General features: G+C 42.3%; 5 protein-coding genes across 5 annotated transcripts; all 5 read right to left on the reverse strand.

The window, feature by feature from the left end:
* Positions 1–688: 688 nt before the first annotated feature.
* On the reverse strand, positions 689–3,282 carry LOC145863016 (zona pellucida sperm-binding protein 3-like). Its single transcript, XM_082968114.1, has 8 exons — positions 2,663–3,282; positions 2,457–2,575; positions 2,250–2,353; positions 1,808–1,985; positions 1,506–1,623; positions 1,223–1,305; positions 1,070–1,149; positions 689–822 (listed from the first exon to the last, which is right to left on the reverse strand). The coding sequence occupies exons 1-8, from the start codon at positions 3,179–3,181 to the stop codon at positions 758–760; spliced, it is 1,266 nt and encodes a 421-aa protein (XP_082824240.1). The 5' UTR covers positions 3,182–3,282; the 3' UTR covers positions 689–757.
* A 10,209-nt stretch (positions 3,283–13,491) lies between these two features.
* LOC145863017 (zona pellucida sperm-binding protein 3-like) lies at positions 13,492–16,085 on the reverse strand. The gene is made up of 8 exons (XM_082968115.1): positions 15,466–16,085; positions 15,260–15,378; positions 15,053–15,156; positions 14,611–14,788; positions 14,309–14,426; positions 14,026–14,108; positions 13,873–13,952; positions 13,492–13,625 (listed from the first exon to the last, which is right to left on the reverse strand). Exons 1-8 carry the CDS (start codon positions 15,982–15,984, stop codon positions 13,561–13,563), a joined length of 1,266 nt encoding a protein of 421 aa, XP_082824241.1. The 5' UTR covers positions 15,985–16,085; the 3' UTR covers positions 13,492–13,560.
* A 10,324-nt stretch (positions 16,086–26,409) lies between these two features.
* LOC145863013 (zona pellucida sperm-binding protein 3-like) lies at positions 26,410–28,997 on the reverse strand. The gene is made up of 8 exons (XM_082968110.1): positions 28,385–28,997; positions 28,179–28,297; positions 27,972–28,075; positions 27,530–27,707; positions 27,227–27,344; positions 26,944–27,026; positions 26,791–26,870; positions 26,410–26,543 (listed from the first exon to the last, which is right to left on the reverse strand). Exons 1-8 carry the CDS (start codon positions 28,901–28,903, stop codon positions 26,479–26,481), a joined length of 1,266 nt encoding a protein of 421 aa, XP_082824236.1. The 5' UTR covers positions 28,904–28,997; the 3' UTR covers positions 26,410–26,478.
* Positions 28,998–44,689: 15,692 nt separating this feature from the next.
* Positions 44,690–47,283, reverse strand: LOC106584579 (zona pellucida sperm-binding protein 3-like). Its single transcript, XM_045706266.2, has 8 exons — positions 46,664–47,283; positions 46,458–46,576; positions 46,251–46,354; positions 45,809–45,986; positions 45,507–45,624; positions 45,224–45,306; positions 45,071–45,150; positions 44,690–44,823 (listed from the first exon to the last, which is right to left on the reverse strand). The coding sequence occupies exons 1-8, from the start codon at positions 47,180–47,182 to the stop codon at positions 44,759–44,761; spliced, it is 1,266 nt and encodes a 421-aa protein (XP_045562222.1). The 5' UTR covers positions 47,183–47,283; the 3' UTR covers positions 44,690–44,758.
* A 13,669-nt stretch (positions 47,284–60,952) lies between these two features.
* On the reverse strand, positions 60,953–63,539 carry LOC106597372 (zona pellucida sperm-binding protein 3-like). Its single transcript, XM_045706267.2, has 8 exons — positions 62,927–63,539; positions 62,721–62,839; positions 62,514–62,617; positions 62,072–62,249; positions 61,770–61,887; positions 61,487–61,569; positions 61,334–61,413; positions 60,953–61,086 (listed from the first exon to the last, which is right to left on the reverse strand). Exons 1-8 carry the CDS (start codon positions 63,443–63,445, stop codon positions 61,022–61,024), a joined length of 1,266 nt encoding a protein of 421 aa, XP_045562223.1. The 5' UTR covers positions 63,446–63,539; the 3' UTR covers positions 60,953–61,021.
* Between the last annotated feature and the right edge of the window lie 7,432 nt (positions 63,540–70,971).

Consider the following 70,971-nt stretch of genomic DNA (forward strand, 5'->3'; position numbering starts at 1 on the left):
AGCACTGAGAGGGATTGTGCGTTCCTGGTGTAACTCAGGCAGTTGTTGCCATCCTGTACCGGTCCCGCAGGTGTGATTTTCAGATGTACCGATCGTGTGCAGGTGTTGTTACACATGATCTGCCACTGTGAGGACGATCAGCTGGCCGTCCTGTAGCAGGCGTCTCACAGTAAGGACATTGCAATTAATTGCCCTGGCCACATCTGCAGTCTTCACACCTCCTTGCAGGCACATTCACACAGATGAGTAGGGACCCTGGGCATCTTTCTTTTGGTGTTTTTCCAGAGTCAGTAGAAAGGCCTCTTTAGTTATCATAACTGTCACCTTAATTGCCCTTGTCTGTAAGCTGTTACTGTCTTAACCGTTCCACAGGTGCATGTTCATTAATTGTTTAAGCATTTCACTGTAAGGTCTACACCTGTTGTATTCGGCACATGTGACTAATAAAAATTGACAATGAAGATCTGTGAAGTTATTCAGATTTAAGAATCATCTTTGAAAGACAGGGTACTGAAAAAGGGGCGTTTCTTTTTTTGCTGAGTTTTGTACCAAAACATTATGTCAGCAATCAAGTTATATCTTAACTTTCAAGATACAGAATCAGGGAGTTGAGGAACTTCATTTTAGACCTGGGCATTACAAAAGCTCATGCTAGTCAATGAACAAAATACACAAGACAAAAACCTTAATCTAGATATTTTTTTATCATCCAGAATGCATTTGGGCAGGAAAGTCAGTCCAGTTGAGAGTTACACCATCAGTCAAGAAGCTTTTCCTTTATGTTGAGAGGACCAACAGAAATGTCCTGCTCCCACTGGAAACCTAAGAGCAGAAGACCATGTCTATATAGGGAGAACTCAGAATCAAACTTCACAAAAGCATTGTTTCTCAGGCAATTCCTGGGTGACTCAGTGGGTGCACTTTTTTGTTCCAGCCAAGCACTGACCACCAATTTAGCCAAAGGTTTAGGTGAATCAAGTACCTAGGTATTGGAGTAGGACAAAAATGTGCACCCCAGGGAGGCATCCAGGAATGGATTGAGCAACACTGGACTGAAGTGCACATGTACCTGGAGCCGGTTCCCTTCTCATGCCACAGTCTGTGTCACAACAGCCACACACCTGGTCTTTCTTACTGGCCTCGCTCCATCTATTGAAAAGAGAGTGTTGCATATAGTACGTACAAGCAAAGTGCACACCCTGCCATATATACCCAGACTTACCCATTCGAGAAGGAACAAGCCTTGTTCTCATGATCAATTGGGGCTGAAGCTGTTGTGGCTTTCAGGAGGCAGGTAATGTATAGCTGTTGAAGTCGCAGCATTGGTACCACATAAGAATTAGTAGATTTGACACCAATTTAAAGCAACGTCATGTTGGGTCCAACACAAGCCATATTGGGCATACTCTACTTAATTTATGATTGAAGCTCAACAAACCTGCCAATTCTATACATTTGGACATTCCGAAGCTAATTTGCACTAGATCTCAGGATTAACTACTCACTGAGCCAGTGTTCACAACATGAAACCTAAAGGCTTCTATCTGGAACTGGAGCGTGTCATCCATGGTGCGAGGTCTGAACTGGGACCTGGAGCCTGTCAGCTTGGTGTCGACCAGACAACTGAAGGCCACAAACAAAAAAAATTAGGCTACCTACACTGCTGAAACTCTGGAGGGATGCCATTCAAGATGGCTGTTGATCTGAAGTGTGGGCAGGTGGAGGGAATGGGAAATGCTTTCCTTAGCAGATTAAAGCAAACAATTAGTCCTTGATCTAGATCAAGTACCTTACAAAGGATACTCACCCACGGTTCTCGATGAAGGCATATCTTGGGACAGTGTTGGTGTTTGGGATGACTGTGGCTACACAGTTGTCCACAAAGACTCGGAGGGGCACATGGTAGAACTGGACGACAGAAGCTTCAAAGTTAATATTATCTCCAAGGACGTACTCTTTGCTGGCTCTCTCCAACTGCCAGTTGTCTGCGAAGACAAGGGCACAGTCTAATACTCATTCCAAGTCAGATGTACAGACCCTGCTCTAGTTTATCAGCAGTGTGGCTTTATCATGGCAAATATAACTGCCATCCTTTTGTACTCTGGGGTAGCCACCTCATTCCAATAACTCAGTGGCGGTTACATTTGCCAGTTGGCACTACCATAGTTTACAAACAAGTGCAGAGACAGCACTTAAGTCAGTGCCTGTCAAGAGTAATGCCAATATGGCAAGGACAAGCAGTTACTAACCAGTCATTAGCCTCAGGGAGAAGTAGAGGAGCTCCTCTGCAACCTTAGTGGAGGCATAGGGATTCCAGGTGGGCTTCACTGAGTCACTGCTCACATCATGCTTTCTGTAAAGGAGTCTTTAAATGTGAAACCAACTGGCCAAGGAAGTATATCCAAAGTTGATTGAACTGAAGAAAATAAAACACAATGCAGGTGTAGTCAACTCACCTTTGATAGTGGCACTCAACCCAGACCACCACTTCTCTAGTCCGAACAATGGGGCTGCTGCCCAGGGTGGCTGGTGTATAACGGAGTGTGAAGACATAGACAAGTGAATCTTCAGTCATCTGGAATCAGAGCAGCAAATGGCATTGTAAGAAAATCAATGGTAGTCAACCTAGAAAAGTCATAACGATGCTAATGCTCAATGTTACCGTTAGAGTGCTCCCACATCCGTGCAGCTCAGTGACAAAGATCAGAACTTGAGCGGAAGCATCCTCCCCAGTGACAGCACAGCCTCCCAAGGTAAGATCCTCTGGGTGAATGAGTTGGCCGATACCGAGCAGATCTCGCTTGACTTCCACACGAGCAGCAGTCTCCCCACATTGAACTGCAACGCTACTGGCAGGCACAGGCAGTGGTCTCTGCTCATCAATAGCCAACTGCACCTCTTTGACTGGATCTTCAGGAAATCTCCAGGTCAAAGGCTCATTGAAGGTCTGCTTTGACTGGAGGAAAGGGTTTTGAACTTGCGTCGGTGTCTGGACCCTGGAGGGCCATTGCACAGGCCTTGGTTGAAATCTGGCTGGTTCTTGAGCAGGCCTATACTGTGGAACAAATCTCCCAGGGGCATGTGCCACTTGGCTCTGAGATCTCGCTTCCCGATAAAGCTGCTGAACTGTAGCTGAACAGCCAAAGGTAAGAAGTAGGAGGAATGTAATACAGAATGCCATTATTCTCTAGTTTCTAGTGTCAATTGTACATATTTCTTTGACATTTGCAATAACTACAGTGTCTCTGAACAGCCATTTTGTATCCCTTTGTCTTAGTTTGACTCCACCCCTTGTTTGATTTACCTAATGATGTTCCAGACATGTTACAGAGCTGCAAATATACTACAATCTGAACTGGATGTATCTCAATACTGTCAAGTATCTTCATTTATAATAGGGATGGTCAACTCCAGTCCTCGGGGGCCTGATTGGTGTCACACTTTTGCACCAGCCCCAGCTAACACACCTGACTCCAATAATCAACTAATCATAATATTTAGTTTAAAATACAATTAGTTTAATCAGCTGTGTTATCTAGGGATGGGGAAGAAGTGTGACATCACTCTGGCCACTGAGGACTGAAGTGGCCCATTCTTGATTTTTTAATGTCCTTGGAACGGTTTCCTGATAGCAATGGCATTTAGCCTTATGAGTTTTTTAATGATGCATCTTCCCCACAACGGCCGAAGATGTAACACATGTTTCCCAAAACAACACGCCGAGAGAATAGTCACTAAGTGCATTGTTGAAGTATGTGTCAATACTGATGGGATCGAAAGAAAGTGAAAACTTTCTCCATTCAAAATTTGTCTTAACATTTGAATTGACGGATCAATTCCTAGAGAGATTATACCACCTTATGGCTGCAAATATTGAGGCAGGTTATTCTAATGCTTACCAAATAAAAATGCATTAAACCACTAATTTGCCCCATTGCGCCCGTTCGGCTACACATCATGAAATATATTGAGGCAAATTACAGGCAGTCTACAATTAGCAAAATAGAATATGAAATGTATTTCAATATGATTGAAATAGGCCCACTCTTTATTTTAATGGTTGCTGTTTTCATTTGAAAAATATTTTTATGTCATGTTTGTATCAATTGCAAAGACACAGGCAACTTTATTTTGTAGTCAACTTTGTTCTGAAGTTATCTGCAGTCATAGAGATAAGATAAACCATGTGATTCTATGTTTAGCGGAGATCTTCTGTGTAGAAAGTGACACGGGAGGGCAAAAAAGAATGTAAGGATGCACTTAGCTGTTCTGAGGCAAGCATTCGTTTACGAGTGTTATCAAGTGCACCTTAATTAATAATGATTGTTTTGGGAAACAGCTCATAGATTTAACTATGCTCCTACAAAGGTTCTAACAACGCACTTTGCCTTAAGATGCTTTTGGGAAACTAGGCACAGGGATCTCCAACCCTGTTCTTGGAGCGCTACCCTACCCTCCTGTTGGTTTTCAATCCAACCCCAGTTGTAACTAACTTGAATAAATGTACCAACCAGCTAATTATTAGAATCAATTGTGCTACATTAGGGCTGGAGCCACAACCTACAGGACGGTCGCACTCCAGGAACAGAGTTGGAGACATTGGCGGATTGGCCTTCTGGAAATTCTGGCATATGCCAGAAGGGCCGGATCACCTTTTATTGGGGTGGATCGGTAAAAAAATTAAAATAATAATATATGCACACGACATGACCAAAAGTGTGTGGACACCTACTTGTTAAACATCTCATTCCAAAATCATGGGCATTAATATGGAGTTGGTCCCCCTTTGCTTCTACTCTTCTGGGAAGGCTTTCAAATCGATGTTGGAACACTGCTGGAGACTTGCTTCCATTCAGCCACAAGAGCATTAGTGAGGTCGGCACTGATGTTGGCCAATTAGGCCTGGCTCGTAGTTGGCGTTCCAATTCATCGTAAAGGTGTTCGATGGATTTGAGGTCAGGGCTCTGTGCAGGCCAGTCAAGTTCTTCCACACTGATCTCAACAAACCATTTTTGTACAGACCTTGCTTTGTGCATGGGGGCATTGTCATGCTAAAACAGGAAAAGTCCTTGCCCAAACTGTTGCCACAAAGTTGAAAGCACAGAATCGTCTAGAATGTCATCGTATGCTGTAGCGTTAAGATTTCCCTTCACTGGAAGTAAGGGGCCTAGCCTGAACCATGAAAAACAGCCCCAGAACATTATTCCTCCCCCACCAAACTTTACAATTGGCACTATGCACTAGGCAGGTAGCATTGTCCTGGCATCCGCCAAACCCAGATCAGTCCGTCAGACTGCTAGATGGTGAAGCTTGATTCATCACGCCATAGAACGCATTTCCACTGCTCAAGAGTCCAATGGCGGCAAGCTTTACACCACTCCAGCCGACGCTTGGATTTGCGCAGGGTGATCTTAGGCTTGTCTGCGGCTGCTCGGCCATGGAAACCCATTTCATGAAGCTCCCGCCGAATAGTTGTTGTGCTGAAGTTGCTTCCAGAGGCAGTTTGGAACTTGGTAGTGAGTGTTGCAGCCGAGGACAGACAATTTTTACGCGCTTCAGCACTCAGTGGTCCCGTTCTGTGAGCTTGTGTGGCCTACCACTTCACGGCTGAGCCGTTGTTACTCCTTGACGTTTCCACTTCACAATAACAGCACTTACAGTTGACCGGGGAAGCTCTAGATTTGCAGAAATTTAACGAACTGACTTGTTGGAAAGGTGGCATCCTATGACGGTGCCACGTTAAGTCACTGAGCTATTCAGTAAGGTCATTCTACTGCCAATGTTTGTCTATGGAGATTGCATGGCTGTGTGCTCGATTTTATACACCTGTCGTGGCTGAAATAGCCGAATCCATTCATTTGAAGGGGCATCCACATACTTTTGTATATACAGTTGAAGTCGGAACTTTACATACACCTTAGCCAAATACATTTAATCTCAGTTTTTCACAATTCCTGGCATTTAAATCCTAGTAAAAAAATTCCCTGTCTTAGGTCAGTTAGGATCACCACTCTATTATAAGAATGTGAAATGTCAGAACAAAAGTAGAGAGAATGATTTATTTCAGCTTTTATTTCTTTCATCACATTCCCAGTGGGTCAGAAGCTTACATACGCTCAATTAGTATTTGGTAGCATTTCCTTTCAATTGTTTAACGTGGGTCAAACGTTCCGGGTAGCCTTCCACAAGCTTCCCACAATAAGTTGGGTGAATTTTGGCCCATTCCTCCTGACAGAGCTGGTGTAACTGAGTCAGGTTCTTAGGCCTCCTTGCTCGCAAGCGATTTTTCAGTTCTGCCCACAAATTCTCTATAGGATTGAGGTCAGGGTTTTGTGATGGCCACTCCAATACATTGACTTTGTTGTCCTTAAGCCATTTTGCCACAACTTTGGAAGTATGCTTGGGGTGATTGTACATTTGGAAGACCCATTTGTGACCAAGCTTTAACTTCCTGACTGATGTCTTGAGACGTTGCTTCACTATATCCACATCCTTTTCCTTCCTCGTGATGCCATCTATTTTGTGAAGTGCACCAGTTCCTCTTGCAGCAAAGCACCTCCACAACATGATGCTGCCACCCCCGTGCTTCACGATTGGGATGGTGTTCTTCTGCCTGCATGCCTCCCCTTTTTTCCTCCAAACATAACAATGGTCATTATGGCCAAACACTTCTATTTTTATTTAGTCAGACCAGAGGACAATTCTCCAAAAAGCTCGATCTTTGTCCCCATGTGCAGTTGCAAACTGTAATGTAGCGTTTTTATTGGGTTTTTGGAGCGGTGGCTTCTTCCTTGCTGAGCGGCCTTTTTGCACAAAAGTACATTCATCTCTAGGAGACAGAACGCGTCTCCTTCCTGAGAAGTATGACGGCTGTGTGGTCCCGAGGTTTTTGTACTTGCGTACTATTTTTTGTACAGTTGAACATGGTACCTTCAGGCTTTTGGAAATTGCTCCCAAGGATGAACCAGACTTGCGGAGGTCTACAATTGTTTTTCTGAGGTCTTCGCTGATTTCATTTCATTTTCCCATGATGTCTAGCAAAGAGGCGCCGAGTTTGAAGGTAGGCCTTGAAATACATTCACATATACACCTCCAATTAACGCAAATGATGTCAATTAGCCTATCAGAAGCTTCTAAAGCCATGACATCATTATCTGGAATTTTCCAAGCTGTTTAAAGGCACAGTCAACTTAGTGTATGTAAACTTCTGACCCACTGGAATTTTCCAACCAACCACATGCATCACAAATAACCACAAAACAGCTAAACGCAGCACTAACCTTTGACAATCTTCATCAGATGACACACCTAGGACATCATGTTACACAAAACATGCATTATTTTGTTCGATAAAGTTCATATTTATATATAAAAACAGCATTTTACATCGGCGCGTAACGTTGACTAACTATTTTCCCTCAAATGCATCCGGTGAAACAGCGCTACAATTTACTAAATTACTATTCGAAAACATTTTTAAAATGTAATATTGTCATTCTAAGATTTATAGATGAATATCTCTTGAAAGCACCTGTAATGCCAGATTTAAAAATAACTTTACTGGGTAATCACACTTTGAGATAAAAGGGGATGCGATACTCAGAACAATAGGCTAGCAATACAGGTCAGCGCCATCTTGGAACAATCGCATATCAAATCTAGTCTTGTATACTATTGTCAATAATCCCTTACCTTTGATTATCTTCATCCTTAGGCACTTCCAGGATTCCCAGGTCCACAACAAATGTATTTTCGTTAAAAAAAGTTCATCCTTTATGTTCCAATAGCTTGTTCTTGTTAGCGCGTTCTGAAGGCTGCACCAAAAGTTCCGACGTGCGCAGGGTTACTCTTTCAACAAAATGCATTTTTTTCTTATTTAGGTTCGTTCAAACATGTCAAACGTTGTATAACATAAATCTTTAGGGCCTTTTTCAACCAGAGCTCCAATAAGATTCAAGGGGGACGATTGCATGGTCTTTATAAACGTTTCGAAAGGGGAGGGTAGCCAGGGGCGCCGGCATCATAATGGTGATGGCCCTCCTCATGTGACCACGTTCCACAGCGTGTCATTCAGTCAGTTTTCACAGTAGGAGACTCAAATCACTTTGTAAAGACTGGGGACATCTAGTGGAAGTCAATGAACCATTGCTCACGGTGTGATTTATAGGCAACGAGATGAAGTTGAGTCCGCAATTCAAAATTCCACTTCCTGTTTTGATCTGTCTCGGGGTTTTGACTGCCATATGAGTTCAGTTATACTCACAGACACCATTCAAACAGTTTTAGAAACTTCAGGGTGTTTTCTATCCACAAGTATTAATTACATGCATATCCTAGCTTCTGAGTTTGAGTAGTAGGCCGTTTAAAATGGGCACGATTTTTTTTCAAAAAGCGCTGTAGCGCATCTTAGGCGACCGTCAAGAGGTTAATGACTCCAACCTAAGTGTATGTAAACTTCTGACTTCAACTGTATAGTGCATGTGTTCATCTTATCATATTTCTTCAATGCGAAATCAGTGTCTTGTTTTCAACGAAACTGTCCCTGTTTGCAAATAATTAAATGTGAGACATCATTTGGAACCAAAAGTTGCACTATACTTGCCCTATAGCTTAAGAAGTCATTAGATTGGCTTTTATGACACATAGGTAAGGCAATAGCCATCTACTAGACATTTATACAGTTCTTTTAATTAAACACAAGTCATCATGTAGGCCTACTAAAAGAAAACATTGACTGCATCAATGCTAAATAATCCAAATGAATCTGTTAAAGGGGAAGTTGGGGGCTGTTTGTGTATTTTAATTGTTTTATCAATGTTTAGGCTATTTGCTTCACTTAAAAAAAATAAAAATGTAAATCTCATTGTTTCTTCAGCCAGTGAGGCTACTAGGGTTTCTGAACTGTAGCAAAGAGGAAGAGCCACGTATCTGCCCTCTCATGGGCTTGTGGTCGCATCTGATCTCACCTCCTGCCTGCCGTCCATATTTGAGGAGTTGCATTTCCATTGTTAGAACAGTCATTTGACTTGTCAATATATAAAATCATATTTGACTGAATTAACTAGGGATTCTTGTGTAGGTTTACATGACATATCCACCACCATTGGAGGCTGGAAAGTCCTACCGAAATTGTAATTCACTTATCAGAGGGCCTGTCAAATGAACCACAATGCTGGAAATCTGTCTGCATCCACAGAAACTAATCCCATCGCTCTATGACAAACACAGATGGTGTTATATCAAATTCAATAGAAGAAAAAAGAGAGAGAGGAAGAGAGACTGACACAGATGTACTGCCATTCCTTAATGTTTTGGCTGTATATGTAGCCTAATATTAAACACAGATATGTGGGCAAGGGGAAACACATGCACTATAATGTATTGTATAACATAATGTCCTAGGGTTGTCATCTGATGAAGATCATCAAAGGTTAGTGCTGCATTATGCTAGCTTGAAAAATGGGTGTCTGATTATTTCTGGCCGGGTACTCTGCTGACATAATCTAATGTTTTGCTTTCGCTGTAAAGCCTTTTTGAAATAGGACAGTGTGGTTAGATAAAGGAGAGTCTTGTCTTTAAAATGCTGTAAAATAGTCATATGTTTGAAAAATTGAAGTTTTTGTATTTTTGAGGAATTTGTAATTCGCGCCACGCCTATCATTGGATATTGGAGCAGGTGTTCCGCTAGCGGAACGTCTAGATGTAAGAGGTTAATAAACAGATCACTGATCATTTCAAATCCCACCGTACCTTCTCCGCTGTGCAATCCGGTTTCCGAGCTGGTCATGGGTGCACCTCAGCCACGCTCAAGGTACTAAACGATATCATAACCGCCATCGATAAAAGACAGTACTGTGCAGCCGTCTTCATCGACCTGGCCAAGGCTTTCGACTCTGTCAATCACCACATTCTTATCGGCAGACTCAATAGCCTTGGTTTCTCAAATGACTGCCTCGCCTGGTTCACCAACTACTTCGCAGACAGAGTTCAGTGTGTCAAATGAGAGGGCCTGTTGTCCGGACCTCTAGCAGTCTCTATGGGGGTACCACAGGGTTCAATTCTCGGGCCGACTATTTTCTCTGTATATATATATATCAACGATTTCGCTCTTGCTGCGGGTGATTCCCTGATCCACTTCTACGCAGACGACACCATTCTGTATACATCTGGCCCTTCTTTGGACACTGTGTTAACCTGTTGGGGATAGGGGGCAGTATTTGCACGGCTGGATAAAAAACGTACCCGATTTAATCTGGTTACTACACCTGCCCAGTAACTAGAATATGCATATAATTATTGGCTTTGGATAGAAAACACCCTAAAGTTTCTAAAACTGTTTGAATGGTGTCTGTGAGTATAACAGAACTCCTATGGCAGACCAAAACCTGAGAAGATTTAAAGCAGGAAGTGGCCTGTCTGAGAAGTAGTGTTTCATCTTGGCCCTTTTTATTGAAGACTCAGGATCTGTGCAATAACGTGACACTTCCTACGTCTTCCATAGGGTCTCAGAGCCCGGGAAAACGTTGAACGATATCGAGGCAGGCTCTGGCTGAAACACTTTATCGCTTTTGGCAAGTGGCCACTCAGAGTACTATGGGCTTAGGCGCGTGCCCGCTTCGACCGAATGGTTTCTTTTCCTTTGTCTGTTTATCTAAACGCAGATTCCCGGTCGGAATATTATCGCTTTTTTATGAGAAAAATGGTATAAAAATTGATTTTAAACAGCGGTTGACATGCTTCGAAGTACGGTAATGGAATATTTAGAATTCTTTTGTCACGAATTGCGCCATGCTCATCACCCTTATTTAGCCTTTAGGATAGTGTCTAGAACGCACAAACAAAACGCCGCTGTTTGGATATAATGATGGATTATTTTGGACCAAACCAACATTTGTTATTGAAGTAGAAGTCCTGGGAGTGCATTCTGACGAAGACAACAAAGGTAAGAACATTTTTCTTATAGTAAATCTGACTTTGATGAGTGCTAAACCTGCTGGGTGTCTAAATAGCTAGCCCTGTGATGCCGGGCTATCTACTGAGAATATTGCAAAATGTGCTTTCACCGAAAAGCTATTTTAAAATCGGACATATCGAGTGCATAGAGGAGTTCTGTATCTATAATTCTTAAAATAATTGTTATGCTTTTTGTGAACGTTTATCGTGAGTAATTTAGTAAATTCACAGGCAGTGTTCGGTGGGAATGCTAGTCACATGCTAATGTAAAAAGCTGTTTTTTGATATAAATATGAACTTGATTGAAGAAAACATGCATGTATTGTATAACATAATGTCCTAGGGTTGTCATCTGATGAAGATCATCAAAGGTTAGTGCTACATTTAGCTGTGGTTTGGGTTTATGTGACATTATATGCTAGCTTGAAAAATGGGTGTCTGATTATTTCTGGCTGGGTAGTCTGCTGACAATCTAATGTTTTGCTTTCGTTTTAAAGCCTTTTTGAAATCGGACAGTGTGGTTAGATTAACGAGAGTCTTATCTTTAAAATGGTGTAAAATAGTCATATTTTTGAAAAATTGAAGTAATAGCATATCTAAGGATTTGAATAACGCGCCATAGGATTCAACTGGCTGTTGAGTAGGTGGGCGTCCCACCTAGCCCATAGAGGTTAAATCTAACACACAGTTCCTGAACTAAAAGTGTTGACTACTTTTCCATTAGTCAGGAATACACCCTGCAACTAAACAAGACTAATGAAATGGTTTGGTAGAGACTAGTCATTTTATTACTATTGGTTGTGACAACCTAAAATATCATTTTGAAGTCCATTGATTCACATTTTAATGGGCTGGATATAGTACATTGGAATAGACCACTTCCCCCCCAGGAAGTTCATGGGAAATTATATATCAGATGGTTCCTATGAGTGGTAGCCCCACCAGCACTGTATTTTAATTGTTTTATCAATATTTAAGTCATGAGACAGGGCAATTTCAAACCCTGAAATGTGTACCTTTGCCTCACTGCTGAAGTTGACTGGTTAATAGGAACACTCCACCCAAAACTTCAGGTATTCAATTCATCAGTCCATTGTTGATATAAACTCAGCAAATAAAGAAACGTCCTCTCACCGTCAACTGCGTTTATTTTCTGCAAACTTAACGTGTAAATATTTGTTTGAACATAAGATTCAACAACTGAGGCAAAGGGAACAAGTTCCACAGACATGTGACTAACAGAAATGGAATAATGTGTCCCAGAACAAAGGGGGGGGGGGGTCAAAATCAAAAGTAACAGTCAGTATCTGGTGTGGCCACCAGCTACAATATACTGCAACCCACCAGCTACATTAAGTACTGCAGTGCATCTCCTCATGGAGTGCACCAGATTTGCCAGTTGTTGCTGTGAGATGTTAGTCCACTCTTCCACTAGGGCACGTGCAAGTTCCCGGACTTTTCTGGGGGGGGGGGGGGTGGAAATGGCTCTAGCCCTCATCCGATTCAACAGGTCATGTCAGGATGAGCACAACAGGAGGATGTCTGCCCTGTAACGCACAAGCTCAGTCCGATGATGTTGTGACACCGCCCCAGACCATGACGGACCCTCCACCTCAATTCCGTCCCAGAGTACAGGACCCGGTGTAATGCTCATGCCTTCGACGATAAACGAGAAGCCGACCATCCCCCCGGTGAGACAAAACCGCGACTCCTCCGTGAAGAGCACTTTTTGCCAGTCCTGTCTGGTCCAGCGACCGTGGGTTTGTGCCCATAGGCAATGTTGTTGCCGGTGATGACCTGCCTTACAACAGGCCTACAAGCCCTCAGTCCAGCCTATTGCTGACAGTCTGAGCACTGAGAGGGATTGTGCGTTCCTGGTGTAACTCAGGCAGTTGTTGCCATCCTGTACCGGTCCCGCAGGTGTGATTTTCAGATGTACCGATCGTGTGCAGGTGTTGTTACACATGATCTGCCACTGTGAGGACGATCAGCTGGCCGTCCTGTAGCAGGCGTCTCACAGTAAGGACATTGCAATTAATTGCCCTGGCCACATCTGCAGTCTTCACACCTCCTTGCAGGCACATTCACACAGATGAGTAGGGACCCTGGGCATCTTTCTTTTGGTGTTTTTCCAGAGTCAGTAGAAAGGCCTCTTTAGTTATCATAACTGTCACCTTAATTGCCCTTGTCTGTAAGCTGTTACTGTCTTAACCGTTCCACAGGTGCATGTTCATTAATTGTTTAAGCATTTCACTGTAAGGTCTACACCTGTTGTATTCGGCACATGTGACTAATAAAATTTGACAATGAAGATCTGTGAAGTTATTCAGATTTAAGAATCATCTTTGAAAGACAGGGTACTGAAAAAGGGGCGTTTCTTTTTTTGCTGAGTTTTGTACCAAAACATTATGTCAGCAATCAAGTTATATCTTAACTTTCAAGATACAGAATCAGGGAGTTGAGGAACTTCATTTTAGACCTGGGCATTACAAAAGCTCATGCTAGTCAATGAACAAAATACACAAGACAAAAACCTTAATCTAGATATTTTTTTATCATCCAGAATGCATTTGGGCAGGAAAGTCAGTCCAGTTGAGAGTTACACCATCAGTCAAGAAGCTTTTCCTTTATGTTGAGAGGACCAACAGAAATGTCCTGCTCCCACTGGAAACCTAAGAGCAGAAGACCATGTCTATATAGGGAGAACTCAGAATCAAACTTCACAAAAGCATTGTTTCTCAGGCAATTCCTGGGTGACTCAGTGGGTGCACTTTTTTGTTCCAGCCAAGCACTGACCACCAATTTAGCCAAAGGTTTAGGTGAATCAAGTACCTAGCTATTGGAGTAGGACAAAAATGTGCACCCCAGGGAGGCATCCAGGAATGGATTGAGCAACACTGGACTGAAGTGCACATGTACCTGGAGCCGGTTCCCTTCTCATGCCACAGTCTGTGTCACAACAGCCACACACCTGGTCTTTCTTACTGGCCTCGCTCCATCTATTGAAAAGAGAGTGTTGCATATAGTACGTACAAGCAAAGTGCACACTCTGCCATATATACCCAGACTTACCCATTCGAGAAGGAACAAGCCTTGTTCTCATGATCAATTGGGGCTGAAGCTGTTGTGGCTTTCAGGAGGCAGGTAATGTATAGCTGTTGAAGTCGCAGCATTGGTACCACATAAGAATTAGTAGATTTGACACCAATTTAAAGCAACGTCATGTTGGGTCCAACACAAGCCATATTGGGCATACTCTACTTAATTTATGATTGAAGCTCAACAAACCTGCCAATTCTATACATTTGGACATTCCGAAGCTAATTTGCACTAGATCTCAGGATTAACTACTCACTGAGCCAGTGTTCACAACATGAAACCTAAAGGCTTCTATCTGGAACTGGAGCGTGTCATCCATGGTGCGAGGTCTGAACTGGGACCTGGAGCCTGTCAGCTTGGTGTCGACCAGACAACTGAAGGCCACAAACAAAAAAAATTAGGCTACCTACACTGCTGAAACTCTGGAGGGATGCCATTCAAGATGGCTGTTGATCTGAAGTGTGGGCAGGTGGAGGGAATGGGAAATGCTTTCCTTAGCAGATTAAAGCAAACAATTAGTCCTTGATCTAGATCAAGTACCTTACAAAGGATACTCACCCACGGTTCTCGATGAAGGCATATCTTGGGACAGTGTTGGTGTTTGGGATGACTGTGGCTACACAGTTGTCCACAAAGACTCGGAGGGGCACATGGTAGAACTGGACGACAGAAGCTTCAAAGTTAATATTATCTCCAAGGACGTACTCTTTGCTGGCTCTCTCCAACTGCCAGTTGTCTGCGAAGACAAGGGCACAGTCTAATACTCATTCCAAGTCAGATGTACAGACCCTGCTCTAGTTTATCAGCAGTGTGGCTTTATCATGGCAAATATAACTGCCATCCTTTTGTACTCTGGGGTAGCCACCTCATTCCAATAACTCAGTGGCGGTTACATTTGCCAGTTGGCACTACCATAGTTTACAAACAAGTGCAGAGACAGCACTTAAGTCAGTGCCTGTCAAGAGTAATGCCAATATGGCAAGGACAAGCAGTTACTAACCAGTCATTAGCCTCAGGGAGAAGTAGAGGAGCTCCTCTGCAACCTTAGTGGAGGCATAGGGATTCCAGGTGGGCTTCACTGAGTCACTGCTCACATCATGCTTTCTGTAAAGGAGTCTTTAAATGTGAAACCAACTGGCCAAGGAAGTATATCCAAAGTTGATTGAACTGAAGAAAATAAAACACAATGCAGGTGTAGTCAACTCACCTTTGATAGTGGCACTCAACCCAGACCACCACTTCTCTAGTCCGAACAATGGGGCTGCTGCCCAGGGTGGCTGGTGTATAACGGAGTGTGAAGACATAGACAAGTGAATCTTCAGTCATCTGGAATCAGAGCAGCAAATGGCATTGTAAGAAAATCAATGGTAGTCAACCTAGAAAAGTCATAACGATGCTAATGCTCAATGTTACCGTTAGAGTGCTCCCACATCCGTGCAGCTCAGTGACAAAGATCAGAACTTGAGCGGAAGCATCCTCCCCAGTGACAGCACAGCCTCCCAAGGTAAGATCCTCTGGGTGAATGAGTTGGCCGATACCGAGCAGATCTCGCTTGACTTCCACACGAGCAGCAGTCTCCCCACATTGAACTGCAACGCTACTGGCAGGCACAGGCAGTGGTCTCTGCTCATCAATAGCCAACTGCACCTCTTTGACTGGATCTTCAGGAAATCTCCAGGTCAAAGGCTCATTGAAGGTCTGCTTTGACTGGAGGAAAGGGTTTTGAACTTGCGTCGGTGTCTGGACCCTGGAGGGCCATTGCACAGGCCTTGGTTGAAATCTGGCTGGTTCTTGAGCAGGCCTATACTGTGGAACAAATCTCCCAGGGGCATGTGCCACTTGGCTCTGAGATCTCGCTTCCCGATAAAGCTGCTGAACTGTAGCTGAACAGCCAAAGGTAAGAAGTAGGAGGAATGTAATACAGAATGCCATTATTCTCTAGTTTCTAGTGTCAATTGTACATATTTCTTTGACATTTGCAATAACTACAGTGTCTCTGAACAGCCATTTTGTATCCCTTTGTCTTAGTTTGACTCCACCCCTTGTTTGATTTACCTAATGATGTTCCAGACATGTTACAGAGCTGCAAATATACTACAATCTGAACTGGATGTATCTCAATACTGTCAAGTATCTTCATTTATAATAGGGATGGTCAACTCCAGTCCTCGGGGGCCTGATTGGTGTCACACTTTTGCACCAGCCCCAGCTAACACACCTGACTCCAATAATCAACTAATCATAATATTTAGTTTAAAATACAATTAGTTTAATCAGCTGTGTTATCTAGGGATGGGGAAGAAGTGTGACATCACTCTGGCCACTGAGGACTGAAGTGGCCCATTCTTGATTTTTTAATGTCCTTGGAACGGTTTCCTGATAGCAATGGCATTTAGCCTTATGAGTTTTTTAATGATGCATCTTCCCCACAACGGCCGAAGATGTAACACATGTTTCCCAAAACAACACGCCGAGAGAATAGTCACTAAGTGCATTGTTGAAGTATGTGTCAATACTGATGGGATCGAAAGAAAGTGAAAACTTTCTCCATTCAAAATTTGTCTTAACATTTGAATTGACGGATCAATTCCTAGAGAGATTATACCACCTTATGGCTGCAAATATTGAGGCAGGTTATTCTAATGCTTACCAAATAAAAATGCATTAAACCACTAATTTGCCCCATTGCGCCCGTTCGGCTACACATCATGAAATATATTGAGGCAAATTACAGGCAGTCTACAATTAGCAAAATAGAATATGAAATGTATTTCAATATGATTGAAATAGGCCCACTCTTTATTTTAATGGTTGCTGTTTTCATTTGAAAAATATTTTTATGTCATGTTTGTATCAATTGCAAAGACACAGGCAACTTTATTTTGTAGTCAACTTTGTTCTGAAGTTATCTGCAGTCATAGAGATAAGATAAACCATGTGATTCTATGTTTAGCGGAGATCTTCTGTGTAGAAAGTGACACGGGAGGGCAAAAAAGAATGTAAGGATGCACTTAGCTGTTCTGAGGCAAGCATTCGTTTACGAGTGTTATCAAGTGCACCTTAATTAATAATGATTGTTTTGGGAAACAGCTCATAGATTTAACTATGCTCCTACAAAGGTTCTAACAACGCACTTTGCCTTAAGATGCTTTTGGGAAACTAGGCACAGGGATCTCCAACCCTGTTCTTGGAGCGCTACCCTACCCTCCTGTTGGTTTTCAATCCAACCCCAGTTGTAACTAACTTGAATAAATGTACCAACCAGCTAATTATTAGAATCAATTGTGCTACATTAGGGCTGGAGCCACAACCTACAGGACGGTCGCACTCCAGGAACAGAGTTGGAGACATTGGCGGATTGGCCTTCTGGAAATTCTGGCATATGCCAGAAGGGCCGGATCACCTTTTATTGGGGTGGATCGGTAAAAAAATAAAAATAATAATATATGCACACGACATGACCAAAAGTGTGTGGACACCTACTTGTTAAACATCTCATTCCAAAATCATGGGCATTAATATGGAGTTGGTCCCCCTTTGCTTCTACTCTTCTGGGAAGGCTTTCAAATCGATGTTGGAACACTGCTGGAGACTTGCTTCCATTCAGCCACAAGAGCATTAGTGAGGTCGGCACTGATGTTGGCCAATTAGGCCTGGCTCGTAGTTGGCGTTCCAATTCATCGTAAAGGTGTTCGATGGATTTGAGGTCAGGGCTCTGTGCAGGCCAGTCAAGTTCTTCCACACTGATCTCAACAAACCATTTTTGTACAGACCTTGCTTTGTGCATGGGGGCATTGTCATGCTAAAACAGGAAAAGTCCTTGCCCAAACTGTTGCCACAAAGTTGAAAGCACAGAATCGTCTAGAATGTCATCGTATGCTGTAGCGTTAAGATTTCCCTTCACTGGAAGTAAGGGGCCTAGCCTGAACCATGAAAAACAGCCCCAGAACATTATTCCTCCCCCACCAAACTTTACAATTGGCACTATGCACTAGGCAGGTAGCATTGTCCTGGCATCCGCCAAACCCAGATCAGTCCGTCAGACTGCTAGATGGTGAAGCTTGATTCATCACGCCATAGAACGCATTTCCACTGCTCAAGAGTCCAATGGCGGCAAGCTTTACACCACTCCAGCCGACGCTTGGATTTGCGCAGGGTGATCTTAGGCTTGTCTGCGGCTGCTCGGCCATGGAAACCCATTTCATGAAGCTCCCGCCGAATAGTTGTTGTGCTGAAGTTGCTTCCAGAGGCAGTTTGGAACTTGGTAGTGAGTGTTGCAGCCGAGGACAGACAATTTTTACGCGCTTCAGCACTCAGTGGTCCCGTTCTGTGAGCTTGTGTGGCCTACCACTTCACGGCTGAGCCGTTGTTACTCCTTGACGTTTCCACTTCACAATAACAGCACTTACAGTTGACCGGGGAAGCTCTAGATTTGCAGAAATTTAACGAACTGACTTGTTGGAAAGGTGGCATCCTATGACGGTGCCACGTTAAGTCACTGAGCTATTCAGTAAGGTCATTCTACTGCCAATGTTTGTCTATGGAGATTGCATGGCTGTGTGCTCGATTTTATACACCTGTCGTGGCTGAAATAGCCGAATCCATTCATTTGAAGGGGCATCCACATACTTTTGTATATACAGTTGAAGTCGGAACTTTACATACACCTTAGCCAAATACATTTAATCTCAGTTTTTCACAATTCCTGGCATTTAAATCCTAGTAAAAAAATTCCCTGTCTTAGGTCAGTTAGGATCACCACTCTATTATAAGAATGTGAAATGTCAGAACAAAAGTAGAGAGAATGATTTATTTCAGCTTTTATTTCTTTCATCACATTCCCAGTGGGTCAGAAGCTTACATACGCTCAATTAGTATTTGGTAGCATTTCCTTTCAATTGTTTAACGTGGGTCAAACGTTCCGGGTAGCCTTCCACAAGCTTCCCACAATAAGTTGGGTGAATTTTGGCCCATTCCTCCTGACAGAGCTGGTGTAACTGAGTCAGGTTCTTAGGCCTCCTTGCTCGCAAGCGATTTTTCAGTTCTGCCCACAAATTCTCTATAGGATTGAGGTCAGGGTTTTGTGATGGCCACTCCAATACATTGACTTTGTTGTCCTTAAGCCATTTTGCCACAACTTTGGAAGTATGCTTGGGGTGATTGTACATTTGGAAGACCCATTTGTGACCAAGCTTTAACTTCCTGACTGATGTCTTGAGACGTTGCTTCACTATATCCACATCCTTTTCCTTCCTCGTGATGCCATCTATTTTGTGAAGTGCACCAGTTCCTCTTGCAGCAAAGCACCTCCACAACATGATGCTGCCACCCCCGTGCTTCACGATTGGGATGGTGTTCTTCTGCCTGCATGCCTCCCCTTTTTTCCTCCAAACATAACAATGGTCATTATGGCCAAACACTTCTATTTTTATTTAGTCAGACCAGAGGACAATTCTCCAAAAAGCTCGATCTTTGTCCCCATGTGCAGTTGCAAACTGTAATGTAGCGTTTTTATGGGGTTTTTGGAGCGGTGGCTTCTTCCTTGCTGAGCGGCCTTTTTGCACAAAAGTACATTCATCTCTAGGAGACAGAACGCGTCTCCTTCCTGAGAAGTATGACGGCTGTGTGGTCCCGAGGTTTTTGTACTTGCGTACTATTTTTTGTACAGTTGAACATGGTACCTTCAGGCTTTTGGAAATTGCTCCCAAGGATGAACCAGACTTGCGGAGGTCTACAATTGTTTTTCTGAGGTCTTCGCTGATTTCATTTCATTTTCCCATGATGTCTAGCAAAGAGGCGCCGAGTTTGAAGGTAGGCCTTGAAATACATTCACATATACACCTCCAATTAACGCAAATGATGTCAATTAGCCTATCAGAAGCTTCTAAAGCCATGACATCATTATCTGGAATTTTCCAAGCTGTTTAAAGGCACAGTCAACTTAGTGTATGTAAACTTCTGACCCACTGGAATTTTCCAACCAACCACATGCATCACAAATAACCACAAAACAGCTAAACGCAGCACTAACCTTTGACAATCTTCATCAGATGACACACCTAGGACATCATGTTACACAAAACATGCATTATTTTGTTCGATAAAGTTCATATTTATATATAAAAACAGCATTTTACATCGGCGCGTAACGTTGACTAACTATTTTCCCTCAAATGCATCCGGTGAAACAGCGCTACAATTTACTAAATTACTATTCGAAAACATTTTTAAAATGTAATATTGTCATTCTAAGATTTATAGATGAATATCTCTTGAAAGCACCTGTAATGCCAGATTTAAAAATAACTTTACTGGGTAATCACACTTTGAGATAAAAGGGGATGCGATACTCAGAACAATAGGCTAGCAATACAGGTCAGCGCCATCTTGGAACAATCGCATATCAAATCTAGTCTTGTATACTATTGTCAATAATCCCTTACCTTTGATTATCTTCATCCTTAGGCACTTCCAGGATTCCCAGGTCCACAACAAATGTATTTTCGTTAAAAAAAGTTCATCCTTTATGTTCCAATAGCTTGTTCTTGTTAGCGCGTTCTGAAGGCTGCACCAAAAGTTCCGACGTGCGCAGGGTTACTCTTTCAACAAAATGCATTTTTTTCTTATTTAGGTTCGTTCAAACATGTCAAACGTTGTATAACATAAATCTTTAGGGCCTTTTTCAACCAGAGCTCCAATAAGATTCAAGGGGGACGATTGCATGGTCTTTATAAACGTTTCGAAAGGGGAGGGTAGCCAGGGGCGCCGGCATCATAATGGTGATGGCCCTCCTCATGTGACCACGTTCCACAGCGTGTCATTCAGTCAGTTTTCACAGTAGGAGACTCAAATCACTTTGTAAAGACTGGGGACATCTAGTGGAAGTCAATGAACCATTGCTCACGGTGTGATTTATAGGCAACGAGATGAAGTTGAGTCCGCAATTCAAAATTCCACTTCCTGTTTTGATCTGTCTCGGGGTTTTGACTGCCATATGAGTTCAGTTATACTCACAGACACCATTCAAACAGTTTTAGAAACTTCAGGGTGTTTTCTATCCACAAGTATTAATTACATGCATATCCTAGCTTCTGAGTTTGAGTAGTAGGCCGTTTAAAATGGGCACGATTTTTTTTCAAAAAGCGCTGTAGCGCCCCCTATCTTAGGCGACCGTCAAGAGGTTAATGACTCCAACCTAAGTGTATGTAAACTTCTGACTTCAACTGTATAGTGCATGTGTTCATCTTATCATATTTCTTCAATGCGAAATCAGTGTCTTGTTTTCAACGAAACTGTCCCTGTTTGCAAATAATTAAATGTGAGACATCATTTGGAACCAAAAGTTGCACTATACTTGCCCTATAGCTTAAGAAGTCATTAGATTGGCTTTTATGACACATAGGTAAGGCAATAGCCATCTACTAGACATTTATACAGTTCTTTTAATTAAACACAAGTCATCATGTAGGCCTACTAAAAGAAAACATTGACTGCATCAATGCTAAATAATCCAAATGAATCTGTTAAAGGGGAAGTTGGGGGCTGTTTGTGTATTTTAATTGTTTTATCAATGTTTAGGCTATTTGCTTCACTTAAAAAAAATAAAAATGTAAATCTCATTGTTTCTTCAGCCAGTGAGGCTACTAGGGTTTCTGAACTGTAGCAAAGAGGAAGAGCCACGTATCTGCCCTCTCATGGGCTTGTGGTCGCATCTGATCTCACCTCCTGCCTGCCGTCCATATTTGAGGAGTTGCATTTCCATTGTTAGAACAGTCATTTGACTTGTCAATATATAAAATCATATTTGACTGAATTAACTAGGGATTCTTGTGTAGGTTTACATGACATATCCACCACCATTGGAGGCTGGAAAGTCCTACCGAAATTGTAATTCACTTATCAGAGGGCCTGTCAAATGAACCACAATGCTGGAAATCTGTCTGCATCCACAGAAACTAATCCCATCGCTCTATGACAAACACAGATGGTGTTATATCAAATTCAATAGAAGAAAAAAGAGAGAGAGGAAGAGAGACTGACACAGATGTACTGCCATTCCTTAATGTTTTGGCTGTATATGTAGCCTAATATTAAACACAGATATGTGGGCAAGGGGAAACACATGCACTATAATGTATTGTATAACATAATGTCCTAGGGTTGTCATCTGATGAAGATCATCAAAGGTTAGTGCTGCATTATGCTAGCTTGAAAAATGGGTGTCTGATTATTTCTGGCCGGGTACTCTGCTGACATAATCTAATGTTTTGCTTTCGCTGTAAAGCCTTTTTGAAATAGGACAGTGTGGTTAGATAAAGGAGAGTCTTGTCTTTAAAATGCTGTAAAATAGTCATATGTTTGAAAAATTGAAGTTTTTGTATTTTTGAGGAATTTGTAATTCGCGCCACGCCTATCATTGGATATTGGAGCAGGTGTTCCGCTAGCGGAACGTCTAGATGTAAGAGGTTAATAAACAGATCACTGATCATTTCAAATCCCACCGTACCTTCTCCGCTGTGCAATCCGGTTTCCGAGCTGGTCATGGGTGCACCTCAGCCACGCTCAAGGTACTAAACGATATCATAACCGCCATCGATAAAAGACAGTACTGTGCAGCCGTCTTCATCGACCTGGCCAAGGCTTTCGACTCTGTCAATCACCACATTCTTATCGGCAGACTCAATAGCCTTGGTTTCTCAAATGACTGCCTCGCCTGGTTCACCAACTACTTCGCAGACAGAGTTCAGTGTGTCAAATGAGAGGGCCTGTTGTCCGGACCTCTAGCAGTCTCTATGGGGGTACCACAGGGTTCAATTCTCGGGCCGACTATTTTCTCTGTATATATATATATCAACGATTTCGCTCTTGCTGCGGGTGATTCCCTGATCCACTTCTACGCAGACGACACCATTCTGTATACATCTGGCCCTTCTTTGGACACTGTGTTAACCTGTTGGGGATAGGGGGCAGTATTTGCACGGCTGGATAAAAAACGTACCCGATTTAATCTGGTTACTACACCTGCCCAGTAACTAGAATATGCATATAATTATTGGCTTTGGATAGAAAACACCCTAAAGTTTCTAAAACTGTTTGAATGGTGTCTGTGAGTATAACAGAACTCCTATGGCAGACCAAAACCTGAGAAGATTTAAAGCAGGAAGTGGCCTGTCTGAGAAGTAGTGTTTCATCTTGGCCCTTTTTATTGAAGACTCAGGATCTGTGCAATAACGTGACACTTCCTACGTCTTCCATAGGGTCTCAGAGCCCGGGAAAACGTTGAACGATATCGAGGCAGGCTCTGGCTGAAACACTTTATCGCTTTTGGCAAGTGGCCACTCAGAGTACTATGGGCTTAGGCGCGTGCCCGCTTCGACCGAATGGTTTCTTTTCCTTTGTCTGTTTATCTAAACGCAGATTCCCGGTCGGAATATTATCGCTTTTTTATGAGAAAAATGGTATAAAAATTGATTTTAAACAGCGGTTGACATGCTTCGAAGTACGGTAATGGAATATTTAGAATTCTTTTGTCACGAATTGCGCCATGCTCATCACCCTTATTTAGCCTTTAGGATAGTGTCTAGAACGCACAAACAAAACGCCGCTGTTTGGATATAATGATGGATTATTTTGGACCAAACCAACATTTGTTATTGAAGTAGAAGTCCTGGGAGTGCATTCTGACGAAGACAACAAAGGTAAGAACATTTTTCTTATAGTAAATCTGACTTTGATGAGTGCTAAACCTGCTGGGTGTCTAAATAGCTAGCCCTGTGATGCCGGGCTATCTACTGAGAATATTGCAAAATGTGCTTTCACCGAAAAGCTATTTTAAAATCGGACATATCGAGTGCATAGAGGAGTTCTGTATCTATAATTCTTAAAATAATTGTTATGCTTTTTGTGAACGTTTATCGTGAGTAATTTAGTAAATTCACAGGCAGTGTTCGGTGGGAATGCTAGTCACATGCTAATGTAAAAAGCTGTTTTTTGATATAAATATGAACTTGATTGAAGAAAACATGCATGTATTGTATAACATGTCCTAGGGTTGTCATCTGATGAAGATCATCAAAGGTTAGTGCTACATTTAGCTGTGGTTTGGGTTTATGTGACATTATATGCTAGCTTGAAAAATGGGTGTCTGATTATTTCTGGCTGGGTAGTCTGCTGACAATCTAATGTTTTGCTTTCGTTTTAAAGCCTTTTTGAAATCGGACAGTGTGGTTAGATTAACGAGAGTCTTATCTTTAAAATGGTGTAAAATAGTCATATTTTTGAAAAATTGAAGTAATAGCATATCTAAGGATTTGAATAACGCGCCATAGGATTCAACTGGCTGTTGAGTAGGTGGGCGTCCCACCTAGCCCATAGAGGTTAAATCTAACACACAGTTCCTGAACTAAAAGTGTTGACTACTTTTCCATTAGTCAGGAATACACCCTGCAACTAAACAAGACTAATGAAATGGTTTGGTAGAGACTAGTCATTTTATTACTATTGGTTGTGACAACCTAAAATATCATTTTGAAGTCCATTGATTCACATTTTAATGGGCTGGATATAGTACATTGGAATAGACCACTTCCCCCCCAGGAAGTTCATGGGAAATTATATATCAGATGGTTCCTATGAGTGGTAGCCCCACCAGCACTGTATTTTAATTGTTTTATCAATATTTAAGTCATGAGACAGGGCAATTTCAAACCCTGAAATGTGTACCTTTGCCTCACTGCTGAAGTTGACTGGTTAAAAGGAACACTCCACCCAAAACTTCAGGTATTCAATTCATCAGTCCATTGTTGATATAAACTCAGCAAATAAAGAAACGTCCTCTCACCGTCAACTGCGTTTATTTTCTGCAAACTTAACGTGTAAATATTTGTTTGAACATAAGATTCAACAACTGAGGCAAAGGGAACAAGTTCCACAGACATGTGACTAACAGAAATGGAATAATGTGTCCCAGAACAAAGGGGGGGGGGGGTCAAAATCAAAAGTAACAGTCAGTATCTGGTGTGGCCACCAGCTACAATATACTGCAACAAACCAGCTACATTAAGTACTGCAGTGCATCTCCTCATGGAGTGCACCAGATTTGCCAGTTCTTGCTGTGAGATGTTACTCCACTCTTCCACCAAGGCACGTGCAAGTTCCCGGACTTTTCTGGGGGGGTGGAAATGGCCCTAGCCCTCATCCACCGATTCAACAGGTCCCAGATGTGCTGAGCTTGAGATCCAGGCTCTACGCTGGCCATGGCAGAACACTGGCATTCCTGTCTTGCAGGAACTCATGCACAGTATGGCTGGTGGCATTGTCATGCTGCAAGGTCATGTCAGGATGAGCACAACAGGAGGATGTCTGCCCTGTAACGCACAAGCTCAGTCCGATGATGTTGTGACACCGCCCCAGACCATGACGGACCCTCCACCTCAATTCCGTCCCAGAGTACAGGACCCGGTGTAATGCTCATGCCTTCGACGATAAACGAGAAGCCGACCATCCCCCCGGTGAGACAAAACCGCGACTCCTCCGTGAAGAGCACTTTTTGCCAGTCCTGTCTGGTCCAGCGACCGTGGGTTTGTGCCCATAGGCAATGTTGTTGCCGGTGATGACCTGCCTTACAACAGGCCTACAAGCCCTCAGTCCAGCCTATTGCTGACAGTCTGAGCACTGAGAGGGATTGTGCGTTCCTGGTGTAACTCAGGCAGTTGTTGCCATCCTGTACCGGTCCCGCAGGTGTGATTTTCAGATGTACCGATCGTGTGCAGGTGTTGTTACACATGATCTGCCACTGTGAGGACGATCAGCTGGCCGTCCTGTAGCAGGCGTCTCACGGTAAGGACATTGCAATTAATTGCCCTGGCCACATCTGCAGTCTTCACACCTCCTTGCAGGCACATTCACACAGATGAGTAGGGACCCTGGGCATCTTTCTTTTGGCGTTTTTCCAGAGTCAGTAGAAAGGCCTCTTTAGTTATCATAACTGTCACCTTAATTGCCCTTGTCTGTAAGCTGTTACTGTCTTAACCGTTCCACAGGTGCATGTTCATTAATTGTTTAAGCATTTCACTGTAAGGTCTACACCTGTTGTATTCGGCACATGTGACTAATAAAATTTGACAATGAAGATCTGTGAAGTTATTCAGATTTAAGAATCATCTTTGAAAGACAGGGTACTGAAAAAGGGGCGTTTCTTTTTTTGCTGAGTTTTGTACCAAAACATTATGTCAGCAATCAAGTTATATCTTAACTTTCAAGATACAGAATCAGGGAGTTGAGGAACTTCATTTTAGACCTGGGCATTACAAAAGCTCATGCTAGTCAATGAACAAAATACACAAGACAAAAACCTTAATCTAGATATTTTTTTATCATCCAGAATGCATTTGGGCAGGAAAGTCAGTCCAGTTGAGAGTTACACCATCAGTCAAGAAGCTTTTCCTTTATGTTGAGAGGACCAACAGAAATGTCCTGCTCCCACTGGAAACCTAAGAGCAGAAGACCATGTCTATATAAGGAGAACTCAGAATCAAACTTCACAAAAGCATTGTTTCTCAGGCAATTCCTGGGTGACTCAGTGGGTGCACTTTTTTGTTCCAGCCAAGCACTGACCACCAATTTAGCCAAAGGTTTAGGTGAATCAAGTACCTAGCTATTGGAGTAGGACAAAAATGTGCACCCCAGGGAGGCATCCAGGAATGGATTGAGCAACACTGGACTGAAGTGCACATGTACCTGGAGCCGGTTCCCTTCTCATGCCACAGTCTGTGTCACAACAGCCACACACCTGGTCTTTCTTACTGGCCTCGCTCCATCTATTGAAAAGAGAGTGTTGCATATAGTACGTACAAGCAAAGTGCACACCCTGCCATATATACCCAGACTTACCCATTCGAGAAGGAACAAGCCTTGTTCTCATGATCAATTGGGGCTGAAGCTGTTGTGGCTTTCAGGAGGCAGGTAATGTATAGCTGTTGAAGTCGCAGCATTGGTACCACATAAGAATTAGTAGATTTGACACCAATTTAAAGCAACGTCATGTTGGGTCCAACACAAGCCATATTGGGCATACTCTACTTAATTTATGATTGAAGCTCAACAAACCTGCCAATTCTATACATTTGGACATTCCGAAGCTAATTTGCACTAGATCTCAGGATTAACTACTCACTGAGCCAGTGTTCACAACATGAAACCTAAAGGCTTCTATCTGGAACTGGAGCGTGTCATCCATGGTGCGAGGTCTGAACTGGGACCTGGAGCCTGTCAGCTTGGTGTCGACCAGACAACTGAAGGCCACAAACAAAAAAAAATTAGGCTACCTACACTGCTGAAACTCTGGAGGGATGCCATTCAAGATGGCTGTTGATCTGAAGTGTGGGCAGGTGGAGGGAATGGGAAATGCTTTCCTTAGCAGATTAAAGCAAACAATTAGTCCTTGATCTAGATCAAGTACCTTACAAAGGATACTCACCCACGGTTCTCGATGAAGGCATATCTTGGGACAGTGTTGGTGTTTGGGATGACTGTGGCTACACAGTTGTCCACAAAGACTCGGAGGGGCACATGGTAGAACTGGACGACAGAAGCTTCAAAGTTAATATTATCTCCAAGGACGTACTCTTTGCTGGGTCTCTCCAACTGCCAGTTGTCTGCGAAGACAAGGGCACAGTCTAATACTCATTCCAAGTCAGATGTACAGACCCTGCTCTAGTTTATCAGCAGTGTGGCTTTATCATGGCAAATATAACTGCCATCCTTTTGTACTCTGGGGTAGCCACCTCATTCCAATAACTCAGTGGCGGTTACATTTGCCAGTTGGCACTACCATAGTTTACAAACAAGTGCAGAGACAGCACTTAAGTCAGTGCCTGTCAAGAGCAATGCCAATATGGCAAGGACAAGCAGTTACTAACCAGTCATTAGCCTCAGGGAGAAGTAGAGGAGCTCCTCTGCAACCTTAGTGGAGGCATAGGGATTCCAGGTGGGCTTCACTGAGTCACTGCTCACATCATGCTTTCTGTAAAGGAGTCTTTAAATGTGAAACCAACTGGCCAAGGAAGTATATCCAAAGTTGATTGAACTGAAGAAAATAAAACACAATGCAGGTGTAGTCAACTCACCTTTGATAGTGGCACTCAACCCAGACCACCACTTCTCTAGTCCGAACAATGGGGCTGCTGCCCAGGGTGGCTGGTGTATAACGGAGTGTGAAGACATAGACAAGTGAATCTTCAGTCATCTGGAATCAGAGCAGCAAATGGCATTGTAAGAAAATCAATGGTAGTCAACCTAGAAAAGTCATAACGATGCTAATGCTCAATGTTACCGTTAGAGTGCTCCCACATCCGTGCAGCTCAGTGACAAAGATCAGAACTTGAGCGGAAGCATCCTCCCCAGTGACAGCACAGCCTCCCAAGGTAAGATCCTCTGGGTGAATGAGTTGGCCGATACCGAGCAGATCTCGCTTGACTTCCACACGAGCAGCAGTCTCCCCACATTGAACTGCAACGCTACTGGCAGGCACAGGCAGTGGTCTCTGCTCATCAATAGCCAACTGCACCTCTTTGACTGGATCTTCAGGAAATCTCCAGGTCAAAGGCTCATTGAAGGTCTGCTTTGACTGGAGGAAAGGGTTTTGAACTTGCGTCGGTGTCTGGACCCTGGAGGGCCATTGCACAGGCCTTGGTTGAAATCTGGCTGGTTCTTGAGCAGGCCTATACTGTGGAACAAATCTCCCAGGGGCATGTGCCACTTGGCTCTGAGATCTCGCTTCCCGATAAAGCTGCTGAACTGTAGCTGAACAGCCAAAGGTAAGAAGTAGGAGGAATGTAATACAGAATGCCATTATTCTCTAGTTTCTAGTGTCAATTGTACATATTTCTTTGACATTTGCAATAACTACAGTGTCTCTGAACAGCCATTTTGTATCCCTTTGTCTTAGTTTGACTCCACCCCTTGTTTGATTTACCTAATGATGTTCCAGACATGTTACAGAGCTGCAAATATACTACAATCTGAACTGGATGTATCTCAATACTGTCAAGTATCTTCATTTATAATAGGGATGGTCAACTCCAGTCCTCGGGGGCCTGATTGGTGTCACACTTTTGCACCAGCCCCAGCTAACACACCTGACTCCAATAATCAACTAATCATAATATTTAGTTTAAAATACAATTAGTTTAATCAGCTGTGTTATCTAGGGATGGGGAAGAAGTGTGACATCACTCTGGCCACTGAGGACTGAAGTGGCCCATTCTTGATTTATAATGTCCTTGGAACGGTTTCCTGATAGCAATGGCATTTAGCCTTATCAAATTTATTTTTTCAAATCAATCAATCAATCAATCAATCAATCAAATTTATTTTTATATAGCCCTTCGTACATCAGCTGATATCTCAAAGTGCTGTACAGAAACCCAGCCTAAAACCCCAAACAGCAAGCAAAGCATGTGAAAGAAGCACGGTGGCTAGGAAAAACTCCCTAGGAAAAACTCCCTAGAGAGGAACCAGGCTATGAGGGGTGGCCAGTCCTCTTCTGGCTGTGCAGGGTGGATATTATAACAGAACATGGTCAAGATATTAAAATGTTAAAATGTTCGTAAATGACCAGCATGGTCAAATAATAATAATCATAGTAGTTGTCGAGGGTGCAACAAGCACGTCCGGTGTACAGGTCAGGGTTCCATAGCCGCAGGCAAAACAGTTGAAACTGGAGCAGCAGCACGGCCAGGTGGACTGGGGACAGCAAGGAGTCATCATACCAGGTAGTCCTGAGGCAGAAAGAGAGAAAGAGAGAATTAGAGAGAGCATATTTAAATTCACACAGGACACCGGATAAGACAAGAGAAATACTCCAGATGTAACAGACTGACCATAGCCCCCCGACACATAAACTACTGCAGCATAAATACTGGAGGCTGAGACAGGAGGGATCAGAAGACACTGTGGCCCCATCCGATGATACCCCCGGACAGGGCCAAACAGGCAGGATATAACCCCACCCACTTTGCCAAAGCACAACCCCACACCACTAGAAGGATGTCTCCAACCACCAACTTACCGTCCTAAGACAAGGCCGAGTATAGCCCACAACGATCTCCGCCATGGCACAACCCAAGGGGGGGGGCGCCAACCCAGACAGGAAGACCACGTCAGTGACTCAACCCACTCAAGTGACGCACCCCTCCCATGGACGGCATGGAAGAACACCAGTAAGCCAGTGACTCAGCCCCTGTAAAAGGGTTAGTGGCAGAGAATCCCAGTGGAAAGAGGGGAACCGGCAAGGCAGAGACAGCAAGGGCGGTTCGTTGCTCCAGCCTTTCCGTTCACCTTCACACTCCTGGGCCAGACTATACTTAATCATAGGACCTACTGAAGAGATAAGTCTTCAGTAAAGACTTAAAGGTTGAGACTGAGTCTGCGTCTCTCACATTGGTAGGCAGACCATTCCATAAAAATGGAGCTCTATAGGAGAAAGCCCTACCTCCAGCCGTTTGCTTAGAAATTCTAGGGACAATTAGGAGGCCTGCGTCTTGTGACCGTAGCGTACGTGTAGGTATGTACGGCAGGACCAAATCGGAAAGATAGGTAGGAGCAAGCCCATGTAATGCTTTGTAGGTTAGCAGTAAAACCTTGAAATCAGCCCTTGCCTTAACAGGAAGCCAGTGTACGGAGGCTAGCACTGGAGTAATTTGATCAAATTTTTTGGTTCTAGTCAGGATTCTAGCAGCCGTATTTAGCACTAACTGAAGTTTATTTAGTGCTTTATCCGGGTAACCGGAAAGTAGAGCATTGCAGTAGTCCAGCCTAGAAGTAACAAAAGCATGGATTAATTTTTCTGCGTCATTTTTGGACAGAAAATTTCTGATTTTTGCAATGTTACGTAGATGGAAAAAAGCTGTCCTTGAAACAGTCTTGATATGTTCTTCAAAATAGAGATCAGGGTCCAGAGTAACGCCGAGGTCTTTCACAGTTTTATTTGAGACGACTGTACAACCATCCAGATTAATTGTCAAATTAAACAGAAGATCTCTTTGTTTCTTGGGACCTAGAACAAGCATCTCTGTTTTGTCCGAGTTTAAAAGTAGAAAGTTTGCAGCCATCCACTTCTTTATGTCTGAAACACAAGCTTCTAGCGAGGGCAATTTTGGGGCTTCACCATGTTTCATTGAAATCTACAGCTGTGTGTCGTCCACATAGCAGTGAAATTTAACATTATGTTTTCGAATGACATCCCCAAGAGGTAAAATATATAGTGAAAACAATAGTGGTCCTAAAACGGAACCTTGAGGAGTTTATGAGTTTTTTAATGATGCATCTTCCCCACAACGGCCGAAGATGTAACACATGTTTCCCAAAACAACACGCCGAGAGAATAGTCACTAAGTGCATTGTTGAAGTATGTGTCAATACTGATGGGATCGAAAGAAAGTGAAAACTTTCTCCATTCAAAATTTGTCTTAACATTTGAATTGACGGATCAATTCCTAGAGAGATTATACCACCTTATGGCTGCAAATATTGAGGCAGGTTATTCTAATGCTTACCAAATAAAAATGCATTAAACCACTAATTTGCCCCATTGCGCCCGTTCGGCTACACATCATGAAATATATTGAGGCAAATTACAGGCAGTCTACAATTAGCAAAATAGAATATGAAATGTATTTCAATATGATTGAAATAGGCCCACTCTTTATTTTAATGGTTGCTGTTTTCATTTGAAAAATATTTTTATGTCATGTTTGTATCAATTGCAAAGACACAGGCAACTTTATTTTGTAGTCAACTTTGTTCTGAAGTTATCTGCAGTCATAGAGATAAGATAAACCATGTGATTCTATGTTTAGCGGAGATCTTCTGTGTAGAAAGTGACACGGGAGGGCAAAAAAGAATGTAAGGATGCACTTAGCTGTTCTGAGGCAAGCATTCGTTTACGAGTGTTATCAAGTGCACCTTAATTAATAATGATGGTTTTGGGAAACAGCTCATAGATTTAACTATGCTCCCACAAAGGTTCTAACAACGCACTTTGCCTTAAGATGCTTTTGGGAAACTAGGCACAGGGATCTCCAACCCTGTTCTTGGAGCGCTACCCTACCCTCCTGTTGGTTTTCAATCCAACCCCAGTTGTAACTAACTTGAATAAATGTACCAACCAGCTAATTATTAGAATCAATTGTGCTACATTAGGGCTGGAGCCACAACCTACAGGACGGTCGCACTCCAGGAACAGAGTTGGAGACATTGGCGGATTGGCATTCTGGCAATTCTGGCATATGCCAGAAGGGCCGGATCACCTTTTATTGGGGAGGATTGGTAAATATATATATATATATATATATATGCACACAACATGACCAAAAGTATGTGGACACCTACTTGTTAAATATCTCATTCCAAAATCATGGCCATTAATATGGAGTTGGTCAACCTTTGCTTCTACTCTTCTGGGAAGGCTTTCAAATCGATGTTGGAACACTGCTGGAGACTTGCTTCCATTCAGCCACAAGAGCATTAGTGAGGTCGGCACTGATGTTGGCCGATTAGGCCTGGCTCGCAGTTGGCGTTCCAATTCATCGTAAAGGTGTCCGATGGATTTGAGGTCAGGGCTCTGTGCAGGCCAGTCAAGTTCTTCCACACTGATCTCAACAAACCATTTTTGTACAGACCTTGCTTTGTGCATGGGGGCATTGTCATGCTAAAACAGGAAAAGGCCTTGCCCAAACTGTTGCCACAAAGTTGAAAGCACAGAATCGTCTAGAATGTCATCGTATGCTGTAGCGTTAAGATTTCACTTCACTGGAAGTAAGGGGCCTAGCCTGAACCATGAAAAACAGCCCCAGAACATTATTCCTCCCCCACAAAACTTTACAATTGGCACTATGCACTAGGCAGGTAGCATTGTCCTGGCATCCGCCAAACCCAGATCAGTCCGTCAGACTGCTAGATGGTGAAGCGTGATTCATCACTCCATAGAACGCATTTCCACTGCTCAAGAGTCCAATGGCGGCAAGCTTTACACCACTCCAGCCGACGCTTGGATTTGCGCAGGGTGATCTTAGGCTTGTCTGCGGCTGCTCGGCCATGGAAACCCATTTCATGAAGCTCCCGCCGAATAGTTGTTGTGCTGAAGTTACTTCCAGAGGCAGTTTGGAACTTGGTAGTGAGTGTTGCAGCCGAGGACAGACAATTTTTACGCACTTCAGCACTCAGTGGTCCCGTTCTGTGAGCTTGTGTGGCCTACCACTTCACGGCTGAGCCGTTGTTACTCCTAGACGTTTCCACTTCACAATAACAGCACTTACAGTTGACCGGGGAAGCTCTAGATTTGCAGAAATTTAACGAACTGACTTGTTGGAAAGGTGGCATCCTATGACGGTGTCACGTTAAGTCACTGAGCTATTCAGTAAGGTCATTCTACTGCCAATGTTTGTCTATGGAGATTGCATGGCTGTGTGCTCGATTTTATACACCTGTCACGGCTGAAATAGCCGAATCCATTCATTTGAAGGGGCATCCACATACTTTTGTATATACAGTTGAAGTCGGAACTTTACATACACCTTAGCCAAATACATTTAATCTCAGTTTTTCACAATTCCTGACATTTAAATCCTAGTAAAAAAATTCCCTGTCTTAGGTCAGTTAGGATCACCACTCTATTTTAAGAATGTGAAATGTCAGAATAAAAGTAGAGAGAATGATTTATTTCAGCTTTTATTTCTTTCATCACATTCCCAGTGGGTCAGAAGCTTACATACGCTCAATTAGTATTTGGTAGCATTTCCTTTCAATTGTTTAACTTGGGTCAAACGTTCCGGGTAGCCTTCCACAAGCTTCCCACAATAAGTTGGGTGAATTTTGGCCCATTCCTCCTGACAGAGCTGGTGTAACTGAGTCAGGTTCTTAGGCCTCCTTGCTCGCAAGCGATTTTTCAGTTCTGCCCACAAATTCTCTATAGGATTGAGGTCAGGGTTTTGTGATGGCCACTCCAATACATTGACTTTGTTGTCCTTAACCTGTTAGGGCTAGGGGGCAGTATTGACACGGCTGGATAAAAAAACGTACCCGATTTAATCTGGTTACTACTCCTGCCCAGTAACAAGAATATGCATATAATTATTGGCTTTGGATAGAAAACACCCTAAAGTTTCTAAAACTGTTTGAATGGTGTCTGTGAGTATAACAGAACTCCTATGGCAGGCCAAAACCTGAGAAGATTTCAAGCAGGAAGTGGCCTGTCTGAGATTTAGTAAATTCACCGGCAGTATTCGGTGGGAATGCTAGTCACATGCTAGTCACATGCTAATGTAAAAAGCTGGTTTTTGATATAAATATGAACTTGATTGAACAAAACATGCATGTATTGTATAACATAATGTCCTAGGGTTGTCATCTGATGAAGATCATCAAAGGTTAGTGCTACATTTAGCTGTGGTTTGGGTTTATGTGACATTATATGCTAGCTTGAAAAATGGGTGTCTGATTATTTCTGGCTCGGTACTCTGCTGACATAATCTAATGTTTTGCTTTCGTTGTAAAGCCTTTTTGAAATCGGACAGTGTGGTTAGATTAACGAGAGTCTTATCTTTAAAATGGTGTAAAATAGTCATATTTTTGAAAAATTGAAGTAATAGCATATCTAAGGATTTGAATAACGCGCCACAGGATTCAACTGGCTGTTGAGTAGGTGGGACGCAAGCGTCCCACCTAGCCCATAGAGGTTAAGCCATTTTGCCACAACTTTGGAAGTATGCTTGGGGTGATTGTACATTTGGAAGACCCATTTGTGACCAAGCTTTAACTTCCTGACTGATGTCTTGAGACATTGCTTCAATATATCCACATCCTTTTCCTACCTCGTGATGCCATCTATTTTGTGAAGTGCACCAGTTCCTCTTGCAGCAAAGCACCTCCACAACATGATGCTGCCACCCCCGTGCTTCACGATTGGGATGGTGTTCTTCTGCTTGCATGCCTCCCCATTTTTCCTCCAAACATAACAATGGTCATTATGGCCAAACACTTCTATTTTTATTTAGTCAGACCAGAGGACAATTCTCCAAAAAGCTCGATCTTTGTCCCCATGTGCAGTTGCAAACTGTAATGTAGCGTTTTTATGGGGGTTTTGGAGTGGTGGCTTCTTCCATGCTGAGCGGCCTTTTTGCACAAAAGTACATTCATCTCTAGGAGACAGAACGCGTCTCCTTCCTGAGAAGTATGACGGCTGCGTGGTCCCAAGGTTTTTGTACTTGCGTACTATTTTTTGTACAGTTGAACATGGTACCTTCAGGCTTTTGGAAATTGCTCCCAAGGATGAACCAGACTTGCGGAGGTCTACAATTGTTTTTCTGAGGTCTTCGCTGATTTCATTTCATTTTCCCATGATGTCTAGCAAAGAGGCGCCGAGTTTGAAGGTAGGCCTTGAAATACATTCACATATACACCTCCAATTAACGCAAATGATGTCAATTAGCCTATCAGAAGCTTCTAAAGCCATGACATCATTTTCTGGAATTTTCCAAGCTGTTTAAAGGCACAGTCAACTTAGTGTATGTAAACTTCTGACCCACTGGAATTGTGATACAGTGAATTATAAGTGAAATAATCTGTCTGTAAACAATTGTTGGAAAAATTACTTGTGTCACGCACAAAGTAGATGTCGTAACCGACTTGCTAAAACTATAGTTTGTTAACAAGACATTTGTGTAGTGGTTGAAAAACGAGTTTTAACCACTGGTCGGGCTCCGTCCCGTATGCAGGACGGACATCCAGCGAAAAATGCTATCGCCATTAGCATAACCAAATGTAATATTTATTTTTTTCAATTTTTTTTTCAAATTAAATCGTTTTATAGATACACCTCACCTGAATCGAACCACGTTGTCCGATTTCAAAAAGGCTTTACAGCAAAAGCAAAACATTAGATTATGTTAGAGGAGTATATCGTAAAAGTAGCCACATAGCCATTTTCCGACCAACCACATGCATCACAAATAACCAAAAAACAGCTAAACGCAGCACTAACCTTTGACAATCTTCATCAGATGACACACCTAGGACATCATGTTACACAATACATGCATTATTTTGTTCGATAAAGTTGATATTTATATATAAAAACAGCATTTTACATCGGCGCGTAACGTTGACTAACTATTTTCCCTCAAATGCATCCGGTGAAACAGCGCTACAATTTACTAAATTACTATTCGAAAACATTTTTAAAATGTAATATTGTCATTCCAAGATTTATAGATGAATATCTCTTGAAAGCACCTGTAATGCCAGATTTAAAAATAACTTTACTGGGTAATCACACTTTGCGATAAAAGGGGATGCGATACTCAGAACAATAGGCTAGCAATACAGGTCAGCGCCATCTTGGAACAATCGCATATCAAATCTAGTCTTGTATACCATTGTCAATAATCCCTTACCTTTGATTATCTTCATCCTTAGGCACTTCCAGGAATCCCAGGTCCACAACAAATGTATTTTCGTTAAAAAAAGTTCATCCTTTATGTTCCAATAGCTTGTTCTTGTTAGCGCGTTCTGAAGGCTGCACCAAAAGTTCCGACGTGCGCGGGGCTACTCTTTCAACAAAATGCATTTTTTTCTTATTTGGGTTCGTTCAAACATGTCAAATGTTGTATAACATAAATCTTTAGGGCCTTTTTCAACCAGAGCTCCAATAAGATTCAAGGGGGACGATTGCATTGTCTTTATAAACGTTTCGAAAGGGGAGGGTAGCCAGGGGCGCCGGCATCATAATGGTGATGGCCCTCCTCATGTGACCACGTTCCACAGCGTGTCGTTCAGTCAGTTTTCACAGTAGGAGACTCAAATCACTTTGTAAAGACTGGGGACATCTAGTGGAAGCAATAGGAAGTGCTCAATGAACCATTGCTCACGGTGTGATTTATAGGCAACGAGATGAAGTTGAGTCCGCAATTCAGAATTCCACTTCCTGTTTTGATCTGTCTCGGAGTTTTGACTGCCATATGAGTTCTGTTATACTCACATACACCATTCAAACAGTTTTAGAAACTTTAGGGTGTTTTCTATCCACAAGTATTAATTATATGCATATCCTAGCTTCTGAGTTTGAGTAGTAGGCCGTTTAAAATGGGCATGATTTTTTTTGAAAAAGCGCTGTAGCGCCCCCTATCCTAGGCGACCATCAAGAGGTTAATGACTCCAACCTAAGTGTATGTAAACTTCCGACTTCAACTGTATAGTGCATGTGTTCATCTTATCATATTTCTTCAATGCGAAATCAGTGTCTTGTTTTCAACGAAACTGTCCCTGTTTGCAAATATTTAAATGTGAGACATCATTTGGAACCAAAAGTTGCACTATACTTGCACTATAGCTTAAGAAGTCATTAGATTGGCTTTTATGACACATAGGTAAGGCAATAGCCATCTACTAGACATTTATACAGTTCTTTTAATTAAACACAAGTCATCATGTAGGCCAACTAAAAGAATACATTGACTGCATCAATGCTAAATAATCCAAATGAATCTGTTAAAGGGGAAGTTGGGGGCTGTTTGTGTATTTTAATTGTTTTATCAATGTTTAGGCTATTTGCTTCACTTCTAAAAAAAAAATGTAAAAAAAATGTGAATCTCATTGTTTCTTCAGCCAGTGAGGCTACTAGGGTTTCTGAACTGTAGCAAAGAGGAAGAGCCACGTATCTGCCCTCTCATGGGCTAGTGGTCGCATCTGATCTCACCTACCGAAATTGTAATTCACTTATCAGAGGGCCTGTCAAATGAACCACAATGCTGGAAATCTGTCTGCATCCACAGAAACTAATCCCATCGCTCTATGACAAACACAGATGGTGTTATATCAAATTCAATAGAAGAAAAAAGAGAGATAGGAAGAGAGACTGACACAGATGTACTGCCATTCCTTAATGTTTTGGCTGTATATGTAGCCTAATATTAAACACAGATATGTGGGCAAGGGGAAACACATGCACTATAATTAAGAAGGCATTATAAGCCAGTGGTCATCTATAAGAAAAAGAGGATAGGATTGAAAGGCAGCGCTGCTCTAGGGTAAGCTTTCACCGTTCAAATGTTTCCTTAACATTAGAATTATTTCACAGAGAGCGAGAGTATTATTCAGAGAGCGATAAACACAATGACAGATGCAACACCCCGGAGGTGCAAATTAGAGCCATCAAAAAGTTTTTCAAAAAATTGCTCAAAAGCATAAAAGAACTTTGTTGTCGTACACTTAACATTGTCAGGTTCTTGGTTTACCTCAAATGTTCTATTGAATAATTTTGATAAAGCTTCTGTTGTAATAGCACTGCAAAAGGCAAAGCCATAAGGGTTAATTAATGTAATAATGGGTTTAGTGTTGCCTAGAGATTGGTGAGTTTAACTTGCTACACCCAGTGCTCTGTTATGAAAGGTTAAACAAATCTCATTTGAAAGCTTTTGCATTGAAATAAACATACCGAATAAAAGCTGGATATAATTATTTTGTAACCTAAGTCGTTCACTGTATTTACTGAAAATCAAAAGTATTGCATCTTCATTTTTTCCAAAATTTCACCATGTCTTGCAGTTGAACATTTGCATAATTTAACTTGTTTGTTTCTGTTTTTTTACAGCTGGAGAACTCCAGAAGAATGGAAGTCTGCAAATCCGTTGGACCCTTTCCACTTCTATTATGGTGGATAAATATGGATTTTTATGAATGTGTGGAGGAATAAGAGGTGTTTCATGGAGTTGTGTGAAATGCATCAAACACGATTTGAAACGGAATTGGCATATCTGGACCCTCTCTTTCTAAAATTATCCGCCGCCATTGTTGCAACCCCTATTACTAGTCTGTTGAACCGCTCTTTCGTATCGTCCGAGATCCCTAAAGATTGGAAAGCTGCCGCGGTCATCCCCCTCTTCAAAGGGGGTGACACTCTAGACCCAAACTGTTATAGACCTATATCCATCCTGCCCTGCCTTTCTAAAGTCTTTGAAAGCCAAGTTAATAAACAGATCACTGATCATTTCAAATCCCACCGTACCTTCTCCGCTGTGCAATCCGGTTTCCGAGCTGGTCATGGGTGCACCTCAGCCACGCTCAAGGTACTAAACGATATCATATAACCGCCATCGATAAAAGACAGTACTGTGCAGCCGTCTTCATCGACCTGGCCAAGGCTTTCGACTCTGTCAATCACCACATTCTTATCGGCAGACTCAATAGCCTTGGTTTCTCAAATGACTGCCTCGCCTGGTTCACCAACTACTTCGCAGACAGAGTTCAGTGTGTCAAATGAGAGGGCCTGTTGTCCGGACCTCTGGCAGTCTCTATGGGGGTACCACAGGGTTCAATTCTCGGGCCGACTCTTTTCTCTGTATATATATCAACGATTTCGCTCTTGCTGCGGGTGATTCCCTGATCCACTTCTACGCAGACGACACCATTCTGTATACATCTGGCCCTTCTTTGGACACTGTGTTAACCTGTTGGGTCTAGGGGGCAGCATTTGCACGTCTGGATAAAAAAAATGTACCCGATTTAATCTGGTTACTAATCCTACCCAGTAACTAGAATATGCATATACTTATTATATATGGATAGAAAACACTCTAAAGTTTCCAAAACTGTTTGAATGGTGTCTGTGAGTATAAGAGAACTCATTTGGCAGGCAAAACCCTGAGACATTTTCTGACAGGAAGTGGATACCTGATGTGTTGTATTGACTTTAAACCTATCCCATTGAAAAACACAGGGGTTTAGGAATATTTTGGCACTTCCTATTGCTTCCACTAGATGTCACCAGCCTTTACAAAGTGTTTTGAGTCTTCTGGAGGGAGATCTGACCGAACAAGAGCCATGGAACGATGATGGCCCATTAGACACCTTGCGCGCGAGTTCATGTTGGGTACCCTCGTTCCAATACGTTATAAAAGAGTATGCATTCGTCCACCTTGAATATTATTCATGTTCTGGTTAAAAAAGGCCCTAATGATTTATGCTATACAACGTTTGACATGTTTGAACGAACGGAAATATATTTTTTCCCCTCGTTCATGACGAGAAGTCCGGCTGGCTTACATCATGTGCTAACAAGACGGAGATTTTTGGACATAAATGATGAGCTTTTTTGAACAAAACTACATTCGTTATGGACCTGTGATACCTGGAAGTGACATCTGATGAAGAGAATCAAAGGTAATGGATTATTTACATAGTATTTTCGATTTTAGATCTCCCCAACATGACGTCTAGTCTGTATCGCAACGCGTATTTTTCTGGGCGCAGTGCTCAGATTATTGCAAAGTGTGATTTCCCAGTAAGGTTATTTTTAAATCTGGCAAGTTGATTGCGTTCAAGAGATGTAAATCTATAATTCTTTAAATGACAATATAATATTTTACCAATGTTTTCTAATTTTAATTATTTAATTTGTTACGCTGACTTGACTGCCGGTTATTGGAGGGAAACGATTTCCTCAACATCAATGCCATAGTAAAACGCTGTTTTTGGATATAAATATGAACTTGATAGAACTAAAAATGCATGCATTGTCTAACATAATGTCCTAGGAGTGTCATCTGATGGAGATTGTAAAAGGTTAGTGCATCATTTTAGCTGGTTTTATGGTTTTGGTGACCCTGTCTTTGACTTGACAAAACATTACACACAACTCTTGTAAATGTACTGTCCTAACATACTCTAAATTTATGCTTTCGCCGTAAAACCTTTTTGAAATCGTAAAACGTGGTTAGATTAAGGAGATGTTTATCTTTCAAATGGTGTAAAATAGTTGTATTTTTGAAAAATTTGAATTTTGACATTTATTTGGATTCAAATTTGCCGCTCTTGAAATGCACCTGCTGTTGATGGAGTGCACCACGGGTGGCACGCTAGCGTCCCACCTAGCCCCAAGAGGTTAACTAACCTCCAAACGAGCTTCAATGCCATACAAAACTCCTTCTGTGGCCTCCAACTGCTCTTAAACGCTAGTAAAACCAAATGCATGCTTTTCAACTGTTCGCTGCCCGCACCCGCCCGCCCGACTAGCATCACTACTCTGGACGGTTCTGACCTAGAATACGTGGACAACTACAAATATTTAGGTGTCTGGCTAGACTGTAAACTCTCCTTCCAGACTCATATTAAACACCTCCAATCCAAAATCAAATCTAGAATCGGCTTTCTATTTTGCAACAAAGGCTCCTTCACTCACGCCGCCAAACATACCCTCGTAAAACTGACCATCCTACCAATCCTCGAGAAATAAAATAGCCTCCAACACTCTACTCAACAAATTGGATGCAGTCTATCACAGTGCCATCCGTTTTGTCACCAAAGCCCCATATACTACCCACCACTGCCACCTGTACGCTCTCGTTGGCTGGCCCTCGCTTCATACTCGTCGCCAAACCCACTGGCTCCAGGTCATCTACAAGTCTCTGCTAGGTAAAGCCCCGCCTTATCTCAGCTCACTGGTCACCATAGCAGCACCCACTCATAGCACGCGCTCCAGTAGGTATATCTCACTGGTCACCCCCAAAGCCAATTCCTCCTTTGGCCGCCTTTCCTTCCAGTTCTCTGCTGCCAATGACTGGAACGAACTACAAAAATCACTGAAGCTGGAGACTCATTTCTCCCTCACTAGCTTTAAGCACCAGCTGTCAGAGCAGCTCACAGATCACTGCACATAGCCCATCTGTAAACAGCCCATCCAACTACCTCATCCCCATACTGTATTTATTTATCTTGCTCCTTTGCACCCCAGTATCACTACTTGCACGTTAATCTTCTGCATATCTACCATTCCAGTGTTTAATTGCTATTTTGTAATTACTTCGCCACCATTGCCTATTTATTGCCTTAACTCCCTTATCTTACCTCATTTTTACTCACTGTATATAGACTTTTTTTCATCTGTATTATTGACTATGTTTTGTTTATTCCATGTGTAACTGTGTTGTTGTATGTGTCGAACTGCTATGCTTTATCTTGGCCAGGTCGCAGTTGCAAATGAGAACTTGTTCTCAACTAGCCTACCTGGTTAAATAAAGGTTCAATCATTTTTTATAAAACAAAAAAACATTTCAAACACTTTCTAAAAATACCAGCAATTGAGCTTGTAACACAATGCATTCACTGCTACGAAGCCTGCAAAGACCCCATTTCAGGGTTTCGTAAATCATTACATGTAATCGAGACAGCTTTTACGGCATAGCTACTCTAATCAACATCGAAGGGTCATGTATTTTCTATTTGTCCCCGCCCACTAAAAAGTATTAAGTCCTTTTTAAATCTAACCCACAGTTCCTGAACTAAAAGTGTTGACTACTTTTCCATTAGTCAGGAATACACCCTGCAACTAAACAAGACTAATGTAATGGTTTGGTAGAGACTAGTCATTTTATTACTATTGGTTGTGACAACCTAAAATATAATTTGCATTGTTGCAGTCCATTGATTCACATTTTAATGGGCTGGATATAGTACATTGGAATAGACCACTTCCCCCCCAGGAAGTTTATGGGAAATTGTATATCAGATGGTTCCTATGAGTGGTAGTGTCACGGTTTTCGTCGGTAATGGAGGACCAAAACGCAGCAGGTATGTGTAAGCTCATCTTGACGTTTATTAACTTCCCAAAATGAACACCAAAATAACAAAACAAGTGAACGAACGATATACAGACAGTCTGGCAAGGCACAAGGCTAAACACAGAACAATCTCCAACAAACACACAGACAAACACACCCAACTAATATAGGACTTCCAATCAAAGGCAACACCACACAGCTGCCTGCAATTGGAAGTCCACCCCAATTAACTCTACATAGAAACACACTTACTAGACTACACCTAGAAATACATAAACATAGACCAAAAACCCGAAAATACTAAATCAAACACCCTTTTACCAAAACACCACCCCGGACCACATAAAACAAATACCCTCTGCCACATCCTGACCAAACTACAATAACAATTAACCCTTATACTGGCCAGGACGTGACAGGTAGCCCCACCAGGACTGTATTTTAATTGTTTTATCAATATTTAAGTCATGAGACAGGGCAATTTCAAACCCTGAAATGTGTACCTTTGCCTCACTGCTGAAGTTGACTGGTTAAAAGGAACACTCCACCCAAAACTTCAGGTATTCAATTCATCAGTCCATTGTTGATATAAACTCAGCAAATAAAGAAACGTCCTCTCACCGTCAACTGCGTTTATTTTCTGCAAACTTAACGTGTAAATATTTGTTTGAACATAAGATTCAACAACTGAGGCAAAGGGAACAAGTTCCACAGACATGTGACTAACAGAAATGGAATAATGTGTCCCAGAACAAGGGGGGGGGGGGGGGTCAAAATCAAAAGTAACAGTCAGTATCTGGTGTGGCCACCAGCTACAATATACTGCAACCCACCAGCTACATTAAGTACTGCAGTGCATCTCCTCATGGAGTGCACCAGATTTGCCAGTTCTTGCTGTGAGATGATAGTCCACTCTTCCACCAAGGCACGTGCAAGTTCCCGGACTTTTCTGGGGGGGGGGGGGGTGGAAATGGCTCTAGCCCTCATCCGATTCAACAGGTCATGTCAGGATGAGCACAACAGGAGGATGTCTGCCCTGTAACGCACAAGCTCAGTCCGATGATGTTGTGACACCGCCCCAGACCATGACGGACCCTCCACCTCAATTCCGTCCCAGAGTACAGGACCCGGTGTAATGCTCATGCCTTCGACGATAAACGAGAAGCCGACCATCCCCCCGGTGAGACAAAACCGCGACTCCTCCGTGAAGAGCACTTTTTGCCAGTCCTGTCTGGTCCAGCGACCGTGGGTTTGTGCCCATAGGCAATGTTGTTGCCGGTGATGACCTGCCTTACAACAGGCCTACAAGCCCTCAGTCCAGCCTATTGCTGACAGTCTGAGCACTGAGAGGGATTGTGCGTTCCTGGTGTAACTCAGGCAGTTGTTGCCATCCTGTACCGGTCCCGCAGGTGTGATTTTCAGATGTACCGATCGTGTGCAGGTGTTGTTACACATGATCTGCCACTGTGAGGACGATCAGCTGGCCGTCCTGTAGCAGGCGTCTCACAGTAAGGACATTGCAATTAATTGCCCTGGCCACATCTGCAGTCTTCACACCTCCTTGCAGGCACATTCACACAGATGAGTAGGGACCCTGGGCATCTTTCTTTTGGTGTTTTTCCAGAGTCAGTAGAAAGGCCTCTTTAGTTATCATAACTGTCACCTTAATTGCCCTTGTCTGTAAGCTGTTACTGTCTTAACCGTTCCACAGGTGCATGTTCATTAATTGTTTAAGCATTTCACTGTAAGGTCTACACCTGTTGTATTCGGCACATGTGACTAATAAAATTTGACAATGAAGATCTGTGAAGTTATTCAGATTTAAGAATCATCTTTGAAAGACAGGGTACTGAAAAAGGGGCGTTTCTTTTTTTGCTGAGTTTTGTACCAAAACATTATGTCAGCAATCAAGTTATATCTTAACTTTCAAGATACAGAATCAGGGAGTTGAGGAACTTCATTTTAGACCTGGGCATTACAAAAGCTCATGCTAGTCAATGAACAAAATACACAAGACAAAAACCTTAATCTAGATATTTTTTTATCATCCAGAATGCATTTGGGCAGGAAAGTCAGTCCAGTTGAGAGTTACACCATCAGTCAAGAAGCTTTTCCTTTATGTTGAGAGGACCAACAGAAATGTCCTGCTCCCACTGGAAACCTAAGAGCAGAAGACCATGTCTATATAGGGAGAACTCAGAATCAAACTTCACAAAAGCATTGTTTCTCAGGCAATTCCTGGGTGACTCAGTGGGTGCACTTTTTTGTTCCAGCCAAGCACTGACCACCAATTTAGCCAAAGGTTTAGGTGAATCAAGTACCTAGCTATTGGAGTAGGACAAAAATGTGCACCCCAGGGAGGCATCCAGGAATGGATTGAGCAACACTGGACTGAAGTGCACATGTACCTGGAGCCGGTTCCCTTCTCATGCCACAGTCTGTGTCACAACAGCCACACACCTGGTCTTTCTTACTGGCCTCGCTCCATCTATTGAAAAGAGAGTGTTGCATATAGTACGTACAAGCAAAGTGCACACCCTGCCATATATACCCAGACTTACCCATTCGAGAAGGAACAAGCCTTGTTCTCATGATCAATTGGGGCTGAAGCTGTTGTGGCTTTCAGGAGGCAGGTAATGTATAGCTGTTGAAGTCGCAGCATTGGTACCACATAAGAATTAGTAGATTTGACACCAATTTAAAGCAACGTCATGTTGGGTCCAACACAAGCCATATTGGGCATACTCTACTTAATTTATGATTGAAGCTCAACAAACCTGCCAATTCTATACATTTGGACATTCCGAAGCTAATTTGCACTAGATCTCAGGATTAACTACTCACTGAGCCAGTGTTCACAACATGAAACCTAAAGGCTTCTATCTGGAACTGGAGCGTGTCATCCATGGTGCGAGGTCTGAACTGGGACCTGGAGCCTGTCAGCTTGGTGTCGACCAGACAACTGAAGGCCACAAACAAAAAAAATTAGGCTACCTACACTGCTGAAACTCTGGAGGGATGCCATTCAAGATGGCTGTTGATCTGAAGTGTGGGCAGGTGGAGGGAATGGGAAATGCTTTCCTTAGCAGATTAAAGCAAACAATTAGTCCTTGATCTAGATCAAGTACCTTACAAAGGATACTCACCCACGGTTCTCGATGAAGGCATATCTTGGGACAGTGTTGGTGTTTGGGATGACTGTGGCTACACAGTTGTCCACAAAGACTCGGAGGGGCACATGGTAGAACTGGACGACAGAAGCTTCAAAGTTAATATTATCTCCAAGGACGTACTCTTTGCTGGGTCTCTCCAACTGCCAGTTGTCTGCGAAGACAAGGGCACAGTCTAATACTCATTCCAAGTCAGATGTACAGACCCTGCTCTAGTTTATCAGCAGTGTGGCTTTATCATGGCAAATATAACTGCCATCCTTTTGTACTCTGGGGTAGCCACCTCATTCCAATAACTCAGTGGCGGTTACATTTGCCAGTTGGCACTACCATAGTTTACAAACAAGTGCAGAGACAGCACTTAAGTCAGTGCCTGTCAAGAGCAATGCCAATATGGCAAGGACAAGCAGTTACTAACCAGTCATTAGCCTCAGGGAGAAGTAGAGGAGCTCCTCTGCAACCTTAGTGGAGGCATAGGGATTCCAGGTGGGCTTCACTGAGTCACTGCTCACATCATGCTTTCTGTAAAGGAGTCTTTAAATGTGAAACCAACTGGCCAAGGAAGTATATCCAAAGTTGATTGAACTGAAGAAAATAAAACACAATGCAGGTGTAGTCAACTCACCTTTGATAGTGGCACTCAACCCAGACCACCACTTCTCTAGTCCGAACAATGGGGCTGCTGCCCAGGGTGGCTGGTGTATAACGGAGTGTGAAGACATAGACAAGTGAATCTTCAGTCATCTGGAATCAGAGCAGCAAATGGCATTGTAAGAAAATCAATGGTAGTCAACCTAGAAAAGTCATAACGATGCTAATGCTCAATGTTACCGTTAGAGTGCTCCCACATCCGTGCAGCTCAGTGACAAAGATCAGAACTTGAGCGGAAGCATCCTCCCCAGTGACAGCACAGCCTCCCAAGGTAAGATCCTCTGGGTGAATGAGTTGGCCGATACCGAGCAGATCTCGCTTGACTTCCACACGAGCAGCAGTCTCCCCACATTGAACTGCAACGCTACTGGCAGGCACAGGCAGTGGTCTCTGCTCATCAATAGCCAACTGCACCTCTTTGACTGGATCTTCAGGAAATCTCCAGGTCAAAGGCTCATTGAAGGTCTGCTTTGACTGGAGGAAAGGGTTTTGAACTTGCGTCGGTGTCTGGACCCTGGAGGGCCATTGCACAGGCCTTGGGTGAAATCTGGCTGGTTCTTGAGCAGGCCTATACTGTGGAACAAATCTCCCAGGGGCATGTGCCACTTGGCTCTGAGATCTCGCTTCCCGATAAAGCTGCTGAACTGTAGCTGAACAGCCAAAGGTAAGAAGTAGGAGGAATGTAATACAGAATGCCATTATTCTCTAGTTTCTAGTGTCAATTGTACATATTTCTTTGACATTTGCAATAACTACAGTGTCTCTGAACAGCCATTTTGTATCCCTTTGTCTTAGTTTGACTCCACCCCTTGTTTGATTTACCTAATGATGTTCCAGACATGTTACAGAGCTGCAAATATACTACAATCTGAACTGGATGTATCTCAATACTGTCAAGTATCTTCATTTATAATAGGGATGGTCAACTCCAGTCCTTGGGGGCCTGATTGGTGTCACACTTTTGCACCAGCCCCAGCTAACACACCTGACTCCAATAATCAACTAATCATAATATTTAGTTTAAAATACAATTAGTTTAATCAGCTGTGTTATCTAGGGATGGGGAAGAAGTGTGACATCACTCTGGCCACTGAGGACTGAAGTGGCCCATTCTTGATTTATAATGTCCTTGGAACGGTTTCCTGATAGCAATGGCATTTAGCCTTATGAGTTTTTTAATGATGCATCTTCCCCACAACGGCCGAAGATGTAACACATGTTTCCCAAAACAACACGCCGAGAGAATAGTCACTAAGTGCATTGTTGAAGTATGTGTCAATACTGATGGGATCGAAAGAAAGTGAAAACTTTCTCCATTCAAAATTTGTCTTAACATTTGAATTGACGGATCAATTCCTAGAGAGATTATACCACCTTATGGCTGCAAATATTGAGGCAGGTTATTCTAATGCTTACCAAATAAAAATGCATTAAACCACTAATTTGCCCCATTGCGCCCGTTCGGCTACACATCATGAAATATATTGAGGCAAATTACAGGCAGTCTACAATTAGCAAAATAGAATATGAAATGTATTTCAATATGATTGAAATAGGCCCACTCTTTATTTTAATGGTTGCTGTTTTCATTTGAAGAATATTTTTATGTCATGTTTGTATCAATTGCAAAGACACAGGCAACTTTATTTTGTAGTCAACTTTGTTCTGAAGTTATCTGCAGTCATAGAGATAAGATAAACCATGTGATTCTATGTTTAGCGGAGATCTTCTGTGTAGAAAGTGACACGGGAGGGCAAAAAAGAATGTAAGGATGCACTTAGCTGTTCTGAGGCAAGCATTCGTTTACGAGTGTTATCAAGTGCACCTTAATTAATAATGATGGTTTTGGGAAACAGCTCATAGATTTAACTATGCTCCTACAAAGGTTCTAACAACGCACTTTGCCTTAAGATGCTTTTGGGAAACTAGGCACAGAGATCTCCAACCCTGTTCTTGGAGCGCTACCCTACCCTCCTGTTGGTTTTCAATCCAACCCCAGTTGTAACTAACTTGAATAAATGTACCAACCAGCTAATTATTAGAATCAATTGTGCTACATTAGGGCTGGAGCCACAACCTACAGGACGGTCGCACTCCAGGAACAGAGTTGGAGACATTGGCGGATTGGCATTCTGGCAATTCTGGCATATGCCAGAAGGGCCGGATCACCTTTTATTGGGGAGGATTGGTAAAAAAAAAAATATATATATATATATATATATGCACACAACATGACCAAAAGTATGTGGACACCTACTTGTTAAATATCTCATTCCAAAATCATGGGCATTAATATGGAGTTGGTCACCCTTTGCTTCTACTCTTCTGGGAAGGCTTTCAAATCGATGTTGGAACACTGCTGGAGACTTGCTTCCATTCAGCCACAAGAGCATTAGTGAGGTCGGCACTGATGTTGGCCGATTAGGCCTGGCTCGCAGTTGGCGTTCCAATTCATCGTAAAGGTGTCCGATGGATTTGAGGTCAGGGCTCTGTGCAGGCCAGTCAAGTTCTTCCACACTGATCTCAACAAACCATTTTTGTACAGACCTTGCTTTGTGCATGGGGGCATTGTCATGCTAAAACAGGAAAAGGCCTTGCCCAAACTGTTGCCACAAAGTTGAAAGCACAGAATCGTCTAGAATGTCATCGTATGCTGTAGCGTTAAGATTTCACTTCACTGGAAGTAAGGGGCCTAGCCTGAACCATGAAAAACAGCCCCAGAACATTATTCCTCCCCCACAAAACTTTACAATTGGCACTATGCACTAGGCAGGTAGCATTGTCCTGGCATCCGCCAAACCCAGATCAGTCCGTCAGACTGCTAGATGGTGAAGCGTGATTCATCACTCCATAGAACGCATTTCCACTGCTCAAGAGTCCAATGGCGGCAAGCTTTACACCACTCCAGCCGACGCTTGGATTTGCGCAGGGTGATCTTAGGCTTGTCTGCGGCTGCTCGGCCATGGAAACCCATTTCATGAAGCTCCCGCCGAATAGTTGTTGTGCTGAAGTTACTTCCAGAGGCAGTTTGGAACTTGGTAGTGAGTGTTGCAGCCGAGGACAGACAATTTTTACGCACTTCAGCACTCAGTGGTCCCGTTCTGTGAGCTTGTGTGGCCTACCACTTCACGGCTGAGCCGTTGTTACTCCTAGACGTTTCCACTTCACAATAACAGCACTTACAGTTGACCGGGGAAGCTCTAGATTTGCAGAAATTTAACGAACTGACTTGTTGGAAAGGTGGCATCCTATGACGGTGTCACGTTAAGTCACTGAGCTATTCAGTAAGGTCATTCTACTGCCAATGTTTGTCTATGGAGATTGCATGGCTGTGTGCTCGATTTTATACACCTGTCACGGCTGAAATAGCCGAATCCATTCATTTGAAGGGGCATCCACATACTTTTGTATATACAGTTGAAGTCGGAACTTTACATACACCTTAGCCAAATACATTTAATCTCAGTTTTTCACAATTCCTGACATTTAAATCCTAGTAAAAAAATTCCCTGTCTTAGGTCAGTTAGGATCACCACTCTATTTTAAGAATGTGAAATGTCAGAATAAAAGTAGAGAGAATGATTTATTTCAGCTTTTATTTCTTTCATCACATTCCCAGTGGGTCAGAAGCTTACATACGCTCAATTAGTATTTGGTAGCATTTCCTTTCAATTGTTTAACTTGGGTCAAACGTTCCGGGTAGCCTTCCACAAGCTTCCCACAATAAGTTGGGTGAATTTTGGCCCATTCCTCCTGACAGAGCTGGTGTAACTGAGTCAGGTTCTTAGGCCTCCTTGCTCGCAAGCGATTTTTCAGTTCTGCCCACAAATTCTCTATAGGATTGAGGTCAGGGTTTTGTGATGGCCACTCCAATACATTGACTTTGTTGTCCTTAAGCCATTTTGCCACAACTTTGGAAGTATGCTTGGGGTGATTGTACATTTGGAAGACCCATTTGTGACCAAGCTTTAACTTCCTGACTGATGTCTTGAGACATTGCTTCAATATATCCACATCCTTTTCCTACCTCGTGATGCCATCTATTTTGTGAAGTGCACCAGTTCCTCTTGCAGCAAAGCACCTCCACAACATGATGCTGCCACCCCCGTGCTTCACGATTGAGATGGTGTTCTTCTGCTTGCATGCCTCCCCATTTTTCCTCCAAACATAACAATGGTCATTATGGCCAAACACTTCTATTTTTATTTAGTCAGACCAGAGGACAATTCTCCAAAAAGCTCGATCTTTGTCCCCATGTGCAGTTGCAAACTGTAATGTAGCGTTTTTATGGGGGTTTTGGAGCGGTGGCTTCTTCCTTGCTGAGCGGCCTTTTTGCACAAAAGTACATTCATCTCTAGGAGACAGAACGCGTCTCCTTCCTGAGAAGTATGACGGCTGCGTGGTCCCAAGGTTTTTGTACTTGCGTACTATTTTTTGTACAGTTGAACATGGTACCTTCAGGCTTTTGGAAATTGCTCCCAAGGATGAACCAGACTTGCGGAGGTCTACAATTGTTTTTCTGAGGTCTTCGCTGATTTCATTTCATTTTCCCATGATGTCTAGCAAAGAGGCGCCGAGTTTGAAGGTAGGCCTTGAAATACATTCACATGTACACCTCCAATTAACGCAAATGATGTCAATTAGCCTATCAGAAGCTTCTAAAGCCATGACATCATTTTCTGGAATTTTCCAAGCTGTTTAAAGGCACAGTCAACTTAGTGTATGTAAACTTCTGACCCACTGGAATTGTGATACAGTGAATTATAAGTGAAATAATCTGTCTGTAAACAATTGTTGGAAAAATTACTTGTGTCACGCACAAAGTAGATGTCGTAACCGACTTGCTAAAACTATAGTTTGTTAACAAGACATTTGTGTAGTGGTTGAAAAACGAGTTTTAACCCCTGGTCGGGCTCCGTCCCGTATGCAGGACGGACATCCAGCGAAAAATCCTATCGCCATTAGCATAACCAAATATAATATTTATTTTTTTCAATTTTTTTTTCAAATTAAATCGTTTTATAGATACACCTCACCTGAATCGAACCACGTTGTCCGATTTCAAAAAGGCTTTACAGCAAAAGCAAAACATTAGATTATGTTAGAGGAGTATATCGTAAAAGTAGCCACATAGCCATTTTCCGACCAACCACATGCATCACAAATAACCTAAAAACAGCTAAACGCAGCACTAACCTTTGACAATCTTCATCAGATGACACACCTAGGACATCATGTTACACAATACATGTATTCTTTTGTTCGATAAAGTTCATATTTATATATAAAAACAGCATTTTACATCGGAGCGTAACGTTGACTAACTATTTTCCCTCAAATGCATCCGGTGAAACAGCGCTACAATATTGTCATTCTAAGATTTATAGATGAATATCTCTTGAAAGCACCTGTAATGCCAGATTTAAAAATAACTTTACTGGGTAATCACACTTTGCGATAAAAGGGGATGCGATACTCAGAACAATCGCATATCAAATCTAGTCTTGTATACTATTGTCAAAAATCCCTTACCTTTATTATCTTCATCCTTAGGCACTTCCAGGCATCCCAGGTCCACAACAAATGTATTTTCGATAAAAAAGTTCATCCTTTATGTTCCAATAGCTTGTTCTTGTTAGCGCGTTCTGAAGGCTGCACCAAAAGTTCCGACGTGCGCAGGGCTACTCTTTCAACAAAATGCATTTTTTTCTTATTTAGGTTCGTTCAAACATGTCAAACGTTGTATAACATAAATCTTTAGGGCCTTTTTCAACCAGAGCTCCAATAAGATTCAAGGGGGACGATTGCATTGTCTTTATAAACGTTTCGAAAGGGGAGGGTAGCCAGGGGCGCCGGCATCATAATGGTGACGGCCCTCCTCATGTGACCACGTTCCACAGCGTGTCATTCAGTCAGTTTTCACAGTAGGAGACTCAAATCACTTTGTAAAGACTGGGGACATCTAGTGGAAGCAATAGGAAGTGCTCAGTGAACCATTGCTCACGGTGTGATTTATAGGCAACGAGATGAAGTTGAGTCCGCAATTCAAAATTCCACTTCCTGTTTCGATCTGTCTCGGGGTTTTGACTGCCATATGAGTTCTGTTATACTCACAGACACCATTCAAACAGTTTTAGAAACTTTAGGTTGTTTTCTATCCACAAGTATTAATTATATGCATATCCTAGCTTCTGAGTTTGAGTAGTAGGCCGTTTAAAATGGGCACGATTTTCTTTCAAAAAGCGCTGTAGCGCCCCCTATCCTAGGCGACCGTCAAGAGGTTAATGACTCCAACCTAAGTGTATGTAAACTTCCGACTTCAACTGTATAGTGCATGTGTTCATCTTATCATATTTCTTCAATGCGAAATCAGTGTCTTGTTTTCAACGAAACTGTCCCTGTTTGCAAATAATTAAATGTGAGACATCATTTGGAACCAAAAGTTGCACTATACTTGCCCTATAGCTTAACCTGTTAGGGCTAGGGGGCAGTATTTGCACGGCTGGATAAAAAAAATGTACCCGATTTAATCTGGTTACTAATCCTACCCAGCAACTAGAATATGCATATACTTATTATATATGGATAGAAAACACTCTAAAGTTTCTAAAACTGTTTGAATGGTGTCTGTGAGTATAACAGAACTCATTTGGCAGGCAAAACCCTGAGACATTTTCTGACAGGAAGTGGATACCTGATGTGTTGTATTACCTTTAAACCTATGCCATTGAAAAACACAGGGGCTGAGGAATATTTTGGCACTTCCTATTGCTTCCACTAGATGTCACCAGCCTTTACAAAGTGTTTTGAGTCTTCTGGAGGGAGATCTGACCGAACAAGAGCCATGGAACGATGATGGCCCATTAGACACCTGGCGCGCGAGTTCATGTTGGCTACCCTCGTTCCAATACGGTATAAAAGAGAATGCATTCGTCCACCTTGAATATTATTCATGTTCTGGTTAAAAAAGGCCCTAATGATTTATGCTATACAACGTTTGACATGTTTGAACGAACGTAAATATATTTTTTCCCCTCGTTCATGACGAGAAGTCCGGCTGGCTTAGATCATGTGCTAACAAGACGGAGATTTTTGGACATAAATGATGAGCTTTTTTGAACAAAACTACATTCGTTATGGACCTGTGATACCTGGAAGTGACATCTGATGAAGAGAATCAAAGGTAATGGATTATTTACATAGTATTTTCGATTTTAGATCTCCCCAACATGACGTCTAGTCTGTATCGCAACGCGTATTTTTCTGGGCGCAGTGCTCAGATTATTGCAAAGTGTGATTTCCCAGTAAGGTTATTTTTAAATCTGGCAAGTTGATTGCGTTCAAGAGATGTAAATCTATAATTCTTTAAATGACAATATAATATTTTACCAATGTTTTCTAATTTTAATTATTTAATTTGTGACGCTGACTTGACTGCCGGTTATTGGAGGGAAACGATTTCCTCAACATCAATGCCATAGTAAAACGCTGTTTTTGGATATAAATATGAATATAACTAGGGATTCTTGTGTAGGTTTACATGACATATCCACCACCATTGGAGGCTGGAAAGTCCTACCGAAATTGTAATTCACTTATCAGAGGGCCTGTCAAATGAACCACAATGCTGGAAATCTGTCTGCATCCACAGAAACTAATCCCATCGCTCTATGACAAACACAGATGGTGTTATATCAAATTCAATAGAAGAAAAAAGAGAGAGAGGAAGAGAGACTGACACAGATGTACTGCCATTCCTTAATGTTTTGGCTGTATATGTAGCCTAATATTAAACACAGATATGTGGGCAAGGGGAAACACATGCACTATAATTAACAAGGCATTATAAGCCAGTGGTCATCTATAAGAAAAAGAGGATAGGATTGAAAGGCAGGGCTGCTCTAGGGTAAGCTTTCACCGTTCAAATGTTTCCTTAACATTACAATTATTTCACAGAGAGCGAGAGTATTATTCAGAGAGCGATAAACACAATGACAGACGCAACACCCCGGAGGTGCAAATTAGAGCCATCAAAAAGTTTTTCAAAAAATTGCTCAAAAGCATAAAAGAACTTTGTTGTCGTACACTTAACATTGTCAGGTTCTTGGTTTACCTCAAATGTTCTATTGAATAATTTTGATAAAGCTTCCGTTGTAATATTTGTCTAGCACTGCAAAAGGCAAAGCCATAAGGGTTAATTAATGTAATAATGGGTTTAGTGTTGCCTAGAGATTTGTGAGTTTAACTTGCTACACCCAATGCTCTGTTATGAAAGGTTAAACAAATCTCATTTGAAAGCTTTTGCATTGAAAAAATTAAACATACCGAATAAAAGCTGGATATAATTATTTTGTAACCTAAGTCGTTCACTGTATTTACTGAAAATCAAAAGTATTGCATCTTTATTTTTTCCGAATTTTCACCATGTCTTGCAGTTGAACATTTGCATAATTTAACTTGTTTGTTTCTGGTTTTTTTACAGCTGGAGAACTCCAGAAGAATGGAAGTCTGCAAATCCGTTGGACCCTTTCCACTTCTATTATGGTGGATAAATATGGATTTTTATGAATGTGTGGAGGAATAAGAGGTGTTTCATGGAGTTGTGTGAAATGCATCAAACACGATTTAAAACGGAATTGGCATATCTGGACCCTCTCTTTCTAAAATTATCCGCCGCCATTGTTGCAACCCCTATTACTAGTCTGTTCAACCGCTCTTTCGTATCGTCCGACATTCCTAAAGATTGGAAAGCTGCCGCGGTCATCCCCCTCTTCAAAGGGGGTGACAGTCTAGACCCAAACTGTTATAGACCTATATCCATTCTGCCCTGCCTTTCTAAAGTCTTCGAAAGCCAAGTTAATAAACAGATCACTGATCATTTCAAATCCCACCGTACCTTCTCCGCTGTGAAATCCGGTTTCCGGGCTGGTCATGGGTGCACCTCAGCCACGCTCAAGGTACTAAACGATATCATAACCGCCATCGATAAAAGACAGTACTGTGCAGCCGTCTTCATCGACCTGGCCAAGGCTTTCGACTCTGTCAATCACCACATTCTTATCGGCAGACTCAATAGCCTTGGTTTCTCAAATGACTGCCTCGCCTGGTTCACCAACTACTTCGCAGACAGAGTTCAGTGTGTCAAATGAGAGGGCCTGTTGTCCGGACCTCTGGCAGTCTCTATGGGGGTACCACAGGGTTCAATTCTCGGGCCGACTCTTTTCTCTGTATATATATCAACGATTTCGCTCTTGCTGCGGGTGATTCCCTGATCCACTTCTACGCAGACGACACCATTCTGTATACATCTGGCCCTTCTTTGGACACTGTGTTAACCTGTTGGGTCTAGGGGGCAGCATTTGCACGTCTGGATAAAAAAAATGTACCCGATTTAATCTGGTTACTAATCCTACCCAGTAACTAGAATATGCATATACTTATTATATATGGATAGAAAACACTCTAAAGTTTCCAAAACTGTTTGAATGGTGTCTGTGAGTATAAGAGAACTCATTTGGCAGGCAAAACCCTGAGACATTTTCTGACAGGAAGTGGATACCTGATGTGTTGTATTGACTTTAAACCTATCCCATTGAAAAACACAGGGGTTTAGGAATATTTTGGCACTTCCTATTGCTTCCACTAGATGTCACCAGCCTTTACAAAGTGTTTTGAGTCTTCTGGAGGGAGATCTGACCGAACAAGAGCCATGGAACGATGATGGCCCATTAGACACCTTGCGCGCGAGTTCATGTTGGGTACCCTCGTTCCAATACGTTATAAAAGAGTATGCATTCGTCCACCTTGAATATTATTCATGTTCTGGTTAAAAAAGGCCCTAATGATTTATGCTATACAACGTTTGACATGTTTGAACGAACGGAAATATATTTTTTCCCCTCGTTCATGACGAGAAGTCCGGCTGGCTTACATCATGTGCTAACAAGACGGAGATTTTTGGACATAAATGATGAGCTTTTTTGAACAAAACTACATTCGTTATGGACCTGTGATACCTGGAAGTGACATCTGATGAAGAGAATCAAAGGTAATGGATTATTTACATAGTATTTTCGATTTTAGATCTCCCCAACATGACGTCTAGTCTGTATCGCAACGCGTATTTTTCTGGGCGCAGTGCTCAGATTATTGCAAAGTGTGATTTCCCAGTAAGGTTATTTTTAAATCTGGCAAGTTGATTGCGTTCAAGAGATGTAAATCTATAATTCTTTAAATGACAATATAATATTTTACCAATGTTTTCTAATTTTAATTATTTAATTTGTTACGCTGACTTGACTGCCGGTTATTGGAGGGAAACGATTTCCTCAACATCAATGCCATAGTAAAACGCTGTTTTTGGATATAAATATGAACTTGATAGAACTAAAAATGCATGCATTGTCTAACATAATGTCCTAGGAGTGTCATCTGATGGAGATTGTAAAAGGTTAGTGCATCATTTTAGCTGGTTTTATGGTTTTGGTGACCCTGTCTTTGACTTGACAAAACATTACACACAACTCTTGTAAATGTACTGTCCTAACATACTCTAAATTTATGCTTTCGCCGTAAAACCTTTTTGAAATCGTAAAACGTGGTTAGATTAAGGAGATGTTTATCTTTCAAATGGTGTAAAATAGTTGTATTTTTGAAAAATTTGAATTTTGACATTTATTTGGATTCAAATTTGCCGCTCTTGAAATGCACCTGCTGTTGATGGAGTGCACCACGGGTGGCACGCTAGCGTCCCACCTAGCCCCAAGAGGTTAACTAACCTCCAAACGAGCTTCAATGCCATACAAAACTCCTTCTGTGGCCTCCAACTGCTCTTAAACGCTAGTAAAACCAAATGCATGCTTTTCAACTGTTCGCTGCCCGCACCCGCCCGCCCGACTAGCATCACTACTCTGGACGGTTCTGACCTAGAATACGTGGACAACTACAAATATTTAGGTGTCTGGCTAGACTGTAAACTCTCCTTCCAGACTCATATTAAACACCTCCAATCCAAAATCAAATCTAGAATCGGCTTTCTATTTTGCAACAAAGGCTCCTTCACTCACGCCGCCAAACATACCCTCGTAAAACTGACCATCCTACCAATCCTCGAGAAATAAAATAGCCTCCAACACTCTACTCAACAAATTGGATGCAGTCTATCACAGTGCCATCCGTTTTGTCACCAAAGCCCCATATACTACCCACCACTGCCACCTGTACGCTCTCGTTGGCTGGCCCTCGCTTCATACTCGTCGCCAAACCCACTGGCTCCAGGTCATCTACAAGTCTCTGCTAGGTAAAGCCCCGCCTTATCTCAGCTCACTGGTCACCATAGCAGCACCCACTCATAGCACGCGCTCCAGTAGGTATATCTCACTGGTCACCCCCAAAGCCAATTCCTCCTTTGGCCGCCTTTCCTTCCAGTTCTCTGCTGCCAATGACTGGAACGAACTACAAAAATCACTGAAGCTGGAGACTCATTTCTCCCTCACTAGCTTTAAGCACCAGCTGTCAGAGCAGCTCACAGATCACTGCACATAGCCCATCTGTAAACAGCCCATCCAACTACCTCATCCCCATACTGTATTTATTTATCTTGCTCCTTTGCACCCCAGTATCACTACTTGCACGTTAATCTTCTGCATATCTACCATTCCAGTGTTTAATTGCTATTTTGTAATTACTTCGCCACCATTGCCTATTTATTGCCTTAACTCCCTTATCTTACCTCATTTTTACTCACTGTATATAGACTTTTTTTCATCTGTATTATTGACTATGTTTTGTTTATTCCATGTGTAACTGTGTTGTTGTATGTGTCGAACTGCTATGCTTTATCTTGGCCAGGTCGCAGTTGCAAATGAGAACTTGTTCTCAACTAGCCTACCTGGTTAAATAAAGGTTCAATCATTTTTTATAAAACAAAAAAACATTTCAAACACTTTCTAAAAATACCAGCAATTGAGCTTGTAACACAATGCATTCACTGCTACGAAGCCTGCAAAGACCCCATTTCAGGGTTTCGTAAATCATTACATGTAATCGAGACAGCTTTTACGGCATAGCTACTCTAATCAACATCGAAGGGTCATGTATTTTCTATTTGTCCCCGCCCACTAAAAAGTATTAAGTCCTTTTTAAATCTAACCCACAGTTCCTGAACTAAAAGTGTTGACTACTTTTCCATTAGTCAGGAATACACCCTGCAACTAAACAAGACTAATGTAATGGTTTGGTAGAGACTAGTCATTTTATTACTATTGGTTGTGACAACCTAAAATATAATTTGCATTGTTGCAGTCCATTGATTCACATTTTAATGGGCTGGATATAGTACATTGGAATAGACCACTTCCCCCCCAGGAAGTTTATGGGAAATTGTATATCAGATGGTTCCTATGAGTGGTAGTGTCACGGTTTTCGTCGGTAATGGAGGACCAAAACGCAGCAGGTATGTGTAAGCTCATCTTGACGTTTATTAACTTCCCAAAATGAACACCAAAATAACAAAACAAGTGAACGAACGATATACAGACAGTCTGGCAAGGCACAAGGCTAAACACAGAACAATCTCCAACAAACACACAGACAAACACACCCAACTAATATAGGACTTCCAATCAAAGGCAACACCACACAGCTGCCTGCAATTGGAAGTCCACCCCAATTAACTCTACATAGAAACACACTTACTAGACTACACCTAGAAATACATAAACATAGACCAAAAACCCGAAAATACTAAATCAAACACCCTTTTACCAAAACACCACCCCGGACCACATAAAACAAATACCCTCTGCCACATCCTGACCAAACTACAATAACAATTAACCCTTATACTGGCCAGGACGTGACAGGTAGCCCCACCAGGACTGTATTTTAATTGTTTTATCAATATTTAAGTCATGAGACAGGGCAATTTCAAACCCTGAAATGTGTACCTTTGCCTCACTGCTGAAGTTGACTGGTTAAAAGGAACACTCCACCCAAAACTTCAGGTATTCAATTCATCAGTCCATTGTTGATATAAACTCAGCAAATAAAGAAACGTCCTCTCACCGTCAACTGCGTTTATTTTCTGCAAACTTAACGTGTAAATATTTGTTTGAACATAAGATTCAACAACTGAGGCAAAGGGAACAAGTTCCACAGACATGTGACTAACAGAAATGGAATAATGTGTCCCAGAACAAGGGGGGGGGGGGGGTCAAAATCAAAAGTAACAGTCAGTATCTGGTGTGGCCACCAGCTACAATATACTGCAACCCACCAGCTACATTAAGTACTGCAGTGCATCTCCTCATGGAGTGCACCAGATTTGCCAGTTCTTGCTGTGAGATGATAGTCCACTCTTCCACCAAGGCACGTGCAAGTTCCCGGACTTTTCTGGGGGGGGGGGGGTGGAAATGGCTCTAGCCCTCATCCGATTCAACAGGTCATGTCAGGATGAGCACAACAGGAGGATGTCTGCCCTGTAACGCACAAGCTCAGTCCGATGATGTTGTGACACCGCCCCAGACCATGACGGACCCTCCACCTCAATTCCGTCCCAGAGTACAGGACCCGGTGTAATGCTCATGCCTTCGACGATAAACGAGAAGCCGACCATCCCCCCGGTGAGACAAAACCGCGACTCCTCCGTGAAGAGCACTTTTTGCCAGTCCTGTCTGGTCCAGCGACCGTGGGTTTGTGCCCATAGGCAATGTTGTTGCCGGTGATGACCTGCCTTACAACAGGCCTACAAGCCCTCAGTCCAGCCTATTGCTGACAGTCTGAGCACTGAGAGGGATTGTGCGTTCCTGGTGTAACTCAGGCAGTTGTTGCCATCCTGTACCGGTCCCGCAGGTGTGATTTTCAGATGTACCGATCGTGTGCAGGTGTTGTTACACATGATCTGCCACTGTGAGGACGATCAGCTGGCCGTCCTGTAGCAGGCGTCTCACAGTAAGGACATTGCAATTAATTGCCCTGGCCACATCTGCAGTCTTCACACCTCCTTGCAGGCACATTCACACAGATGAGTAGGGACCCTGGGCATCTTTCTTTTGGTGTTTTTCCAGAGTCAGTAGAAAGGCCTCTTTAGTTATCATAACTGTCACCTTAATTGCCCTTGTCTGTAAGCTGTTACTGTCTTAACCGTTCCACAGGTGCATGTTCATTAATTGTTTAAGCATTTCACTGTAAGGTCTACACCTGTTGTATTCGGCACATGTGACTAATAAAATTTGACAATGAAGATCTGTGAAGTTATTCAGATTTAAGAATCATCTTTGAAAGACAGGGTACTGAAAAAGGGGCGTTTCTTTTTTTGCTGAGTTTTGTACCAAAACATTATGTCAGCAATCAAGTTATATCTTAACTTTCAAGATACAGAATCAGGGAGTTGAGGAACTTCATTTTAGACCTGGGCATTACAAAAGCTCATGCTAGTCAATGAACAAAATACACAAGACAAAAACCTTAATCTAGATATTTTTTTATCATCCAGAATGCATTTGGGCAGGAAAGTCAGTCCAGTTGAGAGTTACACCATCAGTCAAGAAGCTTTTCCTTTATGTTGAGAGGACCAACAGAAATGTCCTGCTCCCACTGGAAACCTAAGAGCAGAAGACCATGTCTATATAGGGAGAACTCAGAATCAAACTTCACAAAAGCATTGTTTCTCAGGCAATTCCTGGGTGACTCAGTGGGTGCACTTTTTTGTTCCAGCCAAGCACTGACCACCAATTTAGCCAAAGGTTTAGGTGAATCAAGTACCTAGGTATTGGAGTAGGACAAAAATGTGCACCCCAGGGAGGCATCCAGGAATGGATTGAGCAACACTGGACTGAAGTGCACATGTACCTGGAGCCGGTTCCCTTCTCATGCCACAGTCTGTGTCACAACAGCCACACACCTGGTCTTTCTTACTGGCCTCGCTCCATCTATTGAAAAGAGAGTGTTGCATATAGTACGTACAAGCAAAGTGCACACCCTGCCATATATACCCAGACTTACCCATTCGAGAAGGAACAAGCCTTGTTCTCATGATCAATTGGGGCTGAAGCTGTTGTGGCTTTCAGGAGGCAGGTAATGTATAGCTGTTGAAGTCGCAGCATTGGTACCACATAAGAATTAGTAGATTTGACACCAATTTAAAGCAACGTCATGTTGGGTCCAACACAAGCCATATTGGGCATACTCTACTTAATTTATGATTGAAGCTCAACAAACCTGCCAATTCTATACATTTGGACATTCCGAAGCTAATTTGCACTAGATCTCAGGATTAACTACTCACTGAGCCAGTGTTCACAACATGAAACCTAAAGGCTTCTATCTGGAACTGGAGCGTGTCATCCATGGTGCGAGGTCTGAACTGGGACCTGGAGCCTGTCAGCTTGGTGTCGACCAGACAACTGAAGGCCACAAACAAAAAAAATTAGGCTACCTACACTGCTGAAACTCTGGAGGGATGCCATTCAAGATGGCTGTTGATCTGAAGTGTGGGCAGGTGGAGGGAATGGGAAATGCTTTCCTTAGCAGATTAAAGCAAACAATTAGTCCTTGATCTAGATCAAGTACCTTACAAAGGATACTCACCCACGGTTCTCGATGAAGGCATATCTTGGGACAGTGTTGGTGTTTGGGATGACTGTGGCTACACAGTTGTCCACAAAGACTCGGAGGGGCACATGGTAGAACTGGACGACAGAAGCTTCAAAGTTAATATTATCTCCAAGGACGTACTCTTTGCTGGGTCTCTCCAACTGCCAGTTGTCTGCGAAGACAAGGGCACAGTCTAATACTCATTCCAAGTCAGATGTACAGACCCTGCTCTAGTTTATCAGCAGTGTGGCTTTATCATGGCAAATATAACTGCCATCCTTTTGTACTCTGGGGTAGCCACCTCATTCCAATAACTCAGTGGCGGTTACATTTGCCAGTTGGCACTACCATAGTTTACAAACAAGTGCAGAGACAGCACTTAAGTCAGTGCCTGTCAAGAGCAATGCCAATATGGCAAGGACAAGCAGTTACTAACCAGTCATTAGCCTCAGGGAGAAGTAGAGGAGCTCCTCTGCAACCTTAGTGGAGGCATAGGGATTCCAGGTGGGCTTCACTGAGTCACTGCTCACATCATGCTTTCTGTAAAGGAGTCTTTAAATGTGAAACCAACTGGCCAAGGAAGTATATCCAAAGTTGATTGAACTGAAGAAAATAAAACACAATGCAGGTGTAGTCAACTCACCTTTGATAGTGGCACTCAACCCAGACCACCACTTCTCTAGTCCGAACAATGGGGCTGCTGCCCAGGGTGGCTGGTGTATAACGGAGTGTGAAGACATAGACAAGTGAATCTTCAGTCATCTGGAATCAGAGCAGCAAATGGCATTGTAAGAAAATCAATGGTAGTCAACCTAGAAAAGTCATAACGATGCTAATGCTCAATGTTACCGTTAGAGTGCTCCCACATCCGTGCAGCTCAGTGACAAAGATCAGAACTTGAGCGGAAGCATCCTCCCCAGTGACAGCACAGCCTCCCAAGGTAAGATCCTCTGGGTGAATGAGTTGGCCGATACCGAGCAGATCTCGCTTGACTTCCACACGAGCAGCAGTCTCCCCACATTGAACTGCAACGCTACTGGCAGGCACAGGCAGTGGTCTCTGCTCATCAATAGCCAACTGCACCTCTTTGACTGGATCTTCAGGAAATCTCCAGGTCAAAGGCTCATTGAAGGTCTGCTTTGACTGGAGGAAAGGGTTTTGAACTTGCGTCGGTGTCTGGACCCTGGAGGGCCATTGCACAGGCCTTGGTTGAAATCTGGCTGGTTCTTGAGCAGGCCTATACTGTGGAACAAATCTCCCAGGGGCATGTGCCACTTGGCTCTGAGATCTCGCTTCCCGATAAAGCTGCTGAACTGTAGCTGAACAGCCAAAGGTAAGAAGTAGGAGGAATGTAATACAGAATGCCATTATTCTCTAGTTTCTAGTGTCAATTGTACATATTTCTTTGACATTTGCAATAACTACAGTGTCTCTGAACAGCCATTTTGTATCCCTTTGTCTTAGTTTGACTCCACCCCTTGTTTGATTTACCTAATGATGTTCCAGACATGTTACAGAGCTGCAAATATACTACAATCTGAACTGGATGTATCTCAATACTGTCAAGTATCTTCATTTATAATAGGGATGGTCAACTCCAGTCCTCGGGGGCCTGATTGGTGTCACACTTTTGCACCAGCCCCAGCTAACACACCTGACTCCAATAATCAACTAATCATAATATTTAGTTTAAAATACAATTAGTTTAATCAGCTGTGTTATCTAGGGATGGGGAAGAAGTGTGACATCACTCTGGCCACTGAGGACTGAAGTGGCCCATTCTTGATTTTTTAATGTCCTTGGAACGGTTTCCTGATAGCAATGGCATTTAGCCTTATGAGTTTTTTAATGATGCATCTTCCCCACAACGGCCGAAGATGTAACACATGTTTCCCAAAACAACACGCCGAGAGAATAGTCACTAAGTGCATTGTTGAAGTATGTGTCAATACTGATGGGATCGAAAGAAAGTGAAAACTTTCTCCATTCAAAATTTGTCTTAACATTTGAATTGACGGATCAATTCCTAGAGAGATTATACCACCTTATGGCTGCAAATATTGAGGCAGGTTATTCTAATGCTTACCAAATAAAAATGCATTAAACCACTAATTTGCCCCATTGCGCCCGTTCGGCTACACATCATGAAATATATTGAGGCAAATTACAGGCAGTCTACAATTAGCAAAATAGAATATGAAATGTATTTCAATATGATTGAAATAGGCCCACTCTTTATTTTAATGGTTGCTGTTTTCATTTGAAAAATATTTTTATGTCATGTTTGTATCAATTGCAAAGACACAGGCAACTTTATTTTGTAGTCAACTTTGTTCTGAAGTTATCTGCAGTCATAGAGATAAGATAAACCATGTGATTCTATGTTTAGCGGAGATCTTCTGTGTAGAAAGTGACACGGGAGGGAAAAAAAGAATGTAAGGATGCACTTAGCTGTTCTGAGGCAAGCATTCGTTTACGAGTGTTATCAAGTGCACCTTAATAATGATGGTTTTGGGAAACAGCTCAAAGATTTAACTATGCTCCTACAAAGGTTCTAACAACGCACTTTGCCTTAAGATGCTTTTGGGAAACTAGGCACAGGGATCTCCAACCCTGTTCTTGGAGCGCTACCCTACCCTCCTGTTGGTTTTCAATCCAACCCCAGTTGTAACTAACTTGAATAAATGTACCAACCAGCTAATTATTAGAATCAATTGTGCTACATTAGGGCTGGAGCCACAACCTACAGGACGGTCGCACTCCAGGAACAGAGTTGGAGACATTGGCGGATTGGCCTTCTGGAAATTCTGGCATATGCCAGAAGGGCCGGATCACCTTTTATTGGGGTGGATCGGTAAAAAAATAAAAATAATAATATACGCACACAACATGACCAAAAGTATGTGGACACCTACTTGTTAAACATCTCATTCCAAAATCATGGGCATTAATATGGAGTTGGTCCCCCTTTGCTTCTACTCTTCTGGGCAGGCTTTCAAATCGATGTTGGAACACTGCTGGAGACTTGCTTCCATTCAGCCACAAGAGCATTAGTGAGGTCGGCACTGATGTTGGCCGATTAGGCCTGGCTCGTAGTTGGCGTTCCAATTCATCGTAAAGGTGTTCGATGGATTTGAGGTCAGGGCTCTGTGCAGGCCAGTCAAGTTCTTCCACACTGATCTCAACAAACCATTTTTGTACAGACCTTGCTTTGTGCATGGGGGCATTGTCATGCTAAAACAGGAAAAGGCCTTGCCCAAACTGTTGCCACAAAGTTGAAAGCACAGAATCGTCTAGAATGTCATCGTATGCTGTAGCGTTAAGATTTCCCTTCACTGGAAGTAAGGGGCCTAGCCTGAACCATGAAAAACAGCCCCAGAACATTATTCCTCCCCCACCAAACTTTACAATTGGCACTATGCACTAGGCAGGTAGCATTGTCCTGGCATCCGTCAAACCCAGATTAGTCCGTCAGACTGCTAGGTGGTGAAGCGTGATTCATCACTCCATAGAACGCATTTCCACTGCTCAAGAGTCCAATGGCGGCAAGCTTTACACCACTCCAGCCGACGCTTGGATTTGCGCAGGGTGATCTTAGGCTTGTCTGCGACTGCTCGGCCATGGAAACCCATTTCATGAAGCTCCCGCCGAATAGTTGTTGTGCTGAAGTTGCTTCCAGAGGCAGTTTGGAACTTGGTAGTGAGTGTTGCAGCCGAGGACAGACAATTTTTACGCGCTTCAGCACTCAGTGGTCCCGTTCTGTGAGCTTGTGTGGCCTACCACTTCACGGCTGAGCCGTTGTTACTCCTAGACGTTTCCACTTCACAATAACAGCACTTACAGTTGACCGGGGAAGCTCTAGATTTGCAGAAATTTAACGAACTGACTTGTTGGAAAGGTGGCATCCTATGACGGTGTCACGTTAAGTCCCTGAGCTATTCAGTAAGGTCATTCTACTGCCAATGTTTGTCTATGGAGATTGCATGGCTGTGTGCTCGATTTTATACACCTGTCGTGGCTGAAATAGCCGAATCCATTCATTTGAAGGGGCATCCACATACTTTTGTATATACAGTTGAAGTCGGAACTTTACATACACCTTAGCCAAATACATTTAATCTCAGTTTTTCACAATTCCTGACATTTAAATCTTAGTAAAAAAATTCCCTGTCTTAGGTCAGTTAGGATCACCACTCTATTTTAAGAATGTGAAATGTCAGAATAAAAGTAGAGAGAATGATTTATTTCAGCTTTTATTTCTTTCATCACATTCCCAGTGGGTCAGAAGCTTACATACGCTCAATTAGTATTTGGTAGCATTTCCTTTCAATTGTTTAACTTGGGTCAAACGTTCCGGGTAGCCTTCCACAAGCTTCCCACAATAAGTTGGGTGAATTTTGGCCCATTCCTCCTGACAGAGCTGGTGTAACTGAGTCAGGTTCTTAGGCCTCCTTGCTCGTAAGCGATTTTTCAGTTCTGCCCACAAATTCTCTATAGGATTGAGGTCAGGGTTTTGTGATGGCCACTCCAATACATTGACTTTGTTGTCCTTAACCTGTTAGGGCTAGGGGGCAGTATTGACACGGCTGGATAAAAAAACGTACCCGATTTAATCTGGTTACTACTCCTGCCCAGTAACAAGAATATGCATATAATTATTGGCTTTGGATAGAAAACACCCTAAAGTTTCTAAAACTGTTTGAATGGTGTCTGTGAGTATAACAGAACTCCTATGGCAGGCCAAAACCTGAGAAGATTTCAAGCAGGAAGTGGCCTGTCTGAGATTTAGTAAATTCACCGGCAGTATTCGGTGGGAATGCTAGTCACATGCTAGTCACATGCTAATGTAAAAAGCTGGTTTTTGATATAAATATGAACTTGATTGAACAAAACATGCATGTATTGTATAACATAATGTCCTAGGGTTGTCATCTGATGAAGATCATCAAAGGTTAGTGCTACATTTAGCTGTGGTTTAGGTTTATGTGACATTATATGCTAGCTTGAAAAATGGGTGTCTGATTATTTCTGGCTCGGTACTCTGCTGACATAATCTAATGTTTTGCTTTCGTTGTAAAGCCTTTTTGAAATCGGACAGTGTGGTTAGATTAACGAGAGTCTTATCTTTAAAATGGTGTAACATAGTCATATTTTTGAAAAATTGAAGTAATAGCATATCTAAGGATTTGAATAACGCGCCACAGGATTCAACTGGCTGTTGAGTAGGTGGGACGCAAGCGTCCCACCTAGCCCATAGAGGTTAAGCCATTTTGCCACAACTTTGGAAGTATGCTTGGGGTGATTGTACATTTGGAAGACCCATTTGTGACCAAGCTTTAACTTCCTGACTGATGTCTTGAGACATTGCTTCAATATATCCATATCCTTTTCCTACCTTGTGATGCCATCTATTTTGTGAAGTGCACCAGTTCCTCTTGCAGCAAAGCACCTCCACAACATGATGCTGCCACCCCCGTGCTTCACGATTGGGATGGTGTTCTTCTGCTTGCATGCCTCCCCATTTTTCCTCCAAACATAACAATGGTCATTATGGCCAAACACTTCTATTTTTATTTAGTCAGACCAGAGGACAATTCTCCAAAAAGCTCGATCTTTGTCCCCATGTGCAGTTGCAAACTGTAATGTAGCGTTTTTATGGGGGTTTTGGAGCGGTGGCTTCTTCCTTGCTGAGCGGCCTTTTTGCACAAAAGTACATTCATCTCTAGGAGACAGAACGCGTCTCCTTCCTGAGAAGTATGACGGCTGCCTGGTCCCAAGGTTTTTGTACTTGTGTACTATTTTTTGTACAGTTGAACATGGTACCTTCAGGCTTTTGGAAATTGCTCCCAAGGATGAACCAGACTTGCGGAGGTCTACAATTGTTTTTCTGAGGTCTTCGCTGATTTCATTTCATTTTCCCATGATGTCTAGCAAAGAGGCGCCGAGTTTGAAGGTAGGCCTTGAAATACATTCACATGTACACCTCCAATTAACGCAAATGATGTCAATTAGCCTATCAGAAGCTTCTAAAGCCATGACATCATTTTCTGGAATTTTCCAAGCTGTTTAAAGGCACAGTCAACTTAGTGTATGTAAACTTCTGACCCACTGGAATTGTGATACAGTGAATTATAAGTGAAATAATCTGTCTGTAAACAATTGTTGGAAAAATTACTTGTGTCACGCACAAAGTAGATGTCGTAACCGACTTGCTAAAACTATAGTTTGTTAACAAGACATTTGTGTAGTGGTTGAAAAACGAGTTTTAACCCCTGGTCGGGCTCCGTCCCGTATGCAGGACGGACATCCAGCGAAAAATCCTATCGCCATTAGCATAACCAAATGTAATATTTTTTTTTTTCTATTTTTTTTTCAAATTAAATCATTTTATAGATACACCTCACCTGAATCGAACCACGTTGTCCGATTTCAAAAAGGCTTTACAGCAAAAGCAAAACATTAGATTATGGTAGAGGAGTATATCGTAAAAGTAGCCACATAGCCATTTTCCGACCAACCACATGCATCACAAATAACCAAAAAACAGCTAAACGCAGCACTAACCTTTGACAATCTTCATCAGATGACACACCTAGGACATCATGTTACACAATACATGCATTCTTTTGTTCGATAAAGTTCATATTTATATATAAAACAGCATTTTACATCGGCGCGTAACGTTGACTAACTATTTTCCCTCAAATGCATCCGGTGAAACAGCGCTACAATTTACTAAATTACTATTCGAAAACATTTTTAAAATGTAATATTGTCATTCTAAGATTTATAGATGAATATCTCTTGAAAGCACCTGTAATGCCAGATTTAAAAATAACTTTACTGGGTAATCAGACTTTGCGATAAAAGGGGATGCGATACTCAGAACAATAGGCTAGCAATACAGGTCAGCGCCATCTTGGAACAATCGCATATCAAATCTAGTCTTGTATACCATTGTCAATAATCCCTTACCTTTGATTATCTTCATCCTTAGGCACTTCCAGGAATCCCAGGTCCACAACAAATGTATTTTCGATAAAAAAAGTTCATCCTTTATGTTCCAATAGCTTGTTCTTGTTAGCGCGTTCTGAAGGCTACACCAAAAGTTCCGACGTGCGCGGGGCTACTCTTTCAACAAAATGCATTTTTTTCTTATTTAGGTTCGTTCAAACATGTCAAACGTTGTATAACATAAATCTTTAGGGCCTTTTTCAACCAGAGCTCCAATAAGATTCAAGGGGGACGATTGCATTGTCTTTATAAACGTTTCGAAAGGGGAGGGTAGCCAGGGGCGCCAGCATCATAATGGTGATGGCCCTCCTCATGTGACCACGTTCCACAGCGTGTCGTTCAGTCAGTTTTCACAGTAGGAGACTCAAATCACTTTGTAAAGACTGGGGACATCTAGTGGAAGCAATAGGAAGTGCTCAATGAACCATTGCTCACGGTGTGATTTATAGGCAACGAGATGAAGTTGAGTCCGCAATTCAGAATTCCACTTCCTGTTTCGATCTGTCTCGGAGTTTTGACTGCCATATGAGTTCTGTTATACTCACATACACCATTCAAACAGTTTTAGAAACTTTAGGGTGTTTTCTATCCACAAGTATTAATTATATGCATATCCTAGCTTCTGAGTTTGAGTAGTAGGCCGTTTAAAATGGGCACGATTTTTTTTGAAAAAGCGCTGTAGCGCCCCCTATCCTAGGCGACCGTCAAGAGGTTAATGACTCCAACCTAAGTGTATGTAAACTTCCGACTTCAACTGTATAGTGCATGTGTTCATCTTATCATATTTCTTCAATGCGAAATCAGTGTCTTGTTTTCAACGAAACTGTCCCTGTTTGCAAATATTTAAATGTGAGACATCATTTGGAACCAAAAGTTGCACTATACTTGCACTATAGCTTAAGAAGTCATTAGATTGGCTTTTATGACACATAGGTAAGGCAATAGCCATCTACTAGACATTTATACAGTTCTTTTAATTAAACACAAGTCATCATGTAGGCCTACTAAAAGAATACATTGACTGCATCAATGCTAAATAATCCAAATGAATCTGTTAAAGGGGAAGTTGGGGGCTGTTTGTGTATTTTAATTGTTTTATCAATGTTTAGGCTATTTGCTTCACTTCTAAAAAAAAAAAATGTAAAAAAAATGTACATCTCATTGTTTCTTCAGCCAGTGAGGCTACTAGGGTTTCTGAACTGTAGCAAAGAGGAAGAGCCACGTATCTGCCCTCTCATGGGCTAGTGGTCGCATCTGATCTCACCTCCTGCCTGCCAACCATATTTGAGGAGTTGCATTTCCATTGTTAGAGCAGTCATTTGACTTGTCAATATATAAAATCATATTTGACTGAATTAACTAGGGATTCTTGTGTAGGTTTACATGACATATCCACCACCATTGGGGCCTGGAATGTCCCCCCAAAAATGTAATTCACTCATCGGAGGGCCTGTCAAATGAACCACAACGCTGGAAATCTGTTGCATCCATAGAAACTAGTCCCATCGTTCTATGACAAACACAGATGGTTTTATATCAAATTCAATAGAAGAAAAAAGAGAGAGAGGAAGAGAGACTGACACAGATGCCAGCACTTCATGTTTTGGCTGTATATGTAGCCTAATATTAAATACAGCTAAGTGGGCAGGGGGAAGCCCATGACATACTATAATTTAGAAGGCTATATAACCCAGTGGTCATCTATAAGAAAAACAGTTCCAAACCTCTCTTCCAATAAAAGCTTGTTTTCTGTTTTCCCTTACACACTCAAACCCCTCCCAGACAGTCCCAGCTAATTTATTGAGAAATTGCTCTTTGCGAAGAAGCTATTTTGTTTATTTTTCGCCAATGTAATTGAAAACAATCACAGTAAGGCACTT

This window comes from Salmo salar, chromosome 23 (assembly GCF_965601325.2).
Source record: "Salmo salar chromosome 23, fSalSal1, whole genome shotgun sequence".
Classification (NCBI taxonomy): Eukaryota; Metazoa; Chordata; class Actinopteri; order Salmoniformes; family Salmonidae; genus Salmo; species Salmo salar.

Coding starts and splice junctions, on each gene's coding strand:
- LOC145863017 (XM_082968115.1), bottom strand. CDS start 15,984: ATGGCATTCTGTATTACATTCCTCCTACTTCTTACCTTTGGCTGTTCA. Junction 14,789..15,052: donor CTCCCTGAGGCTAATGACTG/GTTAGTAACTGC, acceptor TTGTCTTCGCAG/ACAACTGGCAGTTGGAGAGA. Junction 14,427..14,610: donor GCCTTCATCGAGAACCGTGG/GTGAGTATCCTT, acceptor TGTGGCCTTCAG/TTGTCTGGTCGACACCAAGC.
- LOC106597372 (XM_045706267.2), bottom strand. CDS start 63,445: ATGGCATTCTGTATTACATTCCTCCTACTTCTTACCTTTGGCTGTTCA. Junction 61,888..62,071: donor GCCTTCATCGAGAACCGTGG/GTGAGTATCCTT, acceptor TGTGGCCTTCAG/TTGTCTGGTCGACACCAAGC. Junction 61,414..61,486: donor GCTTGTTCCTTCTCGAATGG/GTAAGTCTGGGT, acceptor TCTTTTCAATAG/ATGGAGCGAGGCCAGTAAGA.
- LOC145863016 (XM_082968114.1), bottom strand. CDS start 3,181: ATGGCATTCTGTATTACATTCCTCCTACTTCTTACCTTTGGCTGTTCA. Junction 1,986..2,249: donor CTCCCTGAGGCTAATGACTG/GTTAGTAACTGC, acceptor TTGTCTTCGCAG/ACAACTGGCAGTTGGAGAGA. Junction 823..1,069: donor GAGAAGGGAACCGGCTCCAG/GTACATGTGCAC, acceptor TTCTGCTCTTAG/GTTTCCAGTGGGAGCAGGAC.
- LOC106584579 (XM_045706266.2), bottom strand. CDS start 47,182: ATGGCATTCTGTATTACATTCCTCCTACTTCTTACCTTTGGCTGTTCA. Junction 45,987..46,250: donor CTCCCTGAGGCTAATGACTG/GTTAGTAACTGC, acceptor TTGTCTTCGCAG/ACAACTGGCAGTTGGAGAGA. Junction 45,151..45,223: donor GCTTGTTCCTTCTCGAATGG/GTAAGTCTGGGT, acceptor TCTTTTCAATAG/ATGGAGCGAGGCCAGTAAGA.
- LOC145863013 (XM_082968110.1), bottom strand. CDS start 28,903: ATGGCATTCTGTATTACATTCCTCCTACTTCTTACCTTTGGCTGTTCA. Junction 26,871..26,943: donor GCTTGTTCCTTCTCGAATGG/GTAAGTCTGGGT, acceptor TCTTTTCAATAG/ATGGAGCGAGGCCAGTAAGA. Junction 26,544..26,790: donor GAGAAGGGAACCGGCTCCAG/GTACATGTGCAC, acceptor TTCTGCTCTTAG/GTTTCCAGTGGGAGCAGGAC.